The sequence below is a fragment of the Dioscorea cayenensis genome, chromosome 11 (genome assembly GCF_009730915.1).
Source record: "Dioscorea cayenensis subsp. rotundata cultivar TDr96_F1 chromosome 11, TDr96_F1_v2_PseudoChromosome.rev07_lg8_w22 25.fasta, whole genome shotgun sequence".
In the NCBI taxonomy this organism is placed as follows: domain Eukaryota; kingdom Viridiplantae; phylum Streptophyta; class Magnoliopsida; order Dioscoreales; family Dioscoreaceae; genus Dioscorea; species Dioscorea cayenensis.
The window spans coordinates 5,376,372-5,448,460 of record NC_052481.1 but is presented as its reverse complement, the minus strand read 5'-3'; the positions used below and the strand labels follow the sequence as shown (position 1 = coordinate 5,448,460).

The 72,089-nt window shown below is 36.0% G+C and overlaps 3 protein-coding genes across 3 annotated transcripts; all 3 read left to right on the top strand.

Moving 5' to 3' along the window:
* The first annotated feature begins 29,902 nt into the window (after nucleotides 1-29,902).
* Nucleotides 29,903-31,201, top strand: LOC120271558. The gene is made up of 2 exons (XM_039278242.1): nucleotides 29,903-30,355; nucleotides 30,467-31,201. Exons 1-2 carry the CDS (start codon nucleotides 29,903-29,905, stop codon nucleotides 31,199-31,201), a joined length of 1,188 nt encoding a protein of 395 aa, XP_039134176.1.
* Nucleotides 31,202-31,271: 70 nt separating this feature from the next.
* LOC120271557 lies at nucleotides 31,272-33,261 on the top strand. Its single transcript, XM_039278241.1, has 3 exons — nucleotides 31,272-31,833; nucleotides 31,914-32,998; nucleotides 33,091-33,261. The coding sequence occupies exons 1-3, from the start codon at nucleotides 31,272-31,274 to the stop codon at nucleotides 33,259-33,261; spliced, it is 1,818 nt and encodes a 605-aa protein (XP_039134175.1).
* Nucleotides 33,262-33,839: 578 nt separating this feature from the next.
* LOC120271909 lies at nucleotides 33,840-36,474 on the top strand. Its single transcript, XM_039278593.1, has 5 exons — nucleotides 33,840-33,998; nucleotides 34,106-34,282; nucleotides 34,771-34,926; nucleotides 35,032-35,192; nucleotides 36,206-36,474. Exons 1-4 carry the CDS (start codon nucleotides 33,860-33,862, stop codon nucleotides 35,166-35,168), a joined length of 609 nt encoding a protein of 202 aa, XP_039134527.1. The 5' UTR covers nucleotides 33,840-33,859; the 3' UTR covers nucleotides 35,169-35,192; nucleotides 36,206-36,474.
* The last annotated feature ends 35,615 nt before the right edge of the window (nucleotides 36,475-72,089 follow it).

Sequence of the window (72,089 nt, the reverse complement as noted above, 5' to 3'; positions counted from 1 at the left end):
TACCGTCAATGAAAGTTATCACCCACGGAATTTGATCTGTCAGTGACGGAAATTTCCGTCCGTGATACCCTTGTTTTCTTATAGAATTTGTTATAAGCCTCTTATTTCATAGCAAAATATTTTAGTGTGTAGCTATAACTGATTTGTTTCGAAGCAAAGGTGCTATCTTTTTAGCTACATTTTAGTAACTATAGAAAATGAATGTTTAATTTAGTTATAGACATATTACATTTATAACTAAAACATAAAATATTTGTGACAAGAATTTCACTGTGGCAAAAAAATTAAACTTTTAGACACAAAGTTTCTCTGTTGCAACTAAAATCTATTTTGCTATATATATAAATATAATGTAGCTAAAACAACTAATTATTTTCTACCAAGTTAAATTTTCATGGCAAAATATTTTAATCTTTTAGACATGAAAAAATAAAAGTTATAGCAAAATACATTACACTTAGCTACATAAGTCATAAAATATGTTGCTAACTTTTAGCTATGGCATTTCTTGCTACGAGATTTATCTTTGAAGCTAACGTGTTTAGCTACAGGATTTTGTACCTTTTGCTATAATTTCTTCCATAGCTATAGATACATAATGTTGTAGTGTCATTAACCACTAGTACAGAACCCACAAGCGCTCAATCTGCATTGGAATGTGGCTGATATTATACTCCCTTTATATGTATTTGATCACCCTGTAAATAAGAAGATTAACATCCGCCTCTGGTGTAACCGTAACATGGCATGCAAGAAGAACCTTGCCAAGAGTAAGAGACCACATGTGTAGCATGTGAATGGCTGTCACTCCATCCATCACACAGTTGCTATTCTAGTTTGGTTGCATTGATTTCCCAAGAAGTACTCTCCATGTGCACGTTGAGGATATTTCTCAGCATCTTGATAGTTGTAAAGAGGATAATGAGCGAGAAAAAGAGAGTGCATATCAAATCGATGATCTTCCATTCAGGCTTATACCATATGATAGCTCCTCCAATAATCACCCAATGCTCTAAATTGAGTCTCAAAGAACATGAAGATATACACTTTGGATGTTATGTTTTGTGTCTTCTTGTGAGGGTCTTTGGCATAATGGTCTACACAGCTTTGTTCTTCTATACAACCCAGTATTGGGGTATGTTGATCCTCAGGAATAATTGCTGCTTTATTTATTTATTTATTTCATAATAAAGTGGAATTGCTTTCATTAATCTACACTATATTTCCATAGAAATGTGGTTAGTAGTTGAATATAAAATCACTAGATCAAATGCATTGATGCACTTTCTCTTAATATATTACTTATTTATATAAAAAGCTTCTTAATACTTTTCCCAAATTTAGCAAACCAAATTCTAGATATCATGCATGAGATTTATATATGCATCGCTAATGACATCTCAATGTCACAAAATAGCATTTCATTTTCTTCATGTTGCATCAGACTACACACCGATAACACTTGCAGAAAATTCTTTTGATGAATTCTTAGAACAATAACAAGATTGATGTCAGAAAGTCTACAGGAACAAAGCATTTATATGGAGAAGTCCTCATCAAGCCTATGTAAATGTGCTTGATTCTTCTCCATTGATTAGAAGATCTGAACCACCCCCCAACATTTTCTCTGACGAGTGCATTTCGTATCATGTTTATATACCTCCAATTTATACCTTTGCTAATCTTTTAGCATCTTTTGTACACATTTGATGCTATTCTCAGTATGTTTCATTCATGGGATAGGATTTTACAGTTCAAAGGAAATAGGAGTAAAATCAGGGACAAAATCAACCAAAAAAGACAAACTTTCTAAGTGTCCAAGCCAAGCACGGGTAGAGCACGGTCGTGCTCTCAGGCTGTGATTATTGCTATCTAATTATTACCTGGGTAGCTTGCCATCATGGGGGTGCTTCCAAGGAGAGCGTGGTTGAAGCACGATCGTGCTCCCTCCCAATGATTTTCTTTGGATAGTTAGCACTTAGTTCTCTCAAGGGAAGCATGGTCCACGTGCTCCATTCATGGGTGTGCTCTGGTAAAGCACAGGCAAAGCACGACCAGGCTCTCCTTGTGATTTTCTCTGGAGGACCCTTAGCCGATTAGCTCAATGTCCCAAAAGGAGCATAGTCTAAGCACAACCATGCTTAGACCGTGTTGAGCCTAAAAATCCCATTTTAATTCCCAGATCTAGGTTTTTAGAAAAGGAGCTTGGCAGAGGGTTTTCTTCTCCAACTTCGGGTGATCGTCAGGAGGATGATCAACTTTTACCACACAGTATAAGGGTATCAAGGTTGAGTTTGAGGCGCTAGAGAAATGGAGTTAGCTCATCCATGAAAGCTCTTGTAGCACATCTAAGAAGATCTTGTAAAAAGGGGAAGTCATGATTTCTCACCTTAGTGCATTTATATCCTCTTCTCAGTTGTATGAATTCATAAGGGGCTAACCATTCCACGGTGCCCTGGGATGCTGAACTATATTTCTTAGTGAACTTTGAACTTCTTAATTTTAATGTCTATGGAGTTTTATTGCGTTCTTGTGTTAATTCATGTGTTGTATATTTGTCGTGCTTGATTTGTATAGTTGTTTGTGTAAAACTTGTCGTGCGTGTATTAAGGTAGTTGTAACTGCCTTGTGTAGTTACAAAACTTGGCATGTATGAGGTCCCTAATTATACTTGTAAAACTTGGTGTATTTGAGAGCCGTAAATACAACATTGTTTTTGATCACCCTCAAGAACCTTAGGATGTACCTGGTAGACATTAGAAGAAAGTATGTACACTAAAACGCATAGGGATTGTCTCGGGGGATTGCTCTCTTGTTATTGAAAACTCAATCCTAGTTTGCATGTTAGTTCCACCCTTTATCCTTTTATTCTGTTTAGTTCATCTTGCTATCAACCAATCCTTTATCTTATTAGTGATTAGAAAATCAACTAGTACTAAAAGTCTAATCGATGTGGTTCGATAATCCTATCCCTCACGGGGTACCACTTTATTACTTGTTATGATCTGTACACTTGCATAGAGTGCATCATTCTCTCATCTTTTGTACATGAATTGATATAGAAACAAATTCACCATAATCCAAGGTCCCATTGTGATCAATATCAGTGGCATACATTAGCATCTGGAATATGGTACCCCATCTTGTGTAAGACATGCTTCAACTCCTTAAGTGTTATTTTCCCATTATTACTTACATCAATAATGCGGAACATATCCTTTATTTCAGCTACTTCCTCCGTAGATAAATGTTCAACAATAATCATGAGAGCTTTCTTTTTGAACTTGCTCATTACAGAAAATTATTGAAGCCTTGCTCCAATAGTTTCCCCAAAAGGAACATTGGGAGCTATTGTACCCTGTCCTGAATTATCGACCTCGAGCCTTTTTAGATTCTTGTGCATGCATTAGCGGTAAAATAGTCATTTAGCACTATTGGTATCCTTGCATGTTTGCATAACAACTTTCGTGTGAAAACCAGCCAAAAACTAGGGGCAAATCAATCTTTTGGACCCTTTTTTTATTTACTATTAGAAGGGCATTTTAATCATTTCCCTTTTTCTTCTTTAAAAAAATGAAAGGATAAGAGAGCAACGTGGTTGCCTTTCTTTCTTCCATTTCCTTCCTTTCTTCTTTTTGTTTTCATTCTTTCCTTCATTTCGGCCGAGCACCTACCTTGAAAAAATAATTCCTTCGGCAAGCTTTTTCGGCGAGTCAAATCTTTTACTCTATTCCTCTTATCCTCTTGAGCTTGGTAAAGCTTTGATCCAAGGTTTTTCTTTTGTATTTTCCTGGTATTTAATTGTTTTCAAAAATCTTCAAAAACCTAGAATTTTCACCTGGGTTTGGGTTGTTTTTAGGCTCAAATAAAAGCTAGTATCATTGTTATTCAATTGTGTGAATGTTTGTAAAGAAATTTCTTGTTTTGATGGTGTAAACCAGTAAGAAACGATTGTTTAAGTGCTGGGTTTATTGTAGCAATTTCTTGGTACTGTAGCAATCACGAGGTTACCTTAGTACCATAAAGTTTTGGTTTTTTCTTGTATTTCTTTTGTCCAAATTGAAGCCCTTCTTACTTGAAATTCATTGGAACTAGGTTTACTCTAGTTTGAGGTTGTTTAGGTCCAAAATGATGTCGTTTTCCCCTAAAACCCTAGATTTACATGTTCGACATGTAACATTGAATTCACACGCATTTTAGCTTTTCATTATTGTGTTCATTGGTTCTTGGATTCCCTGCTTGATTCTAGGTTGCAAAGCATCCTCCAAGGGGAAGGAAATTGCTGACCTGTGAGCGTGTCTCGAGGTGAGACTGATGGTTCAGTGAGTGGTTCAATTCATAATTGCATAGATTTAATAAGAGTATTATAGTATTTCTTTATATGATTCATAAAATAAATTTGATGATAAATCATATTCCATTTGATACATATAAAAAGATATTTTGAGCATGTAGTTATTTGACAAAAATGATTCTAGTATCCTTATACATATTTATTTTGAAAGAAGCATGTTTACATGTATACGTATTTACATGCAAAAGGAATATGGTTTGATGTGCATTTTTGTATTCAAACATCATATGGTGGATTCCTTGAGTTGGAATTAGGAAGCATTACATTGTGGCATTTGGTTTTGATGGTGACTACGGACTTTAGTCTGACACTACAGTGAGGGTCCTACTATCCATCCTGATGGGATATGGCTTGATCAACCCTGAGTTTACCTTGGTCAAAAGGTGCACGGAGCCATTGATAGGGGGTCCTTTTATGTGAGAAACCCGGGGTCACCACACGGGGATCTCAGTGGCCAACACCAAGGAAGGCATCATATTGAATTTTAAAAGGTTTAAAACACCTAGGAGGTCCCATAGTTAGTCGCGACCACGATTAGCTCGGGAATCATTTGAGGCCAGCTTGTATTTTTAGCTGTGCTCAATGTGTTGCAAAATGTTACTTGTACTATTTCTAAATCATTGTGTTAAATGTTAATCTGTTGAATACTTGGAGCTACCTTTTTATATTATTATTGTGGTGATTACTATTTGAAATACTTTACTACTCTGTTATATCTATGTTGTTACCACTCACTTAAATAACATCTATTACTCACCACTCTCCTTTCTTCTTTCTTAGACTACAATGTTGGACTGGGTTGTTCTGGACAAGCAGTGCACTGACCTACCTTTTTTCCTTGTCTAGGTTAGTTTGTAGTATGCATGTAAACTTTATGGATCCACTAGACTTGACCTTTGTCTAATGATGCTATATTTGTACTTTCTGGTCGTATTTGGAACCTTGGCTGGTTCTATTGTGGATTTTGTCTCCTAGTTTTGTAAATGTGATAGCAGGTTTTTTTTTAGCCTTACGGTGACTAAGAGGTGGGACGCTGTAGGGTACACTCCTTATTGTCGTGGTGATTGCCACGTGCCCGACTAAGGGTAGGGTATGACAGGAGCCTTCTTTGTATCCTGCAACCAAGGATGATCAAGAACTTCTTGTGCTATTAACCTCCATTTTGGATCTGGATTAAGTCTCAGCCATGGCTCACTTCATACGTACTTTTTAATCTAACAATGTTAGGGTGTGTCCACATGTGGCGTATGATCTGACTCCTTGGTGTACATCCTCAATGTTCACTATGCCTACAGCTTCTTCTTCGATATAGACTTGCAGGGCAACGACTCATCGATGGACCTATTAGTGTAGAGATATGTGACACCAAACTCTCCACGGCCGAGTTCCTGTTTGAGCTCATGGCAGGCTTCAATGTAGCAGCTAACGGGGTCGTTGAGCAACGTGAGCTTGCTATCAATATTCATTAGTTTCATCTCAAAATCAACAATCTTATCTTTATTAGGGTTTTTAAACATAAAGGTGACGGTGTCGCTGCCATCATCGACCTTAAGGGTGATGATGTCATCATTGCCGGTGCATCTGAGCATCTTGGAGACGGTGTTGAGATTCATGCCCATGGAGAGGTTGTGGTCGCACTGGTAGTGACCGAAGCTCTCGGATCGGAGGAGGAGAGCCGGCCATAAGGGTAATATAGTTGGAGTCCATGACTTGGATGGAGAAGCTGGTAGCAGAGTAATTGAAGTTGGCATCCGTTATGTGTTAGAAATTAATTAGAGCATGACATAGGACATGTAAGCATCTAAATATGTCATATTATTAAACAAGAGTAAGAAATCTATTATGTTACATTAATTGAACAATTAATAGATAGCGGAAGCAGGATCACTTACCTCCAGCCATATCAAATCAGATTGTGCATATGAAGGGACTAAGATATGTACTTGAAGAAACCAAGGGATCTTCTAATCTATCATATTCTCTCTATCAATGGAGTTGGGTATTCACGAGAATGCTAGATTGAGGACCATTGGTGTTGTACTATATATAATCCTTAACATCAAATGACTAACTCCACTTAAAAGGTTAAGTAGATCATTATCCAAAGTGTTAATTAGAGTTAACTTAGGATTCCATTCGATAAATTTATTGACCACTTTATCTAGTTTGAATTCAGATTAGATTAATATCACCATGACGTTAATTCATAATAGAATTCAAACTAACATTCTCCCACTTGGTCCAACTTTATCATAGGTAACTAAATATCCATTCATATTAACCCATAAACCCGCATGCCTACATCAAAGAAATAAAGTACATGAATCATGGTGGTAAATCATCATTATAATCGGAGTATTACTTTCCATGTATTATGATGTAATCTCTCTCTAATACAAACCTATATATGACATTTTATGATAATGAATAAGCCAAATGCTTATTCGGGTCCAACGCATGAATAAATACGCATATACTTAATAGTTGTCATTTCTCAAACTTAATATATACACTTAACGAGAAGGCAACTAAACATGATCAAGAATTTCAATATAGATGTATGCTATCCAGTATAGCTTATCAAATAAAGGTTTACAGAAAAGAACCAAGTCCTATCTATTGTGTATATGATCCTTAAACAACTTAAGTGCATGCATTTTATATAAGGATCAACATACATCAATTTAGTCCTAATGTGTTCCAGAACATAATTACTAAATCATCAAACTTAATGGCCTAGAGATAAAAATTCTTTATCTTAGCACAAATATGAAACTCTTCAACTATATACCCAAGAACATTACCTCAACATTCTCGACATCCATAGAAGAAATAGCAACCAAAGTAATGTATTTCTTTAAATGATAGCTCTGTTGGCAGCTATAAGAGGTAACTAAATGTTGATTTGAGAAGATCAACAAGCCCAATAGAATCTTAATCCAAGTAATCAAAAATGTCGAAGTTGATAAACATAAGCATGTAGTCATAGTTCCTTACAAGTACATCATTACTTTCTTTATGGTTTTCTCACAATCTAAAGATTATAATGATATCTTCACACAATTCCAATAACAACTATAATGCCAAACTTTCAACAAATTTGAACACACATAGGGTTTTTCAAACTTAAGGATACGGAATGTTTTATAATTGCTCTCTTTCAAAACACACCACTATTAATAATAAATTATGCATTAGATAAATAAATTTTCATCCCAAATCTCTCACAAACTTTATTGATATAGATTTTTCGATACCAAACAATAATGCTTCAAAATAACACTTTATGATCTTAATGTCGATAACATAAGACACCTTAATTATATCAGCCAAACAAAAATTCTTACAGAGTATTTACTTCACCTAATTAACCAACAATATATGTATATTATCCGTAAATATGATTATATATATATATATATATTCTCCCACTAAACTCATGGTATATACATTATTCACATTATTCTCTACAAGACTAAATGAAGAGATAAAATCATGAAATTTCAAATACCACCAACAGAAGAATTATTTGAGTCATTATGCGGGTTTCTTAAATTGTACATCCAAAACCTTAACTTTAATAAAGAGGAATTGATGTGTATAGTTGTCCCATGTGCAGAATTTTGGGGTTTGAAACAATTTGGATTGAATTCGGTGATGAAACGAGCAAAGAATGAAGATATTTGCTAAGTGCTCAAGCTGAACACGGGTAGAGCATGATCGTGCTCTATCCCATTGATTATCTCTACTTGGAGGAATGCCCTGTAAAAACTCAAGCAGGAGGATGCTCTCAAGATGAACACGGTCGGGGCACGAGCGTGTTCCTCCCACTGAATATTTCAGGTTTGAGGCATTTTCTGCTTAATAGGGGAAGCACGCTTCGCTTGCTCCTAGCATGATCGTACTGAAGTGAAACACAGTCCAAGCACGATCGTGCTCCCTCCCACGAGAAAATCTAGTTGAGCGCTCAACCAATTTACTTAAAAGTCTAACCAAGGAAACACGGTCTAAGCACGACCATGCTTAGCCCGTGTCGAGCTCGAAACTGCCCTTTTTACTTCAAATTTTAGTGTTTCACTCTCATCTTTGTTTGGGGATTCTTCTCTCCACCGGGAGGACTTTGAGGAGAGCGAAGATACAGGCTTCACCACACCTTCTAAGGGGATCAAGGACGAGTTGGAAGCACAAGGAAAGTAAGGTTAGCATATTGGAGCTTGACTAGGAAGGTTATCTTGTAATGAAGGGAGTCATGTCTACTTCCCCTGGTTCTTTCTCTTTATCTTCCTCATTGTACCCATCCATGAGGGGCTGACCATCCACGGTAGCCCAGGACGTTAACTATGATGCTTTGTATGCTTTGACTACTTGCTTTTAATGTTTACAGAGTTTTTTTAATTCTTGTGTTAAATCTTGTGTTGCACAACTTCATGAGTTTAATGTTCACAGTTGCTTTGGTAAAACTTGGTGTATGGATTACCATAGTTGTAGTTACCTTGTGTGATTACAAAACTCGATGTGTTTGAAATGCACAGTTATCTTGGCAAAACTTGGTGTATGTGAGAACCATACATGCAACATTGCTTTTGAGCACACACTAGAATCTTAGAATGTACTTGGTAGGCCTTGAAAGCAAGTCAGCATGCTATAGCTCATAGGGATTGTCCTGGGGCATTGCTCTCTTATTATTAAAATCTCAATCCTAATCACCCGACATCTCCATCTGTTCTTTCCTTGTTAGCTTGTTTCTATTCTTTAAAACAACCCAATTCTTGCTTAACTAGACATTGGAAGAAGAGTTAGTACTTTAAGTCCAATCCATGAGGTTCGACAACCCTGCCCCTCACGGGATACCACTTTACTACTTGTGTGCGACCCGTATACTTGTGGAGAGTGCATCAATTTTTATACCATTTTCATGTATTTATCTAATCTTTAAGAATTTATTTGTTGTGATTCGATGCTACTGTGGGTATTATTGTTTAATTGTGCATGAAAATAGGTTCTTGTGGAAAATAACAACATTTGGCACAAATACAGTATGGAAAAAAGCAAAAATACTATCTTTCAGGTGAAGCAAGGGCGTGCCATCAGGCGATGCACGGCCGTTGTAGCTGAATTAGTTTATGCATATTCTAGTAAAGTACACAGGCATAAGCACGCCAATGCTTGCTGACCATGCTTCCAATAACCGGTGTGCTTCCTCAGTTGGGCTGAAATCCTCTTAGTCTTGTGCACGGTTTGAAGCAAGGGCGCACTTCCCGATCATGCTTTCCCTAAAAAGTGCATTCTAACTCTAGTTCACATTGAAATTCATCTTAATTCATTGTTTCAACCCGAGACATGATTATCTGCATCATTTATCAAATATACCCCAACTAGCATCTATTTATAAGAAATGAATGGTATAAGACAAGCAATTATGCAATAAGGTATATTAAAATATCTATATAAAATGCACTTATCAGCGTGCTTAGCCCGTGCTTCCTGCAATGCTTCAGAAATTTCAAAAATCAAAGAAATACATGGTGTAAGCACGGGCGTGCTTTGCCTATGCTTAGCCTAGAAGCATTCTAGGACTCTATTTTCCCTATTTTTACAATTGAACAAACAACACAAATGATTTTCGAAAAAACAGAGCCAATAAAATGGTAAAAATGGCACAAAAGGAAATAGGAGAGATAACCTATCTGAACTAAATAAAGCAAAAACCAAATAAAAGTAACACAAAGTAAGAAACCTAAACATAGAATACAAAAACTTGGGTTTTCTCCCAAGGAGCACCTGTTTAATGTTACTAACTTGATGTACCTTTCTTGCTCATCAAGGAGGTTCATGAAATCGAGACCTCTCATGGTCACCTGAAAAACAATTAGAAGAATATGGCATTAAAAAATTAATTAGATTGATCTCACCAAAATTCTAAGAAGTAGATCGAGTTGATGTTGACAGTGAGATAGGTGGTTTCTTCTTCTTGGTGGTAACTTGTTTCCACCATTTTTTGGCATAGGAAGGTTTCTTCTTGAATATCTTCTGTGTCTGAGATAATTCATTAGCAATAAGCTCTTGGTGGTACACTTTTTCCACTAGTTTATCTGTTACATTATCATCTAGAGGTTCATCATCTAATAGCTCAGATAATTCATCTTTCATCCATGTACCCTACACATAATCAGCAACAGGGTCATCCACAACATCCACACAATAATATGTATCATAAAAATCCATGGAATATCACATAGATTCCCTAAGCTTGAATACAATTTCTTCTTCCCCTTCTCATAATACGCTCGAAATGTGGCTATGAATGGTTATCCAAGTATGAGAGGAACCTTCACCTTGTCATCCAAATCAAGAATGACAAAGTCTACTAGAAAATGAACTTGTCCACCTTTACCAAAACATCTTAGATGATTCCTGTTGGTTGTCTAGTGAACCTATCAGCAAGTTGAAGCATCATCTTGGTGTGCTTGGGTTCTCCAAGCCAAAACTTTTGGAAGGTTTTGTAAGGCATGAGGTTTATGCTTGCCCCAAGATTGGCAAGTGCCTTTTCATCTACATGACCCCAATTATACAAGGGATGATAAATCCCCTAATCTTTTTTACTTCTTCGGAAGCTTGTTAGTAATAATTGCCGAGCACCCTTCACTAAGCGTCATTGTGGATACTTCTTCCAGTTTTCTCTTGTTCGTGAGCAATGTTTTCAAGAATTTTGCATACCTTGGCATCTAAGCAAGAACTTCAATGAATGGGACATTTATATGTAAAGTCTTAAACATGAAAAGGAATTTTCTGTATTGCTTTTTTTGTTGGTCATTTTTTATCTTAGTGGGGAAAAAAGCCTTGATTGGTATTCGAGTAATTTAGTTTTTTCCTTATCCACTACCTTTTCCCCACACTCAACCTTAATATTTGGACTATCTTGCACTAGTTGCTCTACTCTTGGTTGAGAGTCAACAATTTCAATTTTGGACTCTTTCACTGATAAACGCCTAAATATGTGTATTTTATACGTATTTATGTTGTAGTATTTATGTATAAATCGATGAATTATTGCCGTTTGTGTAGTTTAATTGGTCTTATTCGTGTTATGGGTCTTGAGGATGCCCTCGTGAGCTTGACAACACAAAAGAGTAGGAAAATGACACTTAAAGCAACATTTTATAGCCCGGTATTGTAGTAGCACTGTAGCAATTACTGTAGCACAAAGAACTTTGAAAACGGCAAAGTCTTGGGTTTTGTTGACTGGTTTGCTGATGGTCATGAAGACGGTCGTGAAACGGCTGGAGAATCGCATTGTAGTAGTTTATTGTAGCATTTTACTATAACACTTCATGAATTTTTTGGTGAATTCCTGAGACTTTGATAGCCTCCTTCACACTCGTGAACTAGGCCATGAAGCCATCTCGATAAGGTTTTAAAAGGGTGTTTTAGGGTTTTTTTGAAAGGGCTCTTCCACATCTTCTTCTCCTACCTCCGCCACTCTTCTCCATCTTCCAAATCTGGGGTAATGAAGGCTCAAGAAGGCATTTTAGGTGACAAAAATCAAAGGAAGAGGCAAGATCCCATAGCATCTCCCATTGTCCAAGCTTGTAGAGGGCAAGAAGCCACCCCATTGGTGGCGTCGTTGAAAGCTCTCCTTGACTTGTCTCTCCACATTCATCATTTGAGGGAGTTTTATGTTGTTTTACTTGGTTGTTTTTGTGGTTTTTTATCATGTATCTTGTTAGCATGAACAACTAAACCCCAAGGTCACCAAGTTTTGGTGAACCTTGGGGTGAACTTGTGTAATTGGATGCTATGATTTATTCTATTGCATTTGGTGTGTTTGTGATCCATGCTTAGTGTTCTTTGATATATTGATATACATGAGAACTTTGTATGTCAATTTCTAGGTTGTACTTCATTGCATGACCATTGCCCTTGTACTAGACACACCTAGCTTGGAAAGGATCCATGTACAAATACACTGTGATCATCAGGTATTTTGTACCCCTCCAACATTAGGGTTGGACCTAGTTTGTGTTTCGACCCTAAATAGAGATTTCCTGGCTTTTAATGCAATCATAGGAGGATTTAGTCAGAAAAGATTCCGTATCAATATTTGTACCGGATCAAGGGACAATTGCCGTGACTATCGGGTTGGCCTATTCTAGGAATCTCTTGGTCCAAACCACCAATTGAATGATAGTTGTAGCATCCTTCTCACTTTAGTTGCCCCAGGGGAATCCACATCAATAACCAGCTTCATTCCTTGATTTCTTACCCTATTTACCTCGACTGTAGACACTTATCTTAGAGTTCTCTTTATTTTTTTGTAGCTTAGGACAATCACTCGTACTTATAGGCTAAACAACATGCGATGAAAAAGTAAGGGTAGCTTCTCGGGCCTTGGGAATACGACCATATTGTGCATAAAAGGTATTACTTAATGACCCTGTGCACTTATGAGGGTCCAAATCATTCACAGTTAGAACTAAAAGTTCTTTGCCACTCCTCAAAATGACAGCTTTCAAAGAATATTAGGGTTAACCTCGGTATTACTGGGGAGGGTAGCCGGGAGCCACTCTATGAGTGCCTTAGCCATTTGGGCTATCTGATTCTCTAAATTTTTCATAGAGGCATTTGTATTTCTCATCATCTCCTCATGACTTGAAAGATGGATTTCATTATCCTTGATATACAGTATAAGTGGAGTTGCAATGCTTGGTGAAGATTCTTCAGATTGGGGTGTACATTAGAACTAAGGTTGTGGTGGCTGTGGTTGTGACGGTGTGCCCTGACCTTGTCCTTGCTAGCTCTAAGAAACGTTGGGATGGTTTCTTCATCTTGTATTGTATGTACTTCTGTAAGGATTATTCTGGTACTGGCTATTCCGAACAACACAATTGACTTGTTCTACCGGTCTGGCACTAGAATTAGGAAGGTAGTCACAATGACCTGCCTGTGACCCCGAACTCTCACAACTCATAATTGGAGCCTATGAAGGTGACTACCATGCATCCAATCTCTTTGTAATTGCCTTCACCTGTGCTGCTAGTGTGGTGATGACATCCACTTCATAAATACAGGCCGCTTTGACTGGCTTGCTCCTCTTGGAACTCCACTGGTATATGTTGGTTGCGATTTCCTCAATCAAACTTTGCACTGCACTAGATTGCTTGCTGTGTAGTAAACCCCTGGATGCTGCATCAAGCATCTATTTTGTTACACAATTAAGCCTGTTATAGGAAATTTGGATTCACATCCATTCTAATATGCTGTATTGCGGCCATTTCCGTAGTAACTCCTTGTACCTCTTCCAAGTATCGTACAAGGACTCAGACTCCATTTGGTGGAAGGAGGAGATATCACTCCTCAACTTGGTTATCTTCACCGGTGTAAAATAGCATGTCAAGAACTTCTCAGCCACCTGCTTTCATGTTGTGATAGACCCTTGAGGCAAGGAATTTAGCCATTGTTTGACCCTTCTTCACACTGAGAATGGAAAGAGTCTCAAATGAACTGCATCCTCAAACACATTGCTCACCTTAAAAGTATCACAGATCTCCAATAATTTCTTCAAATGTTCATACTGGTCTTCGTCATGAAACCCATCAAACTGGCACATCTATTATAGAATTTGAATAAAATTTGGCTTCAATTCAAAATTCCTTGCCGCGACAAGAGGGTGAGCAATATTAGACTTGGTGCTTTCCAAGTTTGGTCAGGCATAATCTGAAATACCTTGTTGTTAATTCCTGATACATCCCTTGCGTGTGTGTACCGCAAGTACATAGGTTGTCGAAGTAATAAAATACCCTGATGAGTGAGTAGTCGTATCCATAGGGAATAATGCTTGGAAACAAAGGTATTGCTATTTAACTATAGTGAAGATGATTTAAGAGTGGTATGAACAGTATCAATGCAAATGGAAATAAAGTAAAGAAGAAAGTGATGCAATAGAATAATAGGAGAGGCAATCGATAGAAAGTAGGGCACCCAGACATTGCTCACCCTAGGACTATTGTTTCAAGTGCAAGACCAATCATTATGTCTCCTAACTGATGTCTAATGAGTCGTGGACATTGCTCACCCAGACACACGGTCCCAAACCTAAGGTCAACCGTGACTAACCCTCACACTATGCCCCGGCGGAAAGGGATACTCTCGACGCCTTACATTGTGTGGGGTTGCATGAAGATTTGGGGACTCCAAGTGATAAACCCTATTCCCTAATATAGATCTAACCCTTTGGTCCAGGCGAAAGACCTCTAGTCACAATTAAGCCCCAGCACTAAGGATTACTTCAACACTTCACTCTGTTACTCGCACAACTAAGTCCCAGTGGAGTTTGTCTCTTAGCACTTCACTCTATTGTGACCGCAAAGAATTCTTGGAATGTGGAGCTAGGATAAATCACATTGGAAGGGAAAGGGGTATTCCGCTACCTCTCTACTCACCCTCTCGACCCTCTCTAATCTTGCTTTGTCTAACCCTTATGGTGTGTCACTCATCTACAAGGATGACCAAGATAGATTCTCAATCCTAGTGTCACTCTAAGGGAAAATCAATGCAATGAACATTCAAGGATAGAACTCAATTAAAACATCAATTAAAGAAGCATAATAAAGGTTAAAGAAACAAAATCATCCTAGGGTTTACAAGCCCAAGCACCCACTAGGGGTTTAGCTCTCCATGGAGCAAGATACAATCAACAATGAAATCAAATGTAAAAGCATCCAATCCATAAGAAAAAATCACGTGTTGTTCGTATTGATGGTCTTGTGGAGTTACCTCATCTTCTTCAAGGGTTCCCTCGTCAAGCCTAAGGCACACCTCGTCGAATCAATACCGACGAAAGCTCCCCCAATAACTATCTCCTGAAAAAACGCGGTGTCGAAGGCCGTAGAACCACTCCAAAGGCCTAGCCAAAGCCTCTCCAAACCTTAGCCACGAGCACCTCCAAAGATGGAGAAAAGATGAGAAAATGATAGGAAAAGAATCTGAAATCATAGCTTTTATAGGGGCTGAAATAAGACATCAATTTCCACATGCCCGTGTGAATTTCTAGGAATCTGTTTTTGTGAGCTGTGAATAATAACTACTACAGTGATTTTGCTACCGTAAACTGCTGCAGTACTTCACCAAAATACTCCCGAATCCACACTTTTCATTGAGTCCACATGAATGGGCACACATCCATGCGGCAGATCACGTTGCGTCTTCAATGAAATCACATTGATGAAGATCTTGCTAATATTGCACAAGTCGGAAAACATGAATATGGTTGCCTTTGTGGCCCTCCAATTTGTATATTTTCTTGGACACAATGGATGCTGGCACACACCAAAATGTTTTTGAGTACAACTTGTGTCTTCACGTTTGTTCAATCTAAGAACTTCATCAAAAATTGCATCCACGATCTACTTTTGGTTCTTCTTCCACAATTATCTCCACAACCCTACATGCACAAAAAACACATATACACAAGAATAAGCGATAAAATCTGAGAAATGTAATGCTCAATGTAATAAAATAATACTTTGTAATTCTTATACACAAGCACTAATCAATTCCCGGCCATTCTTCCACTTGCTCTACTTCAATACTCACTTCAACTGACAAGTTATCCCTCAAATTGACTTGCCGCAACCTTCTACGAATATTTTGTTCAATATCAGGATCAGGGCTTGGTAATGGAGATGAAAAACTCCCTCAGGTCATACACCTATTCCTTTAATAATAAAAGAACAAAATGAACCAAAAACAAAATAAGAAAAGAAACAAAGACGTAAAAGAAAGAATGGTATAAAGAAAAGAAAATAGATATTCACAACTATGAACAAAGTAAACAATAGCTAAATCACTAGAATCTGAATTTTTCTAAGAGTTGCCAATCCCAGACAACAGCACCAAAAACTTGATGTATGCTTCCTCAAAATCATGGATTGTGACCAGTAATAAAGTGGTACCCCATGAAGGGTAAGGCTGTTAAACTATAGGACTAAGACTTCTAGTACTAATTGCTCTTCTAATCTCTAGCCAGTCAATAATGGGTTGAAGGTGATTAAACTAAAGAAAGAATGATGAGAAAGATGGAAAGGACTGATGGACAAAGGTTAAGTTGATGCAATCAAAGAGAAGTAATGCCCCATACTAATTCCCAAGTTCATTAGTGTACTGACTTTCTTCGAATGAGTACTAGGTACATTTTAAGGTTCTTACAGTGTTCACTAGCAATGTCATATCTATGGCTCTCAAATACATCAAGTTTTGCAATTGTAATTACGGGTCTCATACGCATCAAGTTTTTCAATCACATAAGGCAATTACAACTATAGGAATTGAAAAAATGTCAAGTTTTACCACTATGACTATGCAAACAAAATACATTAATCTATACAACACAAGATTTAACATAAGAACACAATAAAACTCCATAGTCATTGAAAACAAGTAAATCAATGAACACTAAGCATCAATGTTTATAAGCCTGGGGCACTGTGGAATGGTTAGCCCCTCATGAGTTCATACAAATGAGAAAGACAAGAGATACAACATAATAAAAATTCATGACTCCCTATTTCAAGCAAAATCTTCTCAATTGAGCTCTAAAGACTCCTTTGAATGGCTAAACTTCACTCCTCAATGTGTCTTCAACTCTCCTTGAGCTCCCTCGAAAGTGTGGTGAAGATTGCATCAAGTCTCCGTTGAACCTATGGAAGTGGAGGAGAAGACCCTAGCCAAGAACTACTCACACAACCCTAGATCTGGGCATAAAATGGTATTTTTCAGGCCGAACAAGGCCTGAGCACACAATAGTGCTTAAACCATGATTTTCTCAGGACTTTAGCAGAATTTGGCTAAATGTCCAAGCGGAGGAATGCACTAGGAGAGCACAGTTGTGCTTTGCCTATGCTCAACTGAAGCACGTCCTTGAAAGGAGCAGAGAATTCGTGCTTCAGCTGCTAGGAGGGAACTTCAAAAATCCAATGAAATGCACTGGGAGAGAGCATGCCCGTGCTTGCCCTATAATACTCCCATGCTTGCATTATTGCTCAGACCTCTTGAAACCAGCAATAAGCATGGCCAAAAAGCACAATCGTACTTAGCTTAAACACTTAGCAAATGATGTTAATTCTTTTACTAAATTTTCTTCCAAATTCATTTCTATTAGCCTGAAACCTAATAATCTATGCAATAAACACAAAATACATAGAATAACATCGAATATAAAGAAAGAATGCAAAAAGACAAGAAGAATGTAACTTGGAGGTAAATAAAATAATGATATGAAATACACTCATCATAAACTTTACCCAATACCATCGGGTAGTTGAATCCACATGTTCTAGGAATCTCTTAGTACTAATTACTCTTCTAATATCAAATCGGATCAAAGATTGTAAAAGGTTTTAATATATGAATCTAAGAAGAATAAGAAAGATAAAAAGGGGAAGGAATGAAGTAGGAAATTGAACTGAGGTAGAAACACTGATATGGAGTAGCGCCCCAGACTAATCCCCTCAAGGAACATGTATTTACTCTTCTACAATGACTATTAGGTACATCTTTTTGGACCGAAGGATAAACCCTAGATCATAAGGCTCAACACCATATGCCCTATCTCTAGGCACGTATTTGATCCTAAACTCCTATGTGAGTACGACAATAATACACATCAAGTTTTGCAATCACAACTATGGTAATCATGCACATCAAGTTTTGCAACACAAGATTTAACATAGAAAAATCCAAGAAAACTCTATATTAATTAGAAAAGTGTAAGTGAAACACATATCGACTCAAGGTTTAATAGCCTAGGACACTAGAGAACGGTTAGCCCCTGATGGATTCACACAATGACAAAAAGATATAGAAAACAAATAAGATAGAATTCATCAAACTCCATTTTGCTTCTCTAATCCTCCCAATTATGCTCGAATGACCATCCCCCTCACTGAGCTCCACTCCAATCGATACTTCAAAATCTTAGCTCTCTTCCCTATCCAGATGGTGGTGAAGTTTATCTATCAACCTTCACAGAAAATCCAAGGTGAAGTCCCCTTGAAACCCCAACTTTGGGCCTTAAAAACTAATTCCTGATACAAATATGACCGTGCTTAAGCCATGCTTAATATAGGTGAACTTTACAGGTTGGTCTAGGGTGTGCATTAACTCTAAAATTCTCCAGGCTGCAATCTACATTGGTAGTAAGCACACCTGTACTTAGGTTATGCTCTCATCTACATGCCCGTGTTCTGGGCTTTGTGTCAATGCTTCCTTCCTTCTGATAGTTTTTCAGTCCTGAGATTTCCACGGGGTAAAAGCAGGTCCTCAACACGCCTTTGCTTCTTCTAAAGAGTTGTAGATAAATTCTTTTGATGCTGAATTCACTCTAATTCTTATTCTATTATCCTAAGACCTGTTAACCTGCACACATACGCACATATACCCAAAGTAGCATCGAAATATATAAATTGAATGCTAAAGGACAAGAAAAACATATATAAGAGGTATGTAAAATGTCGATATAAAATGCAGTCATCATCTAGCCACTAGAGAACTCTGATAATATGGCTGCAACTTCAAATAGACACTATCCCCAATTTGGAAGTTCCTATCAGTTCTATGCTTATTAGCTTGATCCATCATCCTCTATCTAGCTTTGGACAATAAATAATTCAATAATTGAATTGATGCTTCCTTGTCTTGTAACAATTTATCTATTATTTCCACTAATGAATCTCTTGAAAAATAAGGCAGATGTATAGGAGGTGGTACTCCATAAAGAGCTTGGAATGGAGTCAAATTAATTATTGTATGGAGGATTGTGTTATACAAAAATCTAGCAAGAGATTCACATGAACTCCAGTTTTTTGATAAGTCACTAGTCATGCAATGAAGATAAGTTTCTAAACATCTATTTACCACTTCTATTTGTCCATCAATTTGTTTATGGTAAGTTGTAGAGTGTTTAAGTTCTACACCTTGTAACCTGAATATCTATTGCCAGAATTTCCTCATGAAGGTTAGATCTCAGTCATTGATAATGGTTGTTAGCAACCCATGTAATTTATAGACATTGCCCAACAATTTTTGTGCCACAGTCACTACTGTATATGGATGAGATAAGAGCATGAAGTGTGCATACTTTGTTAACTTGTCCACCACCTTAAATATAATAGATTTCCCATTTGATTTAGACAAGCCCTCAATGAAATCCATTGTAATATCTGAAAATATTTTTTGAGGAATGGGTAGTGGTTGAAGGAGTCCAAGAGAGGCCACCAACCCAAGTTTTTATCTCTTACATATGGTACACTGCCTTACATATTCCTTTACATCTTTCCACATATTCTTACAATATAAAATTGCAGGTATCCTAATACATGTTGCATTTATCCAAGAATGGCCCCTTTTGCACTGTCATGAAAATGAAGCAATATTTTTATTTCTTAATCCACTGGCATTACCAACAACTAATTTTCATTTCCTTTTGAGCTATTGATTTAACCATATATAATTATTCACTAAGTTCCCTTGGTGCAACTATTGATTTTTAGGGCTCAGTTGTTGATCTCCTTCCTATGAAGCCTGAATTCTACTCATGAAATCAGTTGAAATAGTTGATAATGCTTGGATTACCATCTCAGAAGAACTAACCCTTGACAAAGCATTAACAACATCATTCAATTTTATATTTTTATATTGTATTTCATAATCATAAGCCATGAGTTTAGCTAACCAGGCAGTGAAGGAGCCATATAGAAGAGAATGAAGGCAATTGTCGCCCTTCTCTTTTTGAATTAAATATATTTAATAATGTATACTTTTTAAAATATCAAAATAAATTTTGAATTTTGCATTGTTAATCTAAAGAAATGTGTGTATATATATTTCATAGGATCTAATATGAAGCTAATCATTTAATTTTTTTAGAGCTTAAAATGAAGAAGTAATTTAATTTTAAAGGGTTTTATTTGAAACTTAACCTTTAAATTTAATTTTCTATCAATATCATCTTTTTCTTAACCTGTTTTGTTTGCCATAAAATTGTGAAGACTCATGTACATAATAAAATTGGTAAATAACTTAAATGGTCCTTTACCTATTCATCTGTTTCTGTTTCGTTCACCTATCTTTTGAAAGTTATAATTAAGTTCCCTACTTTTAATTTTTGTTACAATTTGGTCACCCAAACATAGGCCGTTAATGGCGATCACATGTGGCATATGTCAACTCAAATGCAAGCTTAGAGAAAATATATGCCACGTAGTATTCCACATGTGATCGCTATTAACGGTGTTCGCTCTGATGACCAAATTGTAACAGATGCTAAAAGTAGGGGACCAAATTATAACTTTTTAAAACTTGGAGAAACACATGAAAATGTAGGGGACCATTTATGTTGTTTACCCTAATAAAATTTGTGATCAACTTTAGCTTATTGTTTAATAATAAACATTGATGAAAAATATATTTGATTGTGTAGATAATAAAATTATTTGTTGATTTCAAAATATGAAGATTCACATAGATTAATTATGAGTTTATTCTTGCTGATCATTTGTAGTACGTGTTTATGTAAAGACTTTTTTTTTAATGTAGAAACTATATAAAATATATAATTTATATTATTATATAATTTTGAATATACTTGACTATGATTTATTAAATTTTTTGCCCCCTTTGTCTGTTTTACTTCTTGCTTCGCCACTATAACCAGGTATATTTGTTGAGTGTTGTTACCTTATAATCAAATAAAATATCAAGGGTTTTTGATCAATTTTGATTATAAAATGATTCCCACAGGATTTTGATCTTATTTCTTAACAAAAAATAGTATAGCAAATAATTCTGTGTCATTTACTAGTAGTGCCTGATGTTTTACAGTGTGACTTTCACTTATGTAAAGAATCGGGTGACCATTCTGTGTCAAAACTACAACAATTCCTTCATTAGAAGCATCACAAAATCTTGATTAAAGTTGGGTAGAGTCAGAACAAGAATTGTCACCAAAGCTTCTTTAATGCATCAAAAGCTAATTGTGCTTCATCTGACCAATTGAATTTTATGTTTTTCTTCAACAATAAATTGAATGGTTGACTAATCTGTGCATAGCTCCTTATAAACATTCTATAATAGCCTGACAAGCCAAGAAATCCCCCTAACTATTTTAGTTACCATGGTACTGGCCAATCTTGAATTACTTTTCTTTTAGCAGAATTAGTGGAAACCCCTTATTGGGAAATTATATGACCTAGATATTCCACTATATTTACAGCAAAGCTATACTTACTCAACTTACCTGTAAGTGTATGCTATTGTACCACCTAAAACACCCTTTGTAAATGTTTAGCATGCTCACTTTTACAAGTACTGTATATTAATATATCATCAAAAACTTCCCCAGAAATTGTTTAAAAATGTGATTTATGATATGCTAAAAAGTTGAGGAAGCCTTCACAAGTCCAAATGGCATGACTAAGTATTCAAAATAGTCTTCATGTGTTCTAAATGTAGTCTTGTGAACGTCTCTTGGGCCCATTATGATCTAATGGTACCCTAATCTTAAATCCAATTTAGAAATTTCTTGGCTCCATGTAATTCCTAATAATTCTTCAATAATGGGTATTGGAAATTTTTCTTTAATAGCTACACTATTTAACCCCCTGTAATCTATGCACATCCTCCAAAAATTATCTTTTTTCCTTACCAATACCACAGGAGAAGAAAATGATGAGTGTCTTGCTTGTATCAATCATGCATCTATCAATTCTTGAGTTAACTTTTTTATTATATATTTATGCAATGCACTATACCTATAGGGTCTTAAATAAAATGGTTAGGCTCCATTTTTCAATAGAATTTTATGATCAAATATTCTGTGAGGATGAAGGATTTTGGGCTCATGAAAAATTTTGAAAAATTTAGGGAGGACTTCTGCAATTGAAGGAGACAAAATGTCAGCAAATGCTTCTAACTCATTACCCATAGATTTAATTATTGTCTCAAAACACTTCGGTTGCAAGGTCAGTGCATAGCATTTAGTCAACTGACTATTCTTTTCCAGTAATTTCAGCATGCTTTTCCTGCTCACCAAGTTCAGCTTCTGATCCCCATCACCTTGCAACAAAAATTCTTCCAAGCCAGGACAATGGTAAACTTCATTCTCAACTATTTAAAATTCCAAAATATATCACCTAACTCTGCCAACCATTGAATTCCCAGAATCATGTCATAGTTGTCCAGTGGCAAAATGAAAAAATCAGCCTGAAACTGATATCCTTGCATTCCCCATTGTAATTTCCTAAAAATTTCATCAAACATTAATTGATTACCATTAGCTGCTGCAACATTCAAAGCACATATTGATTCTTTAATACAACCCCACTGTTTGGTTACCATCTTTTCCAAAAAATTATGTGAACTTCTAAAGCCAATCAACAAGAATATTGTCCTTGTCCCTTTACTTCCTCAAACTCGTATTGTTTGATGGTTGTAAGTGCCAGATAATGCATGTATAGATAACTGTTCATTAGTTTCTACCTTTCCAAGCATTTCAGAATCTTCCTACTCATCATTAACAATTGTTAACATGTTCAACTGTCTTCTATTGCATTTGTGTCCTGGCATAAATTTCTCTTTACACCAGAAGCAAAGGCTCTCCTCTCCTCCAATTCCTTACTTGTTAGTCTCTTGGTTTGTTTAGCAAAAGTATTCCCATTTCTACCACCAGGTAAAGCCAACATACCACTCCTTCGCTGATTAGGTGACAAATTGGAATTCAAAACAGTCCTTGCCACTTTTTTCAGCTAAGAATTATTTGTAGCAAGACTTGATCTTGGAAATTTATCATAAGAAATCTTCTTGGACCATAGTAAATCCTATATCTTAGCTAAAGAATATGCTAATTGTAGAGTAACTGGGCTAAATAACTTGATAGACAACTCAATCTCTTCTCTCAAACATCCTAAAAAGTGGATAATTGTCTGAGCTTCATTAAAATTTGTTTTGTTGTACATTACATCAAAATTTTCAAAATATTGTTGCAATGTACCCACTTGTTTCAATTTCTTAAGTTCCTAATAGGATACACAAAGGCTTATTCACCAAACCTTGCAAACAGAGCTTCGACAACTTTACCCCAAGAAACAATTATATTCCTATCCTTGGTCTTCATAAAAGATTTATACCAAGATAGAGCCCTGCTATCAAAATGAATTGAGGTCATCTTAATCTTATTCTCCTCTCAGGTATGATCAAGATCGAAGAATCGTTCCACCTTATATACCTATTCATTCAATTTAATCCATCAAAACGAGAAAATTCTAGCTTGGTGTAATGATTTTGACCATTAACACCAATTCTAGGTCCAAGAATTCCCATACCTGCATTGACTGAAGGCTGTTTGCTTGAGTTGCTACCTCATCTAATGTGCTATTCTCTCAATCATCATCTTTAATTCATCAATTGCCTTCAAGTTTTGCTTTCAGATTTCAGCGATAACCTATGAATGTTTTTCATTAGTTTCTTTAATGAGGTTCTCAAGATCTCGAAGATCTTGTTTCTTGTTGTTGTTGGCCAATGTTTTGTGACAGTATTACTCTTTAACACCACTCAGGGACGGAACCAAGGGGGGTTAGCAGGGGCTTCAACCCCCCCTTGCCACCTGCGGGGTTCTTCCTTGTTTGGCCGGAAGACACAGAACAATGCAACTGGCCCCCCCTTCGGCCAAGCCAGCAGCCCCTCCTCCGCTTTGATAATCACTACATAGATACTAAAGACCATGAGGAAGAACTTTTGTATTGAACTCAATCTCAGAAAACATTTCTACAAGACAGGATAATTCATGGAAGATGAGATCTTCAAAGAAAAACAGAAAAAAAACCAGCCTAAGTTAACAAAGAACTACTTACAGAAACTTCAGTAACTAAAATGAAACCGGTGCGTTAAGAGCCTGAGTCAATTGCACTCTTGTTAACCAAACCGACTAACTCTATTGCCTTGAACTAACAAGCACCCCTTTGATGATCTCATCATGGTCGTTCAATGGAAAACCAATTTTGAGGCTGCCTCGAACTTAAACCAATCATCTTGATAAAGTTAATCTCTGTCGTTCGTTCTTCTCCTCTCAAACCTCAATGGAAATAACCAGCATTCAAACACTTGAAATATCGCTCTTGCCCTTTGATTAAAATCTATTTCCACCAAAACACGTACTACATCAAGTTATCAACCTGACAACCTACCTGCTTCTTCACCGAGTTCACTTCATCCTTTCTGCTTTTTGACTGAGTATGCATACTAGATTATTACATACCAGTGATAAGAGGGGGAATTCAAGAACAAAAGAATTCAAAAAACAATAAGTGAAAAGGCAAGAGAAGAGCTTCATTCCATTAGCTATCATAATGTTCTCTCATGTTACATTGAAGGTTTTAATAGAAACACATTAATGGATAGGATTACATCTGAGTAAAGAGGAACAACTAAGATTATAACATTAAGTGGGACCCTTTACATAAAAACAACTAATGGTTAGGATGTAATTTTCATCACTTAACTTGTTGACTAGATAAGTTCTCTTTGCTGACTAGACTAACTGCTATCCACCTCAACTAACTGCCAACCAACTCAATACAGAGGCCCTTCATTCCTTAACATAACCACCCTCCATTCCAAGAGAAAACTCACCCAATTTCATACTCTTCACTAAGGGGTGTTTGGATGTCAAGATTAGAGTGGGAGTGAGGGGGGATTGGATGTAACTCCTTGTTTGGGTATACATCAATGGGAGTGAGGGGGGATTATGGAGAGAGTGAGACTCACCCATGTGAATGAGTCTCACTCACCACACAATTAGGGGATTGTGGGGGGATTGGGCAACTTGAATATGAAAATGACTAATATGCCTTTTTATATATATATATATATATATATATATATATATATATATCATAGTTTACAAGGTGTTTTTAATTGTTTTGATTTTTTTATTACATTGTTGTTCTTGTGCAAAAGAAATAATTATTATAGTTAACTTCTTTTATTGGAATTATTTTTAAAATAATTTGTAATTAATATCATTAGTTAATAGCTAATTAATGATATTATTACTTAAATCCAAAAATTAGAATGAAATTGTAGTATTATAAAGTTAAATATTTATTTTTGATAATTAATTAATTACATTTTTTAATATTTTTTTTAAAAATATAATTAAAAATAACTCATTATTATATATACAATAGTATTTGTTTTGTATAAAGGATAGAAGTGTCATTTTATCATATTTACTTTCTTTACTTTTCTCATTCCCAATAAATTACACTCTCAAAGCTTTACCAATCAAATACATTTTTTATTCTCACTCCCACTCCACTCCCCCTCATGTCACTCCTATCCCATTCCTCCCTAAATCCACTCCTGACAACCAAACGTCCGCTCTCTCTTGCTAAAGTTAAAAACATCTTGTCCCTCAGCTAGCAGTATCCTCACTGATGCTTTTTTATTTATCTCCATAATATAGTTTATGGAGAAATAAATGAGTAAAATTCTTATGAAATTTTAATTCCAACTGTTTTTCTAACTTTTTATGAAATGGTTAAGGTGAACATTTGTAAGGGAGGGAGTATTTTTAAAATTTTAGAATAATAAATTAAGGTATTAAGTATATTTGGGACTAATGGCTGGTTGTTCTTGTTGTTAAAATTAAGGGATTAAATATTTTAATTTAAACATTAATTAATTCCACTTCTTAAATCCATTAAACTTTTTAAAAATTATATTTTTGTATTCTCTTTAATAGTACTCTTTTTCAAAACTAATCTAACATTTATTTTTATTATAAATAAAAAGTTTTTAATATTTTTATATTGGTTTTTTTTTTGTTTTTTCTTGAGTTTTTATTTGTAAATATAAAATATATTCATTTATCATAATTTACAAATGGTCTTAATAATTTGTAGAAAGAATAAGGAACATCTGGTAATAATTTAAATAAAATTTAGTTTTCATTAAATAAATTAGAGATCTTATTTTAAATTATAACTCTAAACCTTTAATTATCTTGCCCCATAAGTATGAGTATTTCCTTGAAAATTCAAATAAACAAAAGCTGAAATACTTGAGTTTCATGGAGAAAATATTTTTTATTTTTTAAAAAAAAACTCAGACGAAAATAATAATCTAAAATTTATTTTTTAACTAAATTTTTTCGAGAAGCAGTGGTTGGCTGGATTCTGAGAATAAATAAATAAATAACATTTCTTTGTTTTTTTAATGCTTGTATATATGTAAATCTTAACTAATTGGTCCAGAACAAAAAAAAAAAACAAAAAAAAAAAAGCAAAACTCCAACCAATTAGTTCAATTAATCAATTACTCTAAAGTTAGACCGAAAAGGCACAGTAGAAAGGAACAGCGAGATGAGCCTGCTGGGGGAGCTGTGGAGTGGCGGCTCTAAGGCGGAACAGCTTCAAGGATCGGCGGTGAACATGGAGGGTAGCCTAACGAAGCAAGGGAAGACGTTTGCAGAGGCTGTTAACTCTTCATCGGAGGAGAGGGGGAGTTCGAAGGGTGGGATAGGTAAGTTGCAGACTAACATGAAAACAATATCGGGTGCGAAAAGACCTAGATCTCCTGGAGGGCAGCCGTGTGGTAGGTGCTTCCGACCAACGCATAAGACCTCTGAATGTTGACATCAGGTAGTTTGCCTTCGATGTGCCGGAGTTGGTCATGTCGCTGTGAAATGTAAAATGGAGCCTCGTCAAAGCTCTAATAGAAGACGAGTGCATGTCCGTTCTAAAAGATCGTCGGCGATCGATTAACAATTCCTAGAGGAGCCTTCAGCTTCTTATACTCAGCAATCTCAGGAATCACATCCCGTGCCGCTCGTGCATTTATCCTTGTCTCTGCCTCTAACGCCGGAGATTACAGCGATAAGGGAGGAGTTGGCTTCGGTGGTGGTTGTGACTATTCTTTCTGGGTATGTGACGGATGTGGCCCTGAATGAAGTTCTCCCGTCTATCATCAATCGTGCACTCGCTGAAGATCGCAGCGGTAAGGGAGGAGCTGGCTTCGGTGGTGGTTGTGACTTCTTTTTGGGTATGTGACGGATGTGGCCCTGAATGAAGTTCTCCCGTCTGTCATCAATCACGCACTCGCTGGGCTGCTCACTCCGCTGAACGACAATACGTACTTAGTTCCTATGTCGAGCAAGGCGGACGTTAAAGAGGCTTGCAAGTTGGATGAGGCGAAGCTCTCGACGAAGGATGGGATCTGCTCAGCAAGGTTTGCTCCCTGGTCAGCGGAACTCGGGGTGGTGAACCGAGCGTTTGGCGAAGGGATTTGGGTACGTATCTGGAACCTACCCATGCATGGGTAGTGCTAGAGCGTGATTTTGGAGGTTCTAAAAAATGTGGGTGAGCTGGTGTCCTTGTCACAAGAGTTCAAAACCAACAAGCGGTTTGTGTTAGCCTTGGTTCGCCGGAGACTGGGGACGATGCTTCCCATGGAGCTCAAGCTAAACTTGGGGATGCGAAAGTATCTGCTGCTTCTAACTAATGATAGAGGCGAGCAAACGTCTTACAGGCCTGACCTTGGTCACTTTGTTCTCATGGATCAAAGGAGGAGTGATGACTTTGGTCTACCGGCGAGGAAGGAAAATTATGAGAAAAATTATGAGATACGTCCGACGGAAAAAGGTAAGCGACCAGTTGGGGAGAGTAATGGGAAGGAACCCGAGGGGCTTGTCAAGCTTGGCTCCCGTCCTGGTGACGGGGAGATCCTGATCAGGTTTGGGAAGGAGTCCCGGCCAATTTGTTTGATGAACAAGGCTCGTTATACCTTGCAGGGGAATGTAGACTCGAATATGAAGAAAGGGGAACCGCCGGCGATGGTTGAGCGAGGCTCCCATGTCGGCGGTTCTGATGGTCCCCGGTGGGATAATAGGAACGTGGTGGAGCATCGCTCCCACGTGATCGAAGGCATGGAATCTCCGAGGTTGCTGGTTCATGGACCGACGGGCCGTAATGAACTACGGGGAGGGACCGTTGGTCACTCAACGGATGGTACGGACTTGAAGAGAAAGGACAAGACGAAGATAGGTCCAACGTTGTCAGGTTCGACGAAGCCCGGCTTCAAGAAATGGGTGGCTCGTGGGAAGAAGAGGTCAGAGTTAGGTGGACCTAGGACTGCCACGGAGATCATGGGATCCGAGGTTGTTGGGTCTCAGGGGTGCAGGGTTATAGGGGAGACTGAGGTTCTTGGGTCTATGTGGCTTGAGGAGAAGCGTGAGGTAAAGCACGTTGCTGGGTCTGAATTGATCTTTGTGGACCCGTTAGAGAATGAAGCGCGGTTGAGACTTGATTCTAAGTCTGCTGATGGCTTGATGGGAATTGGATTGGAGAGGGACGTATTCATTGAGTGTGAAATGGGCCTCTTTGTGGACCGGCCAACTATCTTGCAAGTGAATGCAAAAAGGGTATGAATGATGGGGTTCTTCAGGCTGAGATTGATGGGCCTGGCGTTGGGCCGGGCATGGTTAGAGTGGAGTCAATGGCTGTTGGGCCTACAGAGGGAATGTTGAGAGAGATCCCTGGGCCCGAGGTTACACCTATGAAGGGGTGTAATATTTATGGGAAGATGGCCCAAAGCTCCTGTAGGGAGAATGGTCTTTTACTTGAGGGTGTGGACGTCTTGGATGGGAATGCTAAGCATACGACTGTACCCCTTGAAGGATTTATGTGGCAATTTTTAGCCAACATATGGGTCCTAGCTCCTGTTACGATTCACAATGAGGTGGCTCAAGGGGTGGTGGTTGGTGATTTCCACGCTTCGGTGTCTAAAGGCTTGGAAGAGGGTTACGAATCGGATGATTCTAACACAGATTTTAAAAGAACTTTACAGGAGCTGTTGCCAGGAATGAAGGAGGAGAGCTCTTCTTCCTCTGTTGATGTTCCTAAAGGGGTTAGGAAAAGTGAGCGCCAGAAGAAACCGTCGTCCAGATGGAATGAGGAAGCAGGCTACTTGGCAGAACCTCCAAGATCGACTAAGAAGAAGATTTTGTGCGAGGAGTCCTCAGAAGGTATGCCCTCCGTACCCCTTCTTATTTCTGATTGGTCCAATGTTCAACTTGCTAGTTACTGTCATGCATGTGGCATTTCGTTTGATGGATCTGCTTCGCATATGAATGATTGCTTTGATTACATTCGTAAAATAGAAAAGACTCAATCCTTGGCATATGTTGTTTCTCTTTTGAAAAGGGTGGAGACCTCAGTGGAGGTCCGCGGAAACTAGATTGTTTTTAATGAATATTATATCTTGGAATGTGAGGGGCCTGGGTAGGCCGGCTAAACGCTTCCTAGTTAAGGATTTTTTTTGAATCTTCATTTTGCGGATGTGTGTTGTTTACAAGAATCCAAACTAGAGCATTTATCGGGAACTATGTGGAGAGAGATTAGTGGACCAAGACTAGGCTAATTTGCCTTTCTCCCTGCTGTTGGGACGTCGGGTGGTATAATTGTTGGGTGGAATAGTGTTCTTTTTTCGGGGTCTGTTACTATGAGGGGAGACTATTGCATATCTATTGACTTTTACTCTAAAAGGGGCAATCTTTCCTGGCGTTGTACTTCGGTTTATGGACCGAATGCACGACATCTTAAGCGCGCCTTCTTGGAAGAGATCAAAAGTTGTTGTGGCAATCCGGAAGTTCCATGGGTTATTTGTGGGGACTTTAATAATGCTATTTTTCCTTGGGATGATAAGCGGGGTGGGAATCCAAACTTAGTGAACTTAGCGGACATTCATGAGGCTACTACTTTTTTGCAAGACCTTTGTCTTCACGAGCCCCCGGCATTCAGGAGAAGGTTTACTTGGACCAATGGGCAAGCTAGCCCTATTTGGGTCAAGTTAGATCGGTTTATTGTTAATAGAGCGTGCTCTGATATTTTCCCTAAGATGATTCAAAAGTGCCTTCCGAGGTTAGGTTTGGATCATGTCCCAATCAGGCTGGAGGTTGGGATGCATTGTGCCAACCCTAGATCGTTCCGTTTCGAGAATGTCTGAACCACGGTGGATGGCTTTTCGTACTTAGTGTCTCTATGGTGGGTTGGTGCTAATCCCAAGGGCTGTGGTGCCTTTGTTTTGGCTAAAAAACTTGCTTGGCTTCGGGATAAACTCCGTAGATGGTCCAAGGAGAGCTTTGGTTCCATCAAACTTCGGAAGCTATCGTTGTTGCATGAATTAGAACTGTTAGATGTCATTAAAAAATCAAGAGAACTTACCTCTCTTGAATTTCATCAGGAGCGTACGTTGTTTGAGAATTTAGCGGATATTCGGAGGCAAGAGGAAGTGTACTGGAAGCAAAGGTCCCGGTTACATTGGCTGAAGGAAGAGGATGAAAACACTAAGTATTTTCACTCGGTTGCGAATGGGAGGAAAAATATTAATTTCATCCCTTCCATCAAAGTTGGAAACGTTGCCATCACCACTATTAAGGATATTGGTAAAATCTTTGAACAACAATTCAGGGCGCTTTTTGGTCAGAAAAGGACATTTCGCTTCAAGGTAGACCTGTGCAACTTCTTGAAAGATAAAGTGCCCGTGGATCTGTCCCTCCTTGAGCGTCCTTTCACACGGGAGGAAGTGAAGAGGGCGGTCTTTGACCTTGGGAGCGACAAAGCTCCGGGACCTGATGGTTTTCCTATGCTTTTCTTCAAAACCTACTGGGAGATTGTGAAAGGGGAGATTTTTCAACTGTGTGAGGATTTCTATTCTGGTAAGACGAATTTGGAAAGAATTAATTGGGCATGTATTGCTCTCATACCTAAGGTCTCGAGCCCGTCTTCACCTGGGATATAGACCCATAAGTCTAATTAATTCTTCCATGAAGATTATTAGCAAGATCCTGGCTTCGAGGCTTAACACGGTGATGGATACATTGGTGGACCATGCCCAATCTGCTTTTCTTAAGGGTAGATGTATTCTTGACAATTTTGCCATAGCAGAGGAGGCAATCTTCAGTATGCATAAGAGAAGACTAAACGAGCACATTCTAAAGGTGGACTTCTCTAAGGCTTTCGACTCTGTTGATTGGGACTTCTTGCTGGAGCTCTTGAGGGTGCGGGGTTTTGGATCTAGATGGCTAGGATGGATAAACTCGATCCTCAGCTCTTCGAAGGCTTCGATTTTAATAAATGGGTCTCCTAGCGGATATGTGAGGTATCAACGTGGTTTAAGACAGGGTGACCCGTTGTCGCCTCTGCTCTTTGTGCTGGTATCGGATGTGTTATGCACAATGTTCGATAATGCGTTGAATTCTCACGTCCTGATTGGTGTTCCGTTGGGAGAATATGGGAGTATATGCAATTTGTACTATGCAGATGATCTGTTGGTTCTAACAGTTGGTGGAGCTGAAGACCTTAGAGTTATTAAATTAATCCTTCTGGTGTTTGAGGGGCTCTCTGGGCTGGAAACCAATTTCTCTAAGACTTGTCTTTATTCCACTAATTTGAATCAACTTCTTGGGGTTTGTGAGGCGAAAACTATTAATTGTGACGTGGGTCTTCTCCAGTTACTTACCTTGGTATCCCTGTCTCGGGTAGAAGGCCTCGGAAGCAAGATTGGGAGAAATTAGTTATTTCTGTACTTTCGGCGGTACCAACGTACTGGATGTCTTTATTCCGTCTCCCTCCGTGGGTTATAAAAAAAATTAACCGAATTCAAAGAGACTTCTTATGGTCTGGAGCTGATATTGATAAACCTCGATGTAGACTTGTGGCTTGGAAGAATATTTGTTGCTCGAAGGAGCAAGGCGGTTGGGGTATCTTAGATTTATCTTCCTTCAACCTCGCCTTGTTGGGGAAATGGAGATGGAAGCTACTGGTTAATCCGCATTGGAGAGGGGTGAAGATTCTGCGATTCAATTATAAGGACCCTATTTGGGATCTGTATAAGCACCCAAGAGGAAGAATCTCATATTTTTGGTCGGGTGTCTCTCGGTGCCTCCTTGCTTTTCGTGAATGTGTGACGGTTCATGTCAAATCTGGGTCTGAGACGCTCTTCTGGAAAGATAGATGGTTCAACGGTCTCGCTCCAATGTACATCTGGGCAGAAGAGTTTCTTGTGTCTCCTAGGCCTAATGGTACGATCAGGGAGTTGGCCTTTTTACTTACGGCCCCCCGCTTTGCTTCGAACTCGGTGACTCGCTCGACCTGCCTAGGGCTGAACTTGGGGGATGATAATGAGAAGGATCAAAAGCTTTGGAGCCTAACAGCTAATGGGTCTTTCTCGGTCAAATCTTTCTATTGCCGTTTGAATGAGGGAGGATTGCGGTGCCCTCTTGCTAACGTCCTGTGTAAGGGGCCTTGCCCGAGGAAGGTTAACATTCTTAATTGGCTAGTTTGGAAGAACAAGGTTCTTTCCCTGAAGAATCTTGCGAGACGTCGCTGTAATAAGCTACGTACTGACACTTGTGTTTTATGCCACTCCGGTGTTGAATCGGTGGATCATCTTTTCCTAAATTGTCAGTTCTCTAAGGAGGTTTGGGAGAGCCTTGTTGGGTTTCTCCAGCTACCAGTGTTACCCCCTACTATATCTCTTTTGTGGGGTGACTGGAGGTTGGCCTTACGTTTGGAGAACCGGGTGTTTGGGGTTTGGGTAGTCAAAGCTTTTGTGTGGTCTATTTGGCTGACGAGAAATGAGCATATTTTTTCTGATAAATGTGAAAACCTTATGCTGTTATGATCAAGACTACTTATTTGCTATTATCATGGTTCTCTGCAGCTACCGAGGGTTTGAGAGAGCAGCTGACTGCCCCTATCTCTGCTATCAGGCGCAGCTTAGAGTTCGAGGGACCTCGCTCAGAGGGGCTGGTGGCCACTCACATGTCCGAGGAGGACCAGGTTGACAGAGAGGAGTAGACTTTGAGGCAATTTGGGATTAGGGAGGAGACCCGTTGTTCCTCCCTTTTATCTTTTTCTGTCGTTTTTTTTTTGTTTCCACAGCTAGTGGAATGTTGGTTGTTCTTTTAGTTTTATTTTGTTATTAATGAATGTGGTTTCTCCACCTTTCTAAAAAAAAAAAAATTACTCTAATTAACCAATTACGCTATTCAATTTTATTTATATGTGGTTTTTCTTGTTGTATATTATATATTTATTTAAGAAACACATGTGGTATTATTAAATAAATTTTTTTACAAAATTTATATTTTATTTTTAATATTTTTTCAAATTTTTAATATTTTTGAAAACCATAAAACATCATTTTGAGAGATGAAATAAAAGATATAATTAAAATAGGAAAAAATTAATAAAATCTTAATGTACTTAAATGTACGTTTTATTCGTAATTTTTGAAGTTGGTATAAATTTTTTTATAAATTTTAAAATTATTAATTATTTTAAATTAATATGTGTAAATTTATTAAAGTGGAGATATAAATAGACCTTAAAAAAGTATTATTTAAAAAATATATATATCATTGTCATCGCTTTCAGATCAGCGTCTTCTGGAATAATGGAAAATGGGAGCAGGACTCGCCCAGACTGCCCCAACTCCTCCAATCCCTTCCACGTTTGCTCTCACTACTGCTCCCAATCATCTCCGCATGGAGCTTCCACCAAGCCTCCTTCGCGGATTGAAGGTCTCAGATCGGGTACTTGTTCTTCTTCTCCGATCTTTTTTTCTTTTTAATCTTCTTGATTTATTGGGGGTGAATCCATTGGAACAAAGTTTAACTTCTGATTGCTGGGTTTCTTGCAGCTATGGGTGTAGTGAAAGGAAAGAAGCGTGGTACTAGTGGTAGTGGTGATGGTTTGAAGGTATTGGGAGAAGCTAGAGATGTGGATCCTCGCTGTGTTAATGCCTCCAATCCGTTCCACAAATGTGCTGATTATTGTTCTCAGAATATGTCTGATTCCTTCAAAGGATCTCCACGATGTAGACTTCTATTTTTAAACTTTATGTCTTTGAATCTTATCTCATACTGTTATCAGAAAGAATATTTAAGTTCTTGTTGTCTATTGGATTGATAAATTATTAAAAAAAATGTTTTTTTTATTATTTTTATCAGAAAATGCCTGATTCTATCAAAGCATCTTTGAGAGGCAAAGCATCCTTTTTTTTTTTGGTTTTGATTTTGTTTTTGAAATTAATCTCGTTCTGTTCTTGGGGAGAAATTTAACTTCTTGATATATTGCATTGATAAATTCTCAAATTTTGTATTTTTTTATTATTGTTTCTGAAAAATCATTGATTCAATCAAAGCATCTCCCTATGATAGACCTATTGTTGGTTTAGATTTAGTTTTTCTATTTTAAATTTATCTCATGCTGTTCTCACAGAGTAAATTAAGTTGTTCTTGGTCTATTCAATTGAGAAATTCTCAAAGTTTACTATTATTTTTATTTTTTTAATGTGAATTGCAGTTTTGACCATTGAGAAAGGTAAGGAAGTTGCAAACATGGGGCAGGGAGACCAAAGGAAGGTGGACCCAAGATGTGTGAATGCATCCAATCCTTTCCATGAATGTGCTGACTATTGCTTACATAAAACTAATTCAAGCGAACAGAGGACCCATCAGGGTAAATCAGGTTCACCAACTTTTTCATAGAAGCACTTTTTGTACTCATGAAAAAATTGCTGCTTCTTTTTGTGTTCTGATCACTGTTTGTTTATTGTCCATGTAGTTGTATTAATGAATGGAAGCAAGGACGGTGTGAAAATGTCAATGAGAAGTGATGTGCACCCTAATTGTGTCAATGCGAACAATCCTTTTCATAAATGTGCTGATTATTGCTCTCAGAGAATAAACCAAGCGGTTTAGTGGATGCTTGGAAGCACAATTCAGGTTTGGCTTCTCTTTGTTTTTCTATTTGGCCTTTTCAATTTATTTGACTATTTGAGGGTGTCTGCAACCATGATTTATTCTCCATAATTTTTATTAAATGCCTTCCTAATTGTATGTCTTGTTCTTATGGTAGTTTTTTTTACCTTTTTTTTATTGCGTACTCTGCAAATTTGGGTAATTGGTAGAAAACTTTACTATGCTGACTGAAACTATATTCGCCTTATTTGCTAGAAAAAAACTCGACTACCTTTTTGCATTTATCTTTGGGAGAGAGTAAAGTGAATATAAAGATCAACACTAAAAGTTTTCTTTGACATTGTCTTTAAGATGACTAATGTCTGTAAATGTATATAATCAAATAGAACCATAGAAGTGGTTTATAGGGGTACATAAGCAAATATGATTTTTACAATTGTACATTTGCAATTGCCACTTTTATAAGGGTATATGACAAATTTGTCTTTACTTTGTCATCATTAATTGTAATTTGTAAACATTACATGACTTGGAGATGTTATTCTATTCCCATGACTTATTTGTAAGGCCCAAGACTTGTAAATTTTGAAATTTTACAAAGGATTGCAGAGACTTGTAAATTTTCAAAATTTAGAAAGAACTCGAAAGACTTGAGAAGTTTGAAATTTCTGAAGGTTTTGAAAGTTTCCAATTTGTTTGGATGTTTTAAACTTTTTTAAATTAGAAATTTTATATAATTTTTAATATTTCAAAATTTCTTTTTAAATAAGTCTTTTAATTGATTAAATTGAAATTTTTCTTGAATAATATAATTACTGAGATTCACAAATAATTCTTAAATTCAAATCCAATGAAAGAATTCATCAATCCAATATTCAGTGAATTATGTGAGGTTTGTTTAACTCATGAAAAGACGATATGACTAAGAACAATTTAGACAATGTTAAAATTGTCTAAATACATCCATAGAAGCCTATGAAACTCTAATATTTTCTTATTGGTTTGTACATGTGGTTGGTTTTCTGCTTTCATTTCAGATGAGCATGCACCTGTCTTTTGCCGGTTCGTTTTCACCACCAAGTCACCCTCCAGCAATATCTTGGCATTCAATATCATAAGATATAGGACTTGGGAACCTACTTAGATGACTTAACCTTGATCAACAGCTTACGCATCTTTGTATTTTTGAAGCAAGCAATCCTCTCAAGATTTGGGGATTTATATATAATTTATATTCATGTATTGTATCACATTAGCTACCTGAATGGCTTAAATGAATTCCTATTGTTGTCCTGATGGATGAAAATTTATGACCTTTTGTTCTAGAATCTGCATCCCATATTTTGATTTGTTTATCTTCTAATGTTGGTGCACCAATTCCTTAGCATTATTACCAAGTTGAATTTGTGTGGGATGCAATCTTTAATCTTTCTTATGGCGGATGATTGCATGACATTAAGATGCTGCTGAGGAATTACATGTTACAGGTGATCATGGTTTGGAAGTTTTCCATAAAAAGCGTTCAAGTACTTATTATTTAAATTGTCTTACATTTGTCTCTTGTATTTGCATCTCATTTTTGGTGTCATAACGTTGGTTTTTGGCAGAAACATTAGATAAGATTTTACTATGATTTCCTGGTTTTTTGGATTACTTACTTTCCATTATCATTTTCTTCTTTTTCTCTCTAGCATGATATACTTACGATTGTGCATAGCGTAAAAACGCATTCTTACGATAAACTGTAGTATCTTCAATTATCTTTGATATTCCTGGTGACAATGAAGATTGTTGTCATATAAACCTATCGGCATTTCAGGTATATCTTGGTGCCCAATAAAGCAGATATCTATTTAAGAAGTAAATGCTACCTGACAACTCTTCTCTTCTATAAAAAGTGGGCACAAAAACCAGTAGTTGTCACATCTCTATAACCATACATGTTGCCCAAATAATGTTTATCTACTTTTTTGGCCATGCTTTAATTATCCATAAACCAGATATCATTTTTACATATATAGGCAGGTAGTTTATCAAATCTTAGATTATATAATAATCACCATTTTCTTTAAATATTTCCTTTGGATAATCTAGCTGAAAATTCAGTCATTCCACAACAATAGAATTTATGCTCATCTTTTCATCTCCTCTGCAATTTGCTAGATTCCAACCGGTAATTATTTGGAATCAGCAAGGGCCATTGTCCTTGATGTTATGTTACCAGAGCTAAGCAAATGTGTTTCTTTTCCTTTTTCTGGGACTCTGAAACAAGCTGGGATTGTTTATGCGTAGAGATCCATAAATTGAAGGATAAATAACTTATTAGTCCCTGTCATTTTTTTAACTGACCGATTAGTTCCAGTAAGTTTTTTTAAAAATTGACTGATTAGTTTTTAAGAGTCAGTCAGTCCCGCAATATTTGCTGAAATTTTTTCATCCTTACTAGTCCGATGAACGCATCCAAAATCTTTTATTCTACGATGATTCTGTTCTTATTTTTGTTCTTCTTCTTCACCTTTTCCCACAAGTGTAATATTTGTCATTTATGTTTAGTATTATTTATTTTTTTATTTCAAGAAAAAAGTTCTTTATTATTGTTAAGGGTCTGTTTGAATAGACCGGCATAATCCGTACAATATGCTATAATTTAATATTGTTCAAAAATTATGTCATATTGGCTATTTGGGTACTTATTATATAGTATAAAATTATTACATAATATAAGTATCATGGCATAAAAAAAATATTCCACTCTTACTGGAATATTTTTTCATTTTAAAAAGTCTCTCTTTTTTTATTCAGCCACCGGTCCACTGGCGATCTGCCCACCAGTCGGTCGGCTTTCGGTGACATGCCGGTGGTCCGGTCGGCCTCCGATGACCACTTGTGGTCCGGCCATCGGCTGGTAGACCTCCGTTGACATGCCGGCGATCCACTAGTAGTCCGGCTAGCCTCAAGCGACCGGTCATTGGCCCACTGGTGATCTGGTCGTCGATCAACCGGTCTTTGTATTTTTTTTACATTTGCACTTCTTACATAATAAATTTATGCCATATTTTTTTTTATTTTACATAGAAACAAACCCTAAGTCTTTTTAATCATTTATATTTAATATTCAATGAAACAGCTAGTCTGCCAAAACCTAAATTTGGTTGAGACGGGCCTCTCCATGTTTATTTCTAAGACATGTATTTTTGCATATATATAATCCCATAAAAAAATTATATATAATATACTATATAGTGCATATTTTTTTATAAACTACTGTAAAATTATAATTTTCTTTTTACATTAATGATAAACACATTTTTATTTTTTCGCATTGTGTTTGAAAATTTTTAAATTCGAGTACGGTTCTGATTATAATTTTATATATATCCGTACACAGGTGGATAGTTGTGCATATAACCTTGAATAACACTGATAATTATGAGTATAGCTATAAATGTTCACTTTTACAATGGTGACACAAACACGTTTCTGATGGGCAAGTGCATTTATAGTTAGTCAGATGTGAATATGTTTCTCATGCTGAAAAAATTGTCCTGTAAAAGGGTGTTGGACAATGCCAACAACCTTCGGGTCTATTGGTACACGGGTCGCCGATAGAGCTCTCACCAAGTGGTGAGAGTTTGATTCTCGGCTGAGGGCATATTTCTGGGAGTTATGAATAGTGGTTGTGTACGGGTGGTTTCAGCGTCTATGTGAGCGCGGTCCTGTCCCTACTTGTTCCACCGAGGCTTGTGCACGTCTTTGGGGTCTCTAGTGGGTTCGCCCCGCTCCTCTTCGATCCCCGAAAGGTGTTAGACAAATATATGGCTTTTTTAACAGTTGAAGATGCAAATATGTAGTATAAAGATATATAAAAAATATATATATTTTTATGCGTTATTTAAGGGGTCTACTATATTAAGCTAGCTATTAATTATTTTTAACAACAAATCTCCTAATTTATATGAGATGGATGCCAAATAGAAACCTATTATATTTATTCGGAACAATAAGTAATATATTATATAACCTGCCATAGATCCTACTACAGCTATTATTAATAGTATAAAATAAATAGAATACCATAATAGACTATTCATAGCTAAATAAGATAGGAGCCAAGGATCTAATGGAAATATAAAGCTATAAGAAACAAAATTACAGAAAATAAAACTAAAAATTGGAAGGTACGTGTTCTCTGAGAAAAGGTATAAATTCCTCCCTTTTTAAAACAGAGAAGTAACGAAATTAGACCAGGCTTCTCTGAACTTAGTGTAAAGACAGATTTATTATTTATTGAACCATATACCTTTCTATTGCTACTAATTATTTTCCAAAAAAATTATCTATAATTAATCCACGGAAAATTAAATCCTATTTTGTAAAAATAAAATTCTAATTTATTCATACTAAATAATATTGCATAAATTATAATAAATACTCATATTGTTGAATAAACTATTTCTACTATCTATATTAGTTTCTACTATATATTCAGCATACAAATTGAAATTACATCTACAACAATAAAGATATAATTCTAATGGAGAAATCATCAACTCTAAATTCTCTTATTTGGTACTCAAGAGGTATCTATCTGTAGTATGTCATACGCAATTTTTCAGTTTTATCAAGGCCTCGCATTTTATGCTCATTTTGTTCTGGGTATTTTTGAAGTGAAGATAATCAGCAAATTGGGTCATTATAAATGGGATAGATGGGTTTCGATTGTTTGCCCAAAGACTATCAAAAAAGATTCTTTCATTCTTATCAAGGTTTAGAGTTGAAGGTAAGTTGAATGAAAGTGGACTATTAAATGGGATGATTGGGAGCTTGGTGTCTTTGTCTTTTGCAAAAGCCACCTGCAGCATAAAATATCTATTATTAGATCAAATAAAATACTCATATGGGGTACATATTTCATGACTCCCATAGTAATAGTAACTCAGAGGAACTTGTTGGCTTTACAATCCCTATTACTATCAACGTGAATGGGGAAATCATGGTTTGAATTTGTAAAATTACTTTCTACATTACTTGATTTCTATTTAACAGGTTTCTAGATAACGTATTTGTTAACCCATTATCAATTCCTTTGATATGTTCAAATTTTACTTTGTATGCTGAATTAATTATTCTATCTTTAAAAGCTAGCCATCCAGGTTGACTAATCCTTTTGATATTTTTGTTTACATAAAATTTTAGTATTGCCTCACAATCCATTCTAACTAAAATTTTCTTTTTAATTATTATAAACAAGCGAAAACTATCTTACCCATAATTCATAGCTAAAATTTCTCGATCTATGCTAGAAGTTAATTCTCCTTTTTTCTCTATATTGACCACTACTATACCTAAAAAGTTTTTCTTTTATTTTAGGAGAATATTTATGTTGTTTATTTTAAGTATAACTCCCCAGCCTAATTCACAACTATCTGTTTCCGTATTAAATAATCTGAATCTAAAAGTAATTTTAAACTTGGTAGTTTTTCTACTGCTTTGCTTATTGTTTTCTATCTGTTGTCTTCTAAGTTAAATTATTTAAATCCTGAGTTTTCTAATTTAGCATATAATGGACCTACTAATTTACTTAAAAGCTTAATAAAAGGTCTAGTATAGTTTACTGATTCTAAGAATGCTTGTAATGATTTTATATCCTTGGATTTAGCCATCCCCCTGAATGAAAGAAAAATAAGAAGGTTAGATAAATTTAGACATAATTGTTATTTCACAAATGATTTTAAACATGAATTACATAATAATAATAGTCCTCAAATTAACAGTATGATAGATATGCTTATATCTTTAGAAATAAATTTAGAAAATTCGATAAAACAATGACTCATAATAATATAATAATTAAGAATCAGATATTAACAAACTTAATCAGTAATATAGAATATATTAAAACTCAAAATAATGATATATTACAGAATTTAGAAGCAATAATCCAGAATAGAGATAATAGAAATATAATAGTAATAATTAATGTTTTACAAAATAATTCAAAAAAATTAATGAAAAATACAAAGGAATTAAAAAATTAATGGAAGATTTAAAACAAATAATATTGACATGACCAGTGATTGTTTAAAAGCTTTAGAAGAAACTAGAAAAAATTTAGAATCTTTGATAAGATTTAGTAGTTACAATGGAGGAGTAGTTACAATGCTTCCTCCACTACAAGAAAACAGGGCATTAGGGATGGAATATTTCCAACGGAATTTTTCCGTGGGAGAAAGTTAATATCACTAACGAATTTTGTGATGGAATTCCAACGGAAAGAACTTGGCTCCTACCAAGACATTGGTGACGGAATATTATATTATCACCAACGGAATATTTTGTCGCTGATATATTATGTTGGAATTCCATTGGTGAACATTATTAATTTTTTCTTAAGCTTTAATTTTTTTTAATATTTTTGTAATAGAATCTTAAATTATCACCAACAAAATTTTTGACTATCACCAACGGAATATAGTATTATCACCTACAGAATTTTTGGATTATTACCAACGGAATTTGGTGTTATCACCAATGGAATTTCGTATTTTTTCCAACGGAATTGAGAACTTTTGTCACCCGAATTTTTTACTATCACTTATGGAATTCTTGTATTATCACCAACGGAATTTGTTATTATCACCCACGGAATTTACTATTATCACCAATGGAATTTTTAGATTATTACTAACGGAATTTGGTACTATTACCAACTGAATATTTTATTATCATCAACGGAATTTTTAATTATCACCAACGAAATTTAGTATTATCACAGATGAAATTTTTGGATTATTACCTACGGAATTTGGTGTTATCACCAACGGAATTTCATATTATTACCAACGGAATTTAACACTTTTACCAACAGAATTATTTACTATCACCGACAGAATTCTTGTATTATCACCAACGGAATTTATTATCATCACCCACGGAATTTAGTATTATCACCCACAGAATCTTTAGATTATCACCAACAGAATTTGGTACTATCACTAACGGAATGTTGTATTATCACCAACTGAATTTATCACTTTTACCAACGGAATTTTGTATTAACGGAATTTATCAATTTTACCAACGGAATTTTGTATTATCACCAATGGGATTTTTGGATTATCACCAACGGAATTATTGGATTATCACCAAAATGTTTTTAATTATATTTAATTATATTTAAAAATATGAATTAAATATATTAAAAAAATTATAAATATTTGCACGAATTGTAAATACCTTATTTATAAATAATTTTCACTCATATAATTTTATTAATATTATATTTATAATATTTTAAAAATATATACGTTTGACCCGAGTTTAAAAGAGAGAAAACCCCCAAAATCATTGAACACATATATTCTATTTTGTGAAAGTATATATTTAATATGAATGTAATAGTAATATATTATTTGAAATTTATATTTTTATTAGTCATTTTAAAAGTTTATTGATTGCTTTATTTAATAATTATATTTTCACTACTTTACAAATATATTATTAATTGCTTTCAAAATAACATCAATTTTAAAACTAAAATTTATTGATTGTTTTTAAAATAAAATAAATTTAAAGAAAATAATAAATGTTTGGATTCCAAATGGATCCCGAATCCGTTTGAAAATAATTATAGATTGGCATATTTTCGATGCATCAAAATAGGTCTTGGGATACGTACTTCGATGTGATAGCCACCGGATGCTATCTATAGTATGGAAGCTCAGTAAAGTAATATGACTTGATAGACTCTCTGACCCCTTATTTGCAAAGTGTAGCTGTAAATTACTTGGCCTACATTACTGGGATTTGACTTTAAATTGAGGAAAACCAAATATGTGTCCTATTATTTCAATCACTTAGAGAGCCAGTCACTTTTGCATATCGTTGTAAGAGTCATGGCATCCAGACATCAACGTGGACCAGCTTCATTGAGGACTAAAAGACAGAGAGTGGAGAGGTACCTCTTGGAGGAGCAAAGGAGGGAGGAAGAAGAAGAAGAAGCTCGAGCTGTTGTTGCTGCTACAGTTACTGATGTTGCCACTACTGTTGACGAGCAAGATTTAGCTCATATTGTTGCCACTACTTGTAAAGAACGATTCAAAGGAATGATGGAAGAAGAAAGGAGTCGGGCAAAGAAGCATTTTGGTGTTAATGATATTGCTGAATGCAAAGGCTATAATGGAGGTTGGGTAAGTGTTGATATTTGGGATCGATTAATTGACGATGTTTGGAATACTGAAGCATGGAAAAATGATCTTAAAAAGGCAAGCAAAACAGGATCACTAAAAAAGATGAAAGCATTACCAAACATACTGGTGGATCAATTTCTTTTTTGCTTCATGCGGAGAGGATGGTATACATGATTTTTATTTATTAAAGTTACTTTTTTTGCTTTATTATTTTCTATTAATTTTTATGATCATGCATAATTTATTGTAGGAAACACAGTTAAATCAGAAGCCAACATACATAGAAGTGTTTAATCGCACCCACAAACATGAGAAGGGCCTTGGTGATTATATTGATAATAAATCGAAATCCATTTGTGTAAGTAATTCTATTTCACAATTATTTTCTTGCACTAACGTAAGTTTCATAGATGTTTATAATTTTTTTTTTATGTTTAATCTAGCACTAATGCAAGTTTCATATTTTTTTTAGGATTTGTATACTTCTTCAATGAGCCAAAAATATGGTGACGATGAATCTTGTCATCCTGAATTTGATCCACATGTTTGGTGTGATGCAATTGGTAGTATGGAGACTACACGGACACATGCATATGGCTTTGGGACCACGCCATGGGAAAGCATCCTTGACAGCTTGTAGTCCACTACTTATTCAAACTCCAAATTCTTTCGCCGAAATTGATGATTTACGAGAAGAAGTGACGGTTGTAAAGAACAAACTACAAAGCTTGGAGGATTCACAAAAAAAATATAGTGCGGAATCAGAATGAAATCAAGATTTTTTTGTCTCAAATTATTGAGATGTTAAATCCTGCAACATTTTCTCAGAATGCTAGATTTTCTCAATTTGCGACGAGTGATAGAGGACAAGAAGAAGATGTCACCGATGATGAAGTTTGAATGATGAGAGAATGATTTATAGAACTTTGGTGCTTCATAACTAGTTTCATTGACATATGACTTCTATTATTCATGTTTTGGTTATGTATGAATATGTTTTAGATATGATGAAAGATTGAACTTACTTGCTTTGAATACTATTGAACTTGTGTTTTGCTATGAATAAATGATTTTGTTTATTATATAGAGTTTATGAAATGTTATTGATTGCATTTAATATAGGAAATGAAGCAAAAAATAATAATAATATAAAAATAAAAAATACTATCACAAACGGAATTTCATTGGTAACAAAAACTTTTAGGGACGGAATTCTATGGGTGATAAAAACTATTAGTAACGGAATTCCGTTGGTAATAAAGACATTTGAGGATAGAATTCCGTGGGTGATGAAGGCTATCAAAGACGGAATTCCGTTGGTAATAAATATCTTTAGAGACAGAATTCCTTGGCTAATAAAGAATATTAGAGACTGAAATTCAGTTTGTAATAAACACACATTCAGTGACAGAATTTCTATTAGTAATAAACAGCTTCAGTGACAGAATATTCTGTTGGTAATGAAATTCCGTTGGTATTAAATACCTTATGTGACGGAAATTCTGTTGGTAATAAATATCTTCAGTGACGGAATTTCCGATGGTAATAAACACCTTCAGTGACAGAATATTCCGTTGGTAATAAACAACGGAATTTCAAGATAGAATTCCGTGGGTGATGAAGGCTATCAAAGACGAAATTCCGTTGGTAATAAATATCTTTAGAGACAGAATTCCTTGGCTAATAAAGAATATTAGAGACTGAAATTCAGTTTGTAATAAACACACCTTCAGTGACGGAATTTCTATTAGTAATAAACAGCTTCAGTGACAGAATATTCTGTTGGTAATGAAATTCCGTTGGTATTAAATACCTTATGTGACGGAAATTCTGTTGGTAATAAATATCTTCAGTGACGGAATTTCCGATGGTAATAAACACCTTCAGTGACAGAATATTCCGTTGATAATAAACACCTTCAGGGACAGAATTTTCGTTGGTAATAAACACCTTTATGAACGGAATTTCCGTTGGTAATGAACACCTTCAAGGACAGAAAATTCCATTGGTGATACTTTAATTTCACCAACGGAATAGTTTTTTCCAATGGATAATATTAACCACTTGCTTTTCAACGACGAAAATTTCCAACTGAAAATTCTATTGGTAAAAGCTATTACAAACGGAATTTTACCTATTAGTGACAGAATTTTTCATCTCTAATATCTATATTTTCCTATAGTGTCTATACAAAATAAAGAATAGATAGGACAAAATAATGTAATAATTCAGCTAGTAATTGAATTACATGAAAGAGTTAAAAGGATAAAAAATAAAGTAGAATCCTCAAAAAGATGAAACACTAGTAGATGATAAATTAGGTATATTAATTTCTCAAATTAATAACCTAAAAATAACATAAATAGAAGATAAAATAACAACCAAGAAAGATAAAGCTGTAACCTTATTTGGAATATCAAAAGTATGAAAATTAGACCTTTTTCTGGAAATAGGAGGACAATATTAGAAAAAAAAAGGAAGAAAATTGATCCAAAAATATCAGTTGAAGAAATAAAATTTGCTTGTCTTCTTTTATGCTTTTTTTCAGTTAATTGGTGGTTTGTCTTTCAACCATTTGCATTATGCATCTTACCATCACAATGTGCCATCGGTTAGCTTTTCTCAAGATGGTGAAATGAATAATACCAACACTAGACAACATTCATTTTGATACAATGCCTTTTGGTAGTAAAAGATAGTTATAACTATTTTTGCGATTTTTAGTTTTCTTTATGTTAGGATTTTATTATCTTCTTTTAAATCTTGAGTCTATCTTGATCTATAAATATAAGATATAAAAATATGGCTTTGGGTATGCAGAAAAATAAAAGAAATTATGTGCTTGTTCTTCTAAGTCCTTTCTCATCTTCTCTCTAATCTAGTGATTTTTCCCTTTTCTTATAACTCTCTTCCTTCCTGTATTCTTTTCATATTCTTCTCTTCTCTAGTGTGTGTCACATTGCTATTTGACTAATGTTGTGCAAATCCTATTCATTCATTTCTTTGATCGGATGCCTATTGTTCAAAAGCGAAGCCTTTTTGACCAACTCTTGAGTGCGACAATGAAGCGTGCGATACTTCAAGAATAGAGGGTTTAATCCTAAGATTTAGCTAAAGGATTTCTCATTATGACCTATTCCGTGGCATTTACTGCATTGAAGTGCCCTTATTTTAAGTATTGAGACTATTCACCAAAGATTTGGTCATTTAGGTTTTCCTCTTTGTAAATAGTGGATGACCATGACTCTCTTAGGAGTTATCCATTAGTTCATTATTTTGAGATGGGGCAAATTAGTTTGTTATAGATGGTTTGTAGGTAGCAACCATGAAATAATGTTTGACTTATTCCTATGCGTTATCTTTCATATACAAGATGACGGCATAAGAGATCAAATATTTCTTATCTCTTATATGAATAATTTCCACGATAAAGATTGATATAATTGTTTTGATAGTTTATGATCTCAAAATTCGCTCCATGTTATTTGTCAACCTAATAAATCTATTCTCATCTAAACTTTCTTCGATCATCTTATATGGCATAAGACATAAGTAATATTCCTAATGTTTGTATTTTATATCAGAATAACACAACATTGTCATTTATTCTAGGTTAAGGAGATATGCTTTATTTGTGATTCATAAGGAAGTACAGTTATTCATAAGGAAGATTTTGCTATCAATGTGTTCTCCACTTCTTTTTAGATGTTCAGTAGTTAACAATGAGGTCATGCTCCTTTTTTCAAAGTAAATGTGTCTCTTCATTGCAATGCATTAAATCCCATCAATATTGTAGACTTGATGTGAAAGAAGTCTAGTGTGATGAATGATTATTCGGAGAGGCTATATCGCAAGGGGAATGTGGGTGAAAAAACATGAGAAGAAAAAAACATAATAAATAGAGAAGATACCTGATGAATCATTTGCAAATTTACATGAAAAATTGCGGAAAAAGGTTATCATTTGCACAATTTTCTAGAAATGACAAAAATCAATTCCTCTTAACATAACATAGGTAACCAAACTATAATGTGTTTGTAAAAAAACTGCCATATATTTTATGTGCATATCATGAACTTATATAAATTTTTTAATTACTAAATTTTTTATAAAAAAAATTAACATGCAATTTTAAATTTTTATTGAATTTTTATTGAAGTTTCAGTAATTTTTAAAATAAATTTAAAATAAAAAAAAAGAATTTGAAAACAAAATTTACCGGCAAGATTCAAACCTACACACTAACATATGACATGCCCTCAAACCATATCCACTAACCATTCAAGCACACCCACATCTTAAATTCAAATCATCTAAATAAATCAGTATCACATCAATCTAAAGGTAAAAGTACCCATCTTTCAAATATCCCTCTTTCCGGAGGACAGTTTCACCTGAGCTGAGAGGGGCTAAAGCCCTCCTTGTTTTTGCCACGGCATGCCAACTGTGTATCAGTCGCACTGCAAGGATAACCTTTATGGGGGCAAGACATAGGGGGCACATCACAAAGTATACAAGCTGAGAAAAGTCATCAAGTTCCCAAGGTGCCTTCTTCTCTTGGAGTTCTAAAAAGATTAAGAGAAATTTTTATCTCAAAGAAGTCAAGAAAAATGTCGAAAAGAATAGGAGAACTCTTTGGTATTAAATGGCAAAAATTTCAAAACCCTAGTAAGAAACCTAATAAAAAAAAATCTAAGCCTAAAAAGGTTAACAATGAGAAAATGAAGCAAAAGTAGGTGAAGCCCATTGAATTCCAACATAAGAAATTGATTATTGATGAATATATCAATTCATTAGAAGAATACCAACAAAATGAGAGAACTCTAATTACACTAGGGGATGAAGCTACTTGTGGAGTTTGGATGGGTCTCAATATAAAGAACCCATGATTGAGACTTGCAGAGTAATTACTGTCTATAAAGACGAGACATAAGACGATGATGATGACGAAGATGAGCTTAAGCTCTTACCCAAATTAGGATGATTTTTTTACTCGAGCAACAATATGATCGACATGGGAAACCATATGTAACTAAGAAGCAAAGAAAGAGGCAAGCTTTTAAGGAAAAGGCGAGGATGGTGAATGCAAGATTATAAGAACCTCCAGCACTAGATCCTAAGACAAGCCAATATTATCTGAATGAGAAGACAGGAAAGGTACCTATATACAAGATATTCATAAAAGTGATGTCATATGAGAAGATTCCATCCTTCATCCAGAGGGTGACATATGACCTCACTCATAGGAAGCCACATGTTCCAAATAACGATGTTCCTTGAAATGAGTCTGAAATCATAGAACCTAAGAGTACTCCCTTCAGCCAAAAGGAAATACAACCTCAATATAATGAAGTTCGAGGAGTTGACATGAAGGAAGGAAGAGTACCTCAACCTTTAATCAATATAAAAGATGGGATCTTTGTAGTATGGAGCAATAAAATTCAAGAATCATTTCAGAAAATGGTTGAGGAAAAGGTATTGCTTCTAAAGAAGAGGGGTGATGCTGCAACAGACATGAAGAATCATCCTAAGTATTATCCTATTCATTGTTTGATAAGGTGTGCACTAGAAGATTGTCGGGGTTTCAAGAGTTGGTTACATAAAGTACTCAAGCCTGTTTTTATAAACTTACCTGAGGAGTACTTTGAGTCATTGGGCACATGCTATGCCCTGACAATTAAAGAAAGATATGATAATACGTGCAATCGCCAAGATGAGGAAGAGGAGCCTCAAATTATCTGGGCTTGTCAGTAAATTTGATAAAATTAAAGACTTTGCATGCCTTGGCTTTGGAGACATATCACTTCTCAACTAAAAAGATTATTGTCCAAGGCTTCAATCAGCTTAATCAAAAGGCTCTTGGGTCAATTACTCTCCCTTTTCGAATAGAGAAGTTGATGTTAGAGGTCAAATTGCATGTCATCAACACTGGCGCCTCTTATAGAGCACTATTGGGAAAACCATGGTTTCATGAGAATTATGTGGTTCCTTCCACTTTGCATCAGTGTTTGAAGTATATAAAAGACGACAAAGTGTATCACATAGATGGCAAGATTCAGAAATTTGGTGTACATGAAATAAACTATGATGATGCATGGAATTTTGTGGATACACTAAAAGGGGCCAAGCTTTTTGCAGCCAAAGACAATACCCTCATGAAAGTCACTAAGACTACGAAGCTCACTTAGAAGAAGGTTTCATTTTGCCTTTGAAATTGTACTTTGGAAGTGACATAGAGTTTTCAGAAGAAGAAAGGGATGATGAAGACATAAAGGTCACTTATCCATCTTCTCACCTTCATAAGAAGAATTGACATTTTGGAAGTGATCCTGCTAATCGAGAAGGAGCTTCACTCCCACCAATTAAAAAAGAAGAAGATGATGATAAAATTACAGTAGAAAGTTTTATTCATGTTACGAGAATACCAAAATGGCTCTACAAAGCACTTGATGAGTTGAATACTAGCTCGATAGAATAGCTTATCACTTTTCATGTGCCTTCTCATCATGAAGAGGTGAGAGGGATCCTCTTCTATAAGTCTAACCTAAATATGTTCAATGATGAAGATATTTTGATGATCAAAATAATGGAAGATGAAGATCCTTAGCCTTTAATGATTCCTGATTATTACTCTCCTCATCTAAGAAGAATAATAAAGCAAGTTGAAATCAGTTTGAAGCATTCGAAGGATAGAAATCTTCTCTTTGAGAGACTTTGTCATCCTTTCAAGTTTTCTATGAAAGTTCAAGGTTTGAGTAAGAAAGGACTTGGGTTTCAAGATGAGCAAGTACATGAATGCCGGATGGTATCAGTTATCGATGCATCATATACATAAAATGAAGATCTAATTGAAGAAGCATCAATTGATAATCCTGTAAAAACTATAAAATTGAAAGATACACTCCCTGAGCTAGAAGATGGAGGGATAAAGGGGCGTTTTTAATCAATCGAGCGCATAAAAAGGCAAATGAGGTATGATGTATGTGACTAATCTTATGCTTGTATGCATACTTCGTTGGTCCAAAGTTAACAATGTTCATTCACAAATCTTATGCTATGTCATGGACACGTTAAATGCGCACACCCTTCTTATGCATGCATGTCCTTTTTCCTTGATCATAGCTCTCTATATCTTGAAAACAATGCATGATACGAGGTTTTTTTTTTAAAAAAAAAGACCATGTCTTATCAGCATGATTCCCTTTTCTCTCTCTTCTTTTCTCTTTCCTTCCACTGCCACGATATTATAAGTCTAGCATCTCATTAAGAAGTCATCAGTAGCTTTCATATATATATATATATATATATTGGCCTTGGCTTTGTGATTATTATGTATTAAGTTGTTCAGAGATTAAGAATACTTTGTTCTCGTAGTAATGAGTTTTGCACTAAATATCAATGATGCATGAGATATGATGGACAAGTTATTTAAAAATAATGGTTATGGCTTATTGTTGGACATATGTCTATGCTTAACATGTGTTATTGGGAATGGGTATGCTGTGAACAAGTAAGGTTGAATTCTAGGTTAAGGAGATAGGTTTTATTAATGATTCATAAGTAGAGTGATTGACATGTGTGGGTAGGCTGGATTTCGTTAGTGGCATATTATGTCTCAACTAATTTGATTAAACAAAGAAATAAGACTTTGCTATCAATATGTTCTTCATTTCTTTTTAGATGTTTAGTTGTTAATAATGACATCATGCTGTTTTTTTTAAAGTAAATGTGTCCCTTCATTGCAATGCATTAAATCCCATTATTGTAGACTTATTTTGAAAGAAGCCTAGTGTGATGAATGATTAGACTTACTATAAAAGAAGTTGAGCATGATGAATGGTTATTAGGAGGGGTGATAGCGCAAAGGGGAATCAGGGGTGAAAAAACATGAGAAGAAAAAATAAAGAGAGAAGATACTTGATAGATCCTTTGCAAGTTTACATGAAAATTTGTGGAAAAAGCTTATCCAAGAGTTTATTTGCACAATTATAGAATATAAAAAATTAGGGCTTATATGAAAAGTTTGTAAAAAATGTTGATGAATACAAAATTCCAGAACCATATGCAAAATATTTTGAGGGTTTATTTGTAAAATTTGATAAAATGTGAAAAGTGAAAAATTAGAGGGCCTACTTGCATAAATCCTTAAATTTGTGAAAAAAATAAAAATTCAAGGTTTAATATGGGAAAAATGTCATGAGAGGGGTTAATATGTAAAAATGGGAGAAAAGAAGTAATTTTGTGAAAAGCAAGGGATTTATTGAAAATTTGCAGTAATCCTCTTCTTTGACCTACTGATGAAGCCCAATGCAAAGTAAGTGTTTTCTTTGAGAGTTTTCTCACTTTTACCTCTTGATGCTCATAGGAAGGTCGTTGAAGGCTTCATTCACCACTTTTATCCACTAATGAGGTCCGATGTATGTAAGGTGAAAATTCTCTTAAAGAATTCTTTTATTCTTGCCTCTTGACACTCACAGGGAGGTCACTGAAAATTTCACTCTTCCCATGACCCGCTAATGATGTCCAATGCAAAGTGGGTGCTCTCTTTTGAGAGTTTTCTCACTTTTCCCTTTTGACGATCACAAGGAGGTCTTTGAAGACTCTACTCTTTCTCATAACCCACTTATGAGGGATGCAAGTAAGTGTACGTGCCTATCAAAGTAGTAATATGCTAAGAACTTTTGGTATTTCGATCTTTTCTTGTGTTGACTCGACGTTTTAATGAAGTTCTTCTTGTATTTGTTTCGGTGCAACTTGCCAAGCTCTTTGCAGAGTGTAGCCGGAGTACAAGAGCTATGCGGGTTGTACACAGGCTGCACAACCTCATCTGGGAGTTGTGTTGCCCCTTGTGCAGCCACGCACCAAGCCGCACACTAAGCCTAGTAGGTGTGCGGCCATGCAGCATAACATGCTTGGGTGCATATGTAGGGTGTTATAAGCCTTTTCTTGGGAGTTTTCTTGTCTTTTCTCTCCCTCTCTTTTCCTCTCTTCCTCTCTTTTCTTTTGATTGATCTTTGGAGAAAGAAGAAAGGTGGATGATCCCCGCTTCTTGATAGTGGAGCTTGAAGATCAATCCATCCTTGCTAGAGGTAAGCTCTCATTCTCTCCTTTCTTCTTCATTGTTTGGATGGATGGTTGAAGCTAGGGTTAGATTGTGAGCTTAAAATAGAGCTTGATCTTTGTTCATCTTCTTGCTTATTATTGTTGGAACTTGAGAGAAGTATTTGCTTTGGCTTGTATCCCTTCCATATTATGGAATCCATGAACCTTCATCTTCCTTTCTACTAAAGCTATACTGTAGCACCGGTAGAACTTGCTTGTTTCCTTATTTTCTTAGTTTGGATTGAAGCCAAGAAAACTAAGGAATTCTTTGGAAACCTTGGAACCAAGTTTTGAGCCAACCGTAGGTCTTATTAGGGTTGCATTTCCTAATTAAGCTCAGGGTTTCATTTATGACTTTTTTTTTCTTAATTCTTGTTGCTTTTGTGTGTGTGTGTGTGTGTGTGTGTGTGTGTGTGTGTGTGTGTGTGTGTGTGTTTGGGTTGTTAGGTGGTGAGGGCTCATCGTGAGGAAAGGAGCCGGCAAAGGAGTAGCTTGCTCGTAGTTTTTCTCTCCTGAGCTGTGAGTGGTTTATGTGATTACATAATTCCATTAGAATAAATTTTTAAGTATCTTAATTGTAGGAATGAAAATGATTTAAGGTTTTATTATATTGAACCAAGGTTTTAATTGATTTGGATAGATTTTTCATGTAATTGACGTATTTATAAAATTTTTGACATTTGAGTGAGAATGTCAATGACCATACTTGTATTTCGAGAATAAAGTAATTTATGAAACATGTTTACATATTGATATGATTTTTCCATCGACACCTGTGGAATCGGTTTTCATCCCCGGTGGGGATGGTGTCGTAGATCTGGGCTTTTTGGGTGTTGTGCATATATTGTATTATTGAGCTTCCATAGGTTTTGATAGTGACCTAGCAGAGCCCTTCCTTGTTGAAGTGGGTGGTCCTCACAGCCAGCATGTTGGAATGGCTAGAAGACCCGGATTTATTATGCACTACAGGTGGCTCGTAGAGCCCTGATTATATGAACATTAGGAACTCGGAGTCACCATACAAATTCCCGGTGGGCCCATGTGGATTTTTCACACGAGCGTGTGTAATTAACACACGGCCATGCAGATTCTCTGTTTTCATCCTTCTTCGGCCGGATGTGAACAGTACCTGCTACAGTGTTTTGCTGCAGTACCGGCCCGAAACACTCCCTAATCCATGCTTTCATTGAAGTAACGTAAATGGGCACACGTTTATGTCGTAGATCATTTTACTTCTTCGATAACGGACATGTTGGTGTAAATCTTGTTATACATGCACAAGCCGGAACGCTTGAATGTGACTGCCCTTGTGCCCCTCTAAATCGTTGTGCTAACTTGAATACGAGGAGGTTGGCACACATTCCCGCATTTCGAACCCGACTTATGTCTTCGCGTTTGAACCTTCTCAAGATTTCCTCCAATTGGTGCATTTACGATCCACATTGGCTTATTTCTTTAATATTTGACTCACAACCCTATCTGCATGAAAGTAACATAAATACACACATATTAGCATTAAAACCTGATAAAAGTAATGCTCATCATAAGGAAATAACACTTCGTATTCTTATCACACAAGCATGTATCAATTTAATAAAAATAAATAACATACAAACCATGGAATCACTACACATAGGGAAACAAATGCACTAGTGGATCCATAATCCTGGTACAATGAGTTCATACTCAACAATAAAAATACATAGGAATAAAAGTGAAGAAAGACAAGCTAGGGTATGCCAGCTCTCTGCCTCGCCGCAACATCACTAGATGCTAAAGCCTGGAAAGGAAGAGAGATAGGGTGAGTAATCAAAGTCACTCACTGCATGTGTTAGCACAATTCTAATAGGATATACAAAATAATCGGGTAAATCAACAAAGCCAAGTTGTTACAATAATACATATAGATTAGAACATTTCAACACATAATAGTATATATAAGTAGAAGGAAACCATAGATAGCATACAAGAACCATTTTAGCTCAAATGAGAGTGTCTATAATTCAAATTCAAATGACTTGCATAAAACAAGTTTTAATAACCTTAACACATAAACGCGTCTTTAAAACAATAATCTAAAAGGTATACAAGAGATCACATCTCAAGAGTTCATTTGTATGAAAACATTAAATTTTTGGAAATATGAAATCAACATTTCAATCATCAGGTAGTGGTTGAAAAACTTTTCTAAACTTTAGCTATGGCCACAGCTAAGTTCAGAGTTGTTAAGATCCTTATGCCTTTGATATTAAAACCCACATGGCCGTGTGGATTCATGTTTCCAGCAAAATTTAAAGCCGATTTCAGCCCTAATTTCAGGATCCTTTTATCCATCTTTTCCCCAATTTGAGAGAGGGCGGCGGCTAGGGTTTTGAGAGGTATTGGATAGGGATTGGGAGAGGTTCTACGGTTCTGACATCGCGCTCCATTTGGAAGAAGGTTAATGAGAGAGCTTTCGTCGGCACCGATCCGGCAAGTTGTATCCTAGGCCGGACAAAGGGACCCTTGGACGAGTAGAGGACTCTCCACAAGACCATCGCCACGACTATCGAGAGGGTTTTCTATGGATTCTTTGCTTTTACATTTGATTTCATTGATTGTAATTAGCTCCATGGAGAGCTAAACCCCCTAGTGGGTACTTGGGTATTTGTGAACCCTAGGATGTATTCGTTTCATTGAACCTCTTTATTATGCTTTCAATTAATTGATGTTTTATTTGAGTTCCAATCTTGAATGCTTGATTGTATGAATACTCCCTTAGAGCGACACTAGGGTTGAGAGTTCTTGTTGGTAACCCTTGTGAGTGAGTGACACACCACGAGAGTTAGACAAAGCTAGATTGGAGAGGATTGAGAGGGTGAGTCGAGGGGTAGCGGAGCGTCCCCTTTCCCTCTGGTGTGATTTATTCTACCTCCATTTCCTCAAGTTCTTTACGGTTATAGTAGAGTGAATGGGCTAAAGGATGACCTTCCACTGGGGCTTAGTTGCAGGTGCAACAGAGTGAAGCATTGAAGTGATTTTAGCACCTAGGGCTTAATTGTAGCTAGGGACCTTCCACCTGGACCAAACGGTTAGGTCTACATCTAGGAAGAGGATTTATCATTTGGAATCCCTAGAACCTAATGCAATTCTTTATGAGTACGAGGTTGAGAAGTTATTCAATTTCTCCTCCGGGACATGTATAGAGTTAGGCATAGTTGACCTTAGATTTGGGACCATGTATTTAAGGATCTCCACGACTCATTTTTGCATCAGTTAGAAAGCATATTAGAGGGTTCTTACACTTGAAATGATTGTCCTAGGGGGAACAATATCCGGGTACCCCATTTATATCAATTGTCTTACCTTCTCCTTTACTTGTGCTCTCTTTCCTGTTCTTTTACTTTTATTATTTCACATCTTGTCACACATATCACTATTCATCTTTCACTTAGTTAAGAAACAATTTAAGTGTTTTTATTCCCTACTCCCTGTGTATATGATACCCCACTCATCTGGGATTTTATTACTTCGACAAACCCATGCACTTGTGGGACATACGCAAGGGGCGTTGTCATAAATCCTTTGTTGTATTTGGCTCCAATATGTTTCTTGAACCCTATTGTTAGGATTTGGTGTTGTTGCTTCCTCTGTGCTATAGTTGTATTCCATGCCTTCTATATTTTTGCGTATGTGATTTTTGGTTCAGGGTTGTGAAATTACAGGTTTTTGTTAGCCTTGCGATGACTCAAGGATTGAGTAGGGTGGGTGTCCCTCCTCTGGTTGTCGTGTGCTGATCCCGCAGGACGGGGTATGACAGAAGCAACATCGAACCCAATTGGGAAATTACAAATTAAACTAATTGCAATTAAATATAAATAAACCTTAGCTTTATTGGACCAAGAGAAATCAATAATACACCAAGTGCTCTCTCAAGATTCCTTGGTGCCTAATCCCATGTTACGGTAGGAGTGAATATCTTCTAAACCTACTTTCGCATGAATGCATAAAGATCTAAGAAATCTTGATAAGGAATCAGAATTCTCACTACACGACCCCAATCCGGAGAAATTACAAGTGGCCTATCTCTAACGCACACTCTTGATTTCCTTCATCTATGAATGATTTCTCCTACTGAATCTCTTAATCTCAGTCACAAAATCAATATGAAATAGCCACTCTCGTTACTCTAGATCAACAATAAAGAGATACGAAGGTAATCTATATTAATAAGCAATATCAAAATAAAGTCATTCCAAGCTACATCAATCTGGACACCCAAGGAAATTAGCTTTTCATTTGACCAATGTTCATATCTAAGTAATGGAAATAAAGTTCTAAAACCTTATCCATGGAAAAGAAACCCACTCTCAATGTCTTTAATGTTAGACTAGATGTGAGCCGATATTGTCACCCTTGGATCATCACTCCGGCGACTCCTTCGATCTCCTCCATGATGCATTTATCTCTTCCAAACCCTAGCCATCAGAATTTGTCCTTTGCCCCAAAATTAGGTCAAAAAGTCAGATCCCAAATAACTTTCTCAGTCTCCTATTTATACCCCTAGAAATCTGACCTATACATAGACAAGTACACGGGTGTGTATCTTGGCTGTGTATCACTCTGGATGGATCGAGAGCCCAGTCATTGTTGTAAACGGTTAGTTTTACACGGCCGTGTATCTCTTCATCTAGCCGTGTAACTCTCTGGATGGATTGAGAGTCCATTCCTTGTTGTACATGGTTAGTTCTACATGGCTGTGTAAGTGGCTAGATGGATCTTCACATTAGCTCTTGAGTTGTACAGCTGTAAGCTTTGCATATAGCTGTGTTTTCCTCTGGATCATGCTCTGTAACTTGTTGAATGTATACGAGCCTATATTTCATCGTCATGGACGTGTTCTTCTCTGTAGGACCCTAGTTGGGGAGTGAACATGTACATGGCGTTTGTATATTTCTCTTGAATAAACTCTTATCGAAATATGTACGGGAAGTACACAAGCATGTACCTTGTTCGTATAACTCTCTGTTTGTTTCTTTTGGCATGGTTTTGCTCCCGATTTCATTGCTTTGGCTTTTGTTGTGCTTTTTTTTTTATTTTATTTTGTGAGCAATAATGGAACAAACTAAGTACCAATTATCCATTAAAAACACTCTTGAGGACCACTTAAGTGCTAAAGATGATCGTTATAATATGTATAATGTATCACTTATCAAATAACTCAACACTTAAGCTTTTGCTTGTCCTCAAGCAAAAAGATGATAATAAAGATAAGTGCTCAATCTCAAGCTTTCACAAACTTAAAGTTTCAAGTGTAAATTGAAAATTGACAACAAGTATAATACATTCATAATTGATTTCGACAAGTATACACATGCCCTATTCAAAGTATTCAATGTGTGTGTGTATAATTCAACTCAACAAGCACCCTACTAACAAAGAATTTGTTATTCAAAGACACACAAAAAAATTACAATTGTAGTTTTTACCACTTATGTTAAAACTAAACCATATAAACAATGAAATGGTAGCTTTCACACATCCTCAGAAGATAGCACTTTCTCTTGTTAGGACAAACAAGTATCCAACTTTGTGAGTGTAGCTTCATACTTCAAAGGTGGTAGCTCCCGGCAAATTTATTTTTTTATACAAACTTCATTAACAAATCAAGCCATCATCTCTAAGTGTTGAAGATGAAAAACAAGAAGAATCATGTGCAATTTTAATCGTACTGATTCTTAAATATGGTGTGTCAATGTTTAAGCATAAAAAATGTAGTATTCTACAAGTTGTCAAGTTCCTACAAGAGAATTTACAAGTAAAAGTAAAGCTATCATAGATCATGCACTTACCAATTCAAGCATTGTCAATTTTCCCTTAATTACCGACATCTCCTTCCTCAACCATTGTCAATTTTCCTTTAATTACCCACAAAAATCACTTGGGCCTCCAAGGAAATAGTTTTGGTTAGAATGGGTCTAAGCAAGGCATGTGTGGGTCATTGGGTGGCTTCAACCTCTTACCCACATCTTCAGTTGTCCCAGACAATTCTATTTTGTGCTTGGTGTGTGGATTAGATTCTATGCAAAGGGCTTGCTCAAGTGGTATTGGTACCATTTTTTATACTCTTTCAACCTCCATTTCACCATAGCTCACCATAGCTCTCTTCTTTTTCATTATTGTTTGTAGTTGGGGTTTCTATTGTTGGCTCATGAATTGGTTGTTCAACCTAGCTCTCTAGCTTATGAAGAGATGCTTGTACATTCAAAAGCATGGCATGGATGGCCTCAAATCCATATTTATATTTGCCGTCAAAGGTTTGAAGTTCGGTGCTGATGGCTTGAAATTTTTTTTAGTACTTACAATGAGTTTCGCTAACACCTCCTCAGTAGTATATTGCCTTCTTTGTGGTTGTTCATACTGAGGACTTGGAGGGCAATTACTCTATTGCTCTTGAGGTGATCTTTGAGCAATAAATCTGTTGAGCCTATCCTCAAGGGCACCTATTCTAGCGGCCAAACCAGAATTTGAATCATTCAAAGTCAAAGCTCCTTGCCTTTATTAAGAAAATTGTACCTCCAACAAAAGAGAATACAATGAACAAATTCGAATAAAATTTAAAAAATAGAAGATAAAAGTAATATGAACAATAAGAAGAAAAATATATACAAAGAGTATAATGAACAAAGAAAAGAAAAATGGCTAAAGCAATAGATTACAAGCTTTCCTAATATTCCTTGTGTTCCCCGCAAATGGCGCCAAAAACTTGACTTGAATCCCGCAGGCGTACGAGGTCGTTATGTAATACCCTATGTGTGACACAGGAGTCATATTCCACGGGGCCAAGAAAGTACTATTACTCACTATTCATCTACTTTCTAGCCTATAATTCTGAGTAAGAAAGAACAAATAAGATAAACTAACTAATCTATGGTCGGGTTACTAGCACACATAAATAAATGAACAAGGGAGTGTCAAGCATGAGAAGGGGGTGTTCGGACAAGGAATACCCCTAGGGTTATCGTTAAGGTTCAAACTACGATGGTTTAAAGATGTATTGATGGTAATTAAGACCTAGAGATCTCTTAGATAGATTATCCCCAATCTTTTTCCTTCTAACCCCTAATCTCATACAAGTGGTGATCGGAATCTCTTCCGGGTCAGCCCTCCTACAATTGAAATGGGTTCAGGAAATCTCTAAATAGAAGTAAACCTGCTTTTTATCAGCTTAAACCTAATAATGGAGGACTACCAACACCCAATCTCTTGGCATGTCGGCTAACCCCACTTCTCTTGTGGTGAAGCTCAACTAGGAAGAATATCTTGAGAATGAGGGAGTCATGTCTTCTTTCCTTAGTTCTTTATCTGTTTCTTTCATGTTATACCCATCCATGAGGGGTTAACCGTCCACGGTGCCCCAGGATATTGAACTATGATGCTTTGTATGCTTTGATTACTTGATTTTAATGTTCTACGGAGTTCTTTTAGTTTCTTGTGTTTAATCTTGTGTCGCATAACTTGATGTGTTTAATTTGCTCAATTGCTAAAGTAAACTTAGTGTGTAGATTGTTATAGTTGTCATTGTGCAGTGTGATTTTAAAACTCAATGTGTAAGAAACCACAGTTACCTTAGCAAAACTTGGTATATTTGAGAACCATAGTTGTGACATTACTTTTGAGCGCACACAAGAACCATAGAATGTACCTAGGCATTAGAAGCAAGTTAGCATACTATAGCTCATAGGAATCGTCCCGGGCATTGCTCTCTTATTGTTAAAACCTCGATTCTAATTTGCCTGATAATTCCACATGTTCTTTCCTTTACTTATTTTATTTTCTTTCTTTGAACCAAACCCAATTCTTGCTTAACCAGAGATTAGAAGAAGAATTAGTACTTTAAGTCTAGTCCCTGTGGTTTGACAACTCTACCCCTCACGGGGTACCATTGTAATACTTGTGTGTGACCCATGCATCAACAACAAAAGCCAAAGGAATAAAATCAAGAGCAAAACAATACCAAAAGCAACAAATAGAGAGTTACACAGGCAAAGTACACGGCCTGTACTTGCATATATATATATATATTTTGGCAAGAGCGATTCCAAAGAAATACACAAACGCTGTGTACATTACCGTTCATTGCCCAACTAGGGTTCTACCGAGAAGAACATGGTCATGTAGATGAAGTACACGCCTGTGCATATTCAGCAAGTTATAGAGCATGATATAAAGGAGAACACGGGTAGATGCAAAGTTCACAGCCTTGCAACTCAAGAGCTAAAGTGAAGATCCATCGAGAAAGTTATACGGCCGTGTACAACTAATGATATACCCCAGGAGTGTACTCTCAATCCATCCAGAGAGATACATGGCCAAAAAACATGCCCGTGTACTTGCCCATATACCGGTTAGATTTCTAGGATTATAAATAGAAGGCTGATAAAGTTATTACGGATATGACATTTTGATCTAATTTTGGGGGCAAAGGATAGAGACTAATTTCTATGGTTTGGAAGAGATAAAAGAATCAAGGAAAAGATTGAAGGAGTCGCCAGAGTGATGATCCAAGGACAATAATATTGGCTCACAGCTAGTCTAACCTTGAAGACACTTAGAGGGGGTTTCTTTTCCAAGGACAATAGATTCACTGTAGTAGTATACTATAGCACCTGGAGATTTTTTTGAGATAGAGACTTTGGCCTAAGTCATACGGCCAATATGGATCTGGGGGTATAAAGGAGGATTTTTAGTGCTAAAAGAGGGAACTTCTTCTTGGTCTTTTGGGCCGCCGCCACCATACAATATTAAGGCCTTTCGGCCATCTTTCAATGATGATACTTGTGGGAAATGAGCACACATCTTCACTATGAGGGAGAGGAGCAAAGGAGAGGAGTTGGAGTGATGTTCTAAACCATCATTGTAAACCATTCAAAGCTTCAACTATTCAAGGAGATCTAGATTATAGAGGGAGTTTTCTTGCTTCGTTATTGTATTTCCTTTTCTTGTATGTTGTATAAGTATCTCTTATCATGAGGGATTAACTTATTGCAGTGTTTGGATTTGGATGAACCCAAGGATGATTCTTGTGTAAAAATCTTGGATGTGGTCATTGTTTAATTTGATGGTTGTTTAAGATTTAATCTAATTGTGCTTTGCATGTCTAGAGCTACAAATGGAGAACTTCGTAGTTCATTCTTGAATTGTATTTATCACGTGAAAGCGTGCTTATACTAGGTCATACATAGATCTTTATCTGTTTCTAGTTGAGCTTCTTTGATCCCCTTAGACGGTGTGGTGAAGCTTGATCTTCGCCCTCATCAAAGTCCTCCCGGTGGAGAATAAAATCCCTGAACGAAGATGAGCTTGAATTCTAGAAAGCTAGAGTTAAAAGGATGATTTAAGGCTCGACATGTCTAAGCACGATCATGCTCAGACCGTGCTTCTCATTGAGATTTTTGAGTGAATCGGCTAAGTGCTTACCTAGCAAAATCAGGGGGAGGAGCTTGGTCATGTTCTGCCCATGCTTCGCATGTGCACGACAGTGCTAGGAGCATCTTGAGTGTGCTTCCCCTACTTGGCAAAACTATCTACAAACTGGAATAATCAGGGGAAAGATCATGGTCGTGCAGAGACCATGCTTGGCCTGAGAGCACCCCCTACTTGAATTATCACTGGGTCATCTCCAAGCTAAAATAATCAGGGGGACAGAGCATGACCGTGCTCTGCCCGTGTTCAACTTGAGCACTTAGCAAAATCTTAATTCTTTGCTCGTTTCATCCCCAATTTCACTCCAAATTGCTTCAAGCCCCTGAATCCTGAACAAAGAACAAATATACTAACACACCCTCGCATGTATACCCAAAGGGTGGGTAGTCGAATCCACAGGGCATAGACTCTAGAAACACGTAGTGTTTCTAATTAGCTAAGGTGATGATCAGTTGGTGATTATTTTTAAGACGTTAATGAAAAAACAATGACAAGAATATATGCAAAGGTTAAAGAGGAAGAAACATTCAATGATAAAGCAGGGTACTTGAACAGTGCTCCCTTAGGATTATTATTTCAAGTGCAAAACTAATATTATATTTCCCTAATTGAGATTTAAAGAGTCGTGGAAATCCAAAAGTACATAGTCCCAAATTTAAGGTCAACTATGACTAGCCTTCTACGTCTACCCCAGCAGAAAAGAATACTCTTAATACCTCACACTGCGTGGGATTGCTTTAGGTTCTAGGAACTCCAAGTGATAAATCCTATTCCCAAATCTAGATTTAACCCTTTAGTCCAGGCTAAAGATCTCTAATCACAACTAAGACCCAGCGGAAGAGATCTCTCAACACTTCACTCTATTGTGATTGTAAAGAACCCTTGGAATATGGAGGTGGGATAAATCACATCGGAAGGGAAAGGGGATGCTCCACTACCTCTCAGCTCACCCTCTCAACTCTCTTCAATCTTGCTAAGTCTAACCCTAATGGTGATAGTCACTCGTCAAAAGGGTGCCTAGATGGATTCTCAACCCTAGTGTCACTCTAAGGGAAAATCAAAGCAAAAGCATTCAAGATTGAAATTCAGTTAAAAGAAATATAAAAAAAGTCAATGAAACAAAATCATCCGAGGGTTTACAATTCCAAGTACCCACTAAGGGTTTAGCTCTCCATGAAACAACAGAAAATCAAAGAATAAATCAAAGATAAATGCAAACTATCCATAAGAATAACCCCTTTGTTGTCCGTGATGATGGTCTCCAAGAGCCGCTTCTCCTTCTCCAAAGACTCCTCCGTTAAGCCTAGGGCACACCTCACCAAAATAATGCTGTTGAAAGCTCTTCCAATAACTCTCTTTCGAAGAAAATCGATGTTGAATCTGCTAGAAATGCTCCAAATTCTGGCAAAAACCTCCTCCATACCCTAGCCGTACTCTCTCCAAAAGATAGGCAAAAAACCCCAAAATAACTCTTTGAGGAGCTATTTATAATGCTGAATCGGGATTTCACACGCCCCTGTGGATTCTCTGATTATCTGAATTTTGTGTTTTGTGAACAGTAACAGCCACAGCAGCCATGGGCAGAACTTTGCTACAGTGATCCCGAATGTCTTCTCTTCTATTGAGGCCACACGGTGGGGCACACACTTGTGCGGTAGGTCATGTCAAATGACGCTCTCGAAAACTCTGCACAAGCTGGAACATGAGTTTGTCACTGCCTTTGTGCCCTTCCAATTTGTCGATAGACTTGCACATTCTTGGAAGTTTTCACACACCCTCATGTGTTTGATCATGGCTTATGTCTTGGCACTTGTTCAACACAAAAGAATCCTCAGAAACTGCATTCATGGCCTACATTTGCTTCCTTTCTTCTTATACTGCCTCTGCAACCCTGAATGTACAAAAGAACACAAAAACACATGAATGAGCCATAAAACCTAATTAAAGTAATGCTCATTATAAGTAATACATGCTTAATAATATGCATACATAAGCACTTATCATATACCTAGAATAGCACTGAATATACACAAAAGTATGCTAAAGGACGAGTAAAAGAATGAATTGAGTGCAAATAAATATGATATGAAATGCACTCATCAGTTGTGCTTCTTTTGTCCTGTGAACAATAATGGAACAAACTAAGTACCAATAATTTATTAAAAAAACTCTTGAGGACCACTTAAGTGGTAAATATGATCGATATAATATGTATAATATAGTAGTTATCACCCACTTATATGGTCCAATGCAAAGTGAATTCACTCTTTTGAGAGTTTTGCCATTCTTGCCTATTGGTGTTCTCTATGAAGATTTAGAGCCACTAATGTGGTCCAATGCTAGGTGGACTCTTTTTTTCGAGAGTTTTCTTACTTTTGCCTTTTGACGCTCATAGGGAGATCATTGAGGGCACTTCTTCGAAGATTTTCATCCAAACTATTATCTAATGCAAAATATGATACCCTCTTTGGGTAAAGAAGAAAAATAATGATGTTTTATTAAATGAAACAAAAATTTTCTGCAAGTAGAGATAAAAAGAATGGCTTTTCAAATGTCAATTATGAAAGGAATCCTATGTATTAGTCTATATACCGATGAAGAGAAGTCCCACATGGAAAAAAGGATCTCCCATTAATCAATAGATAAAATATTACAAGTCAAAAAAAAAAAAAGAAGAAAGATTTCAAACATATCAAAGAGACCATGATAATGACTCGACAATGTGAGTGAGTTAAGGCTTGGTAATTTCAAATAAAATCACAAATGAAACTTTGAAATTCTAAGATATGAGGAAATCAAAGTCTTAAAAAGTTTCACAAGTTAAAGTCCTAAAGACTTCACAATCATAAAATACCGAAGTCCTCAAGTACAAAAATTAAAGTATATCAAGGTCATGATTATAACCTGAGGTCCATTCCAAAATCAAGGAAGTTAAAACAATCACATGAAAGGTCATAAGTTGATGATGTGCAAGTCAAAACTCAAAGCATGGGAGAATCAAGACTCAAAAAAATCTTGAATAAATAACAAATGAACTTGGAAATCTAAAGACATCAAAAGTCAGAGAATGGAAAAGTTTCATAAGTTAAAGACGTTAACTCTTCACAAGCGTGATATGCCGAAGTCTTCAAGAATCAAAATTGAAGTAGATCAAGTTCATAATTCCCAAATATGGCGAGATTACAACTTGAAATCCGAGTAATGCTCAAGATGCAAAATAAAAAAAAAAAATCGAAGAAGGTCAAAGTCAACAAAGTCAAAGGAGACATTTAAGCATAATTGTCGGTGAAAGAGTCTAGAGAATCAAAATTGAATGGGCTCAAACCATATGAAGATAAAAGAAAATTAGAAAAGTATGGTTAGGATAACTAGATTTCTAATCCTTGTACTTCTGGTCATGTTCATGTACTAATGTACTTTTTGGAACCAATAAAAAATATTTCATGTTGTTGCCCAATAATTTATCATTCACACTTGTTCTTAATAGGAGGTTCTCAAAACATTCTCTGGGGTAATTAATATTAAGGGTTTTCTGCTAATAGAAGTCATGAACCTGCAATCACTTGAAATCATATAAAAATTAAAATTTGATTTGTGACCTAGTAATTTTTAACCGGTTAACTTTAATTAAAGGCCAGGAAACCCGGCATACATATTTGAATGTTTAAACCAATTACTTTTCTGATATTATTCCTTTACTTGTTTCACAAGAATTAACTATGGAAGCTTCATAGAACACCACTAGCTAAATTCCTACACCATAATTCCCTAAAAAAATAACTCCAATACCGCCCCTAGAAAAACTACCTCACATAATTCTAGCCTTATGAACCTATCAACTCCACTATAAGTCAGACTTCTTCCGACACCCTATAGCCAACACTCTCTCAAACATCCAAACAATCTATTCCACACCCAAAAAAACTTTAAATCAATAACAATCAAAAGATTTAATGAGAAGAGGGCTAAGGGGCTTTATTTTTGGTGTGATTAGAAATCCAAAACTAGTGTAAATGTAAGAAGGGACAAATTTTAAGGTTGCAGTTATAGGTAGACACTGATGGATATTTTGAGGAGAATACTGAGGACTAATGTCCTACTGATGATAATATGCAAGTTTCTCTTCATGCCTTATGTGGGAATAAAGAAACCAAAACCATGACGTTGGAAGAAAACTATGGTAGGCACAAACTCCATATTTTGGTTTATTTAGGAAACAGTCATAACTTCTTAAGTTATGCAATAGCTCAAAAGCTTAACTTTGATGAGAAATCAACGGGAAAAGTTGAGGTATCCATGGCTAATGGTCATTCCTTATGTTTCAAGTTGATCTGGCAGAATTTTACATGGTGTGTGTAAGGCCAAGAATTCATGATCGGCAATTTTCTTTTTTCAGTCAATTCCTATGATCTCATCCTTGGGTTCAATGGCTTTCCTCTCTAGTTGATACTTTGTCCAATTTCAATGATCTTCTTTACCAATGCTCGCCATCATTTGTTGCAAGGAAAAAAGAACCTCCTATATACCTCATTTCTAATGTTTGACTTCAGAAGCTAATTTCCCAAACATCTAAGATAGCCTCCAATCATTTGTTAGTAGCTCTTGAACTATTCAATGTTGATAATACTAATTCATACCTTGATGACTCTTGGATAGAGTTGCAGCAATTACTTAATGATTTCTCACCAATTTTTGTTGATATCACTTCCTCATCATAGAGAATATGACAACATAATTGAGTTGAGGGAGGAATCTAATTCCATTAACATCCTGCTTTACAAATACGTTGGGTTATAGGAATATGATATAGAGAAAATAACAAGAAGTAATTGACATAGGCATTATTTGAAAGAATCAGAACCCTTTTACATGTTATGATGCCTTGGTTAAAAAAGAGAGATGGCCATGGGGGAATGTGTGTGGATTATAGAGCTCTGAACCAAGCTACTATCAAAAAGAAATTTCCCATATCTATCATTGAGGAATTGTTAGACGAGTTGGGCAGCTCCAGCATTTTTTCTAAAATCAATCTTCGGTCTATTTATTGGAATATTCATATGGATTCAAATGATTTTCACAAATTCACCTCTCATACTCACAAACACCCCTTCAAAATTCCAACAACTCATGAATCTTGTATTTTTAGCTTACTTGCACAAATTTATTCTCATGTTCTTTGATGACATACTCATATATAGTAGATAAAGAGAAAAGCACATGCAACAATTGATGGTGGTACTTGATGCATTACAATGACATAAACTCTTTGTGAAGATGAAGAAATACTAGTTTAGATATGGCAAATTGAGTATTTGTGCTTATCATTGGTGTAGGAGTACAAACTAACCCCAGAAACATTGAAGCTATTCAAAATTGGCCAGCTCCATAGACCGTGAGCAACTTTGAGGATTTTTGGGGCTCACTGGATATTATATGTGATTTGTGGCTTCAAATGGGCAATTAACTCCCCTAACAAATATGTTTAAAAAGAATCCTTCACTTGGACTACTATAGCTCAAAAGTTCTTTGAATGACTCAAAGAAGCCATGATGACTACTCTGAATTAGACCTTTATGATTTTAATGAGGTTTTTGTTGTAAAAACTGACATTTTAGGTGATGGAATTGGAGTGGACCCCATGCAACAAGGTCATCCTTTATCTTTTACTAGCAAAGCATTAACTCCTAAGCATCAGCTCTTATTAATTTATAAGAAAGAGACATTGCACATCTTGTTTTTGATCAAGAAGTAGGAGTCTTATCTTCCTAAGACACACTTCATTATCAAAACTAACCTTCAAAGATTGAAGCGCATGTTGGAACATAGAGTTATTACTCCATCTTAGCAAGCCTGGGTTGCTAAGTTGATGCAATTTGATTATGAGATACAGTTCAAACAATGGAAACAAAATATAGTAGTAGATGCTCTGTCCTGGATGCCTTCAATTTCATACCATAATATCGTTACCAAGGTGCTTCTTTCTTCCTTATATGAGCTATTCAAATATTCATGGAAAGAGTTTGAGAAATTGAAGAAGATCTGTGAAACCAAATAAGACCCTTAGCTATTTCCTAAGTATGTCTACCATAATAAAGAACTACAACGAAAAGGAAAATCAATGGTGGGTAATGTTGCTAACACTAAATAGCTTTTACTCCAACACTTCCATGGTTCAGCCATAGGAGGTCATTTGGGAATTTTAGTAGCCACACAGAGGCTCACTAGAGTTTATTGCAAAGGGTTGAGGAAGGATGTCCAAGAGTTTATACAGAAGTATAGCACTTGCCAGCACTACAAGATAGGAAATGTAGACACACTAGGCTTACTACAACCATTGTTTATTCCAAAAGGAGTTTTCACAGATATTACCATGGATTCTGTTGAAGCTCTTCCAAGGTCTCATGGCAAGGTTGTTATTACGATGATAGTGGATCAATTTACCAAATATGGTTACTTTATTGGGCTCTCACATCCTTATGCAACCTATTTAGTGGCGCAGAATTTTTTGGATTCTATTTACAACATCCATGGACTACTGAATACAATTACTTCAGATGTTGGCTCCATCTTTGTCAGTAGATTTTAACGAGAATTATTAAAGTTTCAACATAGATAGACAGACAAACTAAAGTGATGAATAGGTGGCTTGAGAATTACCTGAGATGTATGACTGGCGACTTACCCCAGTAATGGATGAAATGGTTGCCATTAGCAAAGTTCTGGTACAATACCACTTTCCATAGCTTTAGTAAGGTGAGCCTTTTCAAAGATTTGTATATCTATCAACCTCCAATGCGGTTAAGTTATTTCCCTGGAGACTTTAAGAATGCAGGCGTATAATAGTAATTACATGAAAGAGAGTTGATCAATCAAATCCCTAAAAAATATTTAACGAAAGCCTAGTATAAAGGGAGGCAGATAATTGATAATAAATGGTCAAAGAGGAGCTTCATTATTGGGGATCAAATTCTATTGAAGCTTCACGCATATAAGTGATCACATCCCATCAAAGTAACTCTAAGATGCAGCCCCTTTACTATAACCCATTTATAGTGGAGGATAAAACATACCAAGTTCCTCACAAGATCCAGTTGCCTCCTAAAATTCAAATCTATAATGTGTTCCACGTTTCCCAACTGTGTCCACATGACTCCAACCTTACTTCAAGGATAGTGATTCTTTTCTTCCAAATATTGCAACCTAAACCTTAAACAATGATTGACAGAAAAATAGCTAAGAGATAGAATATGGCTGCCACTTAATGACTTATTCATTGGAAGGACACAACATCCACTGAAGCCATATGGGAATTAGCTAATGAAATCCAAGACTACCTTTTAAATTTTCTATGTGGACAAGGAAATTAGATGGGGAGGGTATTAATAGGAAACATTTGGTAGTAGGACATAGTTATAACCACTTTAGTTATTTTTAGTTATCATTATTTCCTTTTTACCTCTATTTCCCTCTTTTAAATCCATATTCTTCTTATCTCCCATCAAAGACGGGCTAAAGCCCTCCTAGTCCCACATGGATCTGGCATGGATTCTTGGGACGGGGAAGTTAAAGAAAAGTGGAATGGTCCCACATGCTGATAGATCGTGGAATTTTTTTTAATTATTTTTTCTTTCTTTTTTTTTTAGTGATTTGTATAATTTTACATATACTTATTATGGAGCCCTATTTAATGTAAGGGACTTTCTGGCATCTTTAAATAGGAGTATTAGTGAGTTTGCTTAATAATATATATACAAATTATTTAGATCAAAATAATTTATTAGCTTTGTCAAAACAAATATTTAATTTATTAATTAAAAAGTGAAGGAATTATTTTTAGAAAAGATATGAATGAATTTTATATTACTAAGAGTATAAACTATACTATGTTTGGAAACCAAATTTTATTAAAACTTGTTCTATTTTGATAATAATAGATACAATTATTAACACAATTAGAATCATGCCGGTGCGATAAATCAGAGAGATAATCGCAATAAATGATTTTGATAATATCTTGAACAAGAGACATAATTGTGATAAATGATTCTGATAATAATTTTTGAAAGTTAACTAAGTACAATTGAGTCAAATGTTAAAAGAATGAAGTAAACAATATTCCATTAAAGATTGTTACTTATACTTTCAAAACAACATATTTAATCTAAAATTTGAAAAACTTCATTGATTCTCCTATAATTAGCATATTGAATGATTCTCCAACTTCTTTGTAAATGGACAAGGAATACCACTAAGACTCTAAAGCACAAGACTTAACTAATGTTTCCTAATTGAGACAAGTTGATTCACAGGTATCCTAAGACACATTGATCCCTTTCTCAAGGAAACCGATGACTAGTCCGATACGAGTCTCTAGCGATGATCTCTCTTGTCACCTAAGCCACCTATGACTGCTTAAAGCTCTAGGGAATCTGAATAATTAACCTGATTCCTAAAAGTAGATTAAACCCTATCTCTAGGCGAAAGATCCCTAATCCCATACAAGGTCCCAGTGGAGAGTTTTCTCAACACCTCACACCACCTATGATTGCAAAGGCCTCATGGAATATGAAGGTAGGGAAATCGAATCAGAGGGGAAAGGGGCACTCCTCTACCTAAGGTTCACCCTCTCCAACCTGGGTAGATCTAACCCTACTGGTGATCTCTCCCATCACTAGAGTAAATCAAGCATACAATCAAGCTCTCACTAACATGGATTTCATGGCATTAGAAACACAAGGATGAAACTCAACAAACATCTCAAATTAAGGAAGAAAATTAAATCATACAAACATACAAATCCTAGGGTTTATCCAAGTCCAAATACACAAATGAGTTAGTTCCTCATAGGAGAGGAACACATACACACACCAAGGAATGAAAATACATAAAAAGAAGTAGAAAACTCCCTCTAAGCACAAGATCTTCCTTTGGTGAACAGTAACTTTGAAGGTTTAGTGATGATGCCGACAAGATCTCTCCACGTCGACGACATTGATGCCCTCTGACCTCTTGTGCTTGCCTCCCTCTTGCTGGGGATGTGAGATCAAGCCCCAAAATGGCCACTAAGGGGCAGCCAAGATCCTCCCTAAACCTAGCTCTTCAAACTCAAAACCAACCCATTTTTTATTTACAAACTAACTTATATTAGGTCATAACGAGTTTTCCCATGGCCTTCGAAATTTTCCCACGGCCGTGCATCTCTCTGCCTTTTTGGCTCCCTTAGCTACAGTACTGTGCTACAATTTTATACTACAGTAATCCTGCTATAGTGAATCAGCTATAGTATTGTTCGCAAATACAGCTATGTACCATGCCCATATGAAATTCAATAAATGTGTGGTTGGTGATGTGATCATTTGTTGTCCTCATTGGGCTGATTTTCTGCTCAAACGCCCTGAATTTGCATCACATCACCAACTTCACTCTTGCAGGGCCCTAGCTACGCAAATGAATGTAAAAAATATCAAATAAGCACATACAAATGATGAAAGGTCTACTCAATCTATGTACAATATCAACTTAAAATATGTACAAAGAATCACTTAGCATTTTGTCTTGGAACACTTTCATTTACATTGTATGTAACACTAGCCTTTAGTGTAAAATTTAGCTTGTGCTTATAGTTTGTAGTCTTATATTTCATATAATTGCATCTAATTAAAAAATTGATTGTAGAATACTATTTTCCTCTATGAATCAATGTTTTGAAACAATAAATTTTTTATTATTACATGAATTCTTCAACTCGACAGATTTCATAAAAAAATTTAAAATAATTATATAAAAATAAACATTTACACAAAACAAAAGATATTATATACATAATTAGCATAAAAATATTCAATTTTTACCTACAAGAAATAACAAATCTTTGATAATACAAAAACATATATACAACTACCCTTGCAATAAGATAGTTATTATTCATCTCTTTTCCAGTTCATTGATCGACGGTTCATGGTTCGCATGTGGCTTAAAATTTCTCAAAAATGGGAAAAAAATACATATATAAAAATTTTTAATCTATTTAAATAAGTAATGGATATACAACCCATTCAATGCATATAAGAAATAAAACATTCCGTTAAAAAAAGTTTATTAATGAAACCTATCTCAATGCTATTAATTTTCTGCTAATCAACTTTTTTCTCTTTATTTTGAAAAG

What these genes read in the sequence shown, in the direction of transcription:
- LOC120271558 (XM_039278242.1), top strand. Translation starts at nt 29,903, where the DNA reads ATGAGGGGAGACTATTGCATATCTATTGACTTTTACTCTAAAAGGGGC. An exon ending in ATGTCCCAATCAGGCTGGAG is followed by an intron (nt 30,356 to 30,466) that starts GTTGGGATGCAT and finishes GCTAATCCCAAG; the next exon opens with GGCTGTGGTGCCTTTGTTTT.
- LOC120271557 (XM_039278241.1), top strand. Translation starts at nt 31,272, where the DNA reads ATGGATACATTGGTGGACCATGCCCAATCTGCTTTTCTTAAGGGTAGA. An exon ending in AACCAATTTCTCTAAGACTT is followed by an intron (nt 31,834 to 31,913) that starts GTCTTTATTCCA and finishes GGTCTTCTCCAG; the next exon opens with TTACTTACCTTGGTATCCCT. An exon ending in ACCGGGTGTTTGGGGTTTGG is followed by an intron (nt 32,999 to 33,090) that starts GTAGTCAAAGCT and finishes GTTATGATCAAG; the next exon opens with ACTACTTATTTGCTATTATC.
- LOC120271909 (XM_039278593.1), top strand. Translation starts at nt 33,860, where the DNA reads ATGGAAAATGGGAGCAGGACTCGCCCAGACTGCCCCAACTCCTCCAAT. An exon ending in GATTGAAGGTCTCAGATCGG is followed by an intron (nt 33,999 to 34,105) that starts GTACTTGTTCTT and finishes GGTTTCTTGCAG; the next exon opens with CTATGGGTGTAGTGAAAGGA. An exon ending in CTTCAAAGGATCTCCACGAT is followed by an intron (nt 34,283 to 34,770) that starts GTAGACTTCTAT and finishes TGTGAATTGCAG; the next exon opens with TTTTGACCATTGAGAAAGGT.